Source organism: Rattus norvegicus, chromosome 15 (assembly GCF_021556685.1).
Source record: "Rattus norvegicus strain SHRSP/BbbUtx chromosome 15, alternate assembly SHRSP_T2T, whole genome shotgun sequence".
NCBI classification, from domain to species: Eukaryota; Metazoa; Chordata; class Mammalia; order Rodentia; family Muridae; genus Rattus; species Rattus norvegicus.
Window position 1 is genome coordinate 33,570,916 of NC_141548.1, and position 72,089 is coordinate 33,643,004.

At 41.0% G+C, this 72,089-nt stretch overlaps 2 protein-coding genes and 1 pseudogene across 2 annotated transcripts; 1 reads left to right on the forward strand and 2 right to left on the reverse strand.

The window, feature by feature from the left end:
* Positions 1-506: 506 nt before the first annotated feature.
* Gzmfl1 (Granzyme F like 1) lies at positions 507-3,330 on the reverse strand. The gene is made up of 5 exons (NM_001109646.1): positions 3,276-3,330; positions 2,087-2,237; positions 1,509-1,644; positions 1,043-1,303; positions 507-651 (listed from the first exon to the last, which is right to left on the reverse strand). Exons 1-5 carry the CDS (start codon positions 3,328-3,330, stop codon positions 508-510), a joined length of 747 nt encoding a protein of 248 aa, NP_001103116.1. The 3' UTR covers position 507.
* Positions 3,331-21,668: 18,338 nt separating this feature from the next.
* On the reverse strand, positions 21,669-33,051 carry Gzmf (granzyme F). The gene is made up of 5 exons (NM_153466.3): positions 32,990-33,051; positions 23,881-24,031; positions 22,773-22,908; positions 22,311-22,571; positions 21,669-21,930 (listed from the first exon to the last, which is right to left on the reverse strand). Exons 1-5 carry the CDS (start codon positions 33,042-33,044, stop codon positions 21,787-21,789), a joined length of 747 nt encoding a protein of 248 aa, NP_703196.2. The 5' UTR covers positions 33,045-33,051; the 3' UTR covers positions 21,669-21,786.
* Positions 33,052-45,079: 12,028 nt separating this feature from the next.
* On the forward strand, positions 45,080-46,415 carry Etf1-ps3 (eukaryotic translation termination factor 1, pseudogene 3; annotated as a pseudogene).
* The last annotated feature ends 25,674 nt before the right edge of the window (positions 46,416-72,089 follow it).

Sequence of the window (72,089 nt, forward strand, 5' to 3'; positions counted from 1 at the left end):
GTCTCAGAGTTGTTATTTTGGGGAGCATAGAAACCTGATAGAAAAGCTCATTGCTACAGCAGATAATTCAAGTGGTGAGGGTCCCCTGTCCTAAGAGAGACAGGGAAGTCCAGGATGTTGAATGGGTGGCAGGACCCACAGCCTTCTGAATTCTCAGGGACAAATCACTCTTCATCAAAGCCTGTTCAACTCTCTGCCAAATGCCAAAGAACCAACACCCTACCTCCCACCATGTATGGGTGATAAATAGGTGGGAACTGTGTAGCCTGAAGTTCCAGTAAGAGGATGGGCTGGGGAAGGAGGGTAAAGCAAAGCCCAGAAGTGACAGGGGAGGTCCTCCTGGACCAGTGATGTACACAAACAATGAAGTGGCTCAAACAGCAAAGAACTTCAGTTATATGCACACTGGAGGTTGTTTATTATGAATTTTCAGCCTTTGATGCCCACTCCACGTGGTTCTTGCCTGAGGTCAGACAGGCTGGTTGGGTACAGATGGTTTAACACCTGTTAGAGGAGTTTCATTTTTCTGCTTATCCACGGCAGGAAGTACACAACCTTGGTAAAGATTCCTGAAGTGATCCTCCTCCTTTTTCCATAGGATACAACTCCGTAAGCTTTGTTGTCACACACCAGGGGTCCCCCAGAGTCACCCTGTGGATGGAGAAAGGAGAATTGAGCCTGGTTCCCCCTTGCTCTGCTCTCCCTATCTCTCCCTGGCAATGCTAACTCTTAGATCAGGGCCAGGACAGGTTTTCCAACTTCTTTCAGTACCAGGGATCCAGGGAGGCCCACGTTTTCTTTCTCTATCAGTCCAAAGCTTTCCCTGAAGTCCTCAGGGATACTCTAAGGTAATTTGTACTGTTTTGGGAAGACAGATGTTTCCCCATCTTCTTTCTTGCTATACCCATGCAAAGGACTAAAAATTGCCCATTGGAGCTGTACCTTCTCTGAGGTAGTTTTGAGGGTTTGGCCATTGTCACATTCAGGCTGCTACCAGGTTCCTCCCTCCATGCGTTTTGTCTGTGAAATGCTTAAACCCCACCTGGAAAATATCCTGTATTTTCTTTGGGTCTCCAGCACAAATCTCTGTGGTCTCAGAATAGTGACGGAAAACGTTTTTGCATTCATGGTCCTCCTGGATGATCAGTTCAGCCTCTTGTAAGAGGGCAGGTCTTTTAGTGGCATTGAGAGACATTAATCCCCAGCCAGCCACGTGACACAGAACCCCAGGCTTCAGACGGGCATGGCGCATGGGTAGATTGAGGATCCTCACAGATTTAGTCTTCTTGGCCTTTCTCTTCAGCTGATTGGGAAAGCATAAGAGGGACCAGCTAAGCTAGGATCATGCTAGTCAGGTATATTTTGAAATTCAGGATAGAAGGAGGGAAAAGCAGGATCAGAGCAGAAGGGAGGGGCAAGCCCTGCATCAAGCAGAGCACAGGTACCAGGGTAGATGTTGGGGGGTGAAAGATAGGTGGAGTTATGCGTAGGATGGCGGCAGGTCTCACCTTTAATAGCATGATGTCATTGGTATGGTCCATGGGATTATAGGCTGGGTGGGGAATAGCTTTTTCCACAGGGATGATCTGCTGGGTCCTCTCCTGTGCACTGATGTTGTGGGCCCCCAGTATGACTATCATTGAACTGTGAGAGCAGAGTAGAGAGGAGAGATGTAGTCAGACAGGATGCAGCCCAGGAGCTGGGAAAGGCAGGGTAGGCAGGGTGGGGCACTAGCTAGGGGAACTTGAGGACACAGGAGGTCCTCACTGTCAGGCATACTGCTCTCTGCTTCCTAAGAACATGAGACTCCCAAGGACTCCCTCTGGCATCTAGACAATTTTCCAAAGTTTGCGTTTACTTTTAATGTGAACTTTCAACCCCAACCACTGCTTTGGTTTGGCCAGTGCAGTTGACGAACTCAAGTGTGCTGCTGGCCCTGACCACTCGCTCTTCGGTCTCAAATTTACAGCTTAGCGGGCTTCAATTTTCACAGTTCTGCCTTCTAGTAAGCACTCAAGGGAACATGCACAACGGAGGACAGAAACTCCTATGGGGATCTGGGGAAACATGGCTAGCTACTTCTCACATTTCTCTGCAGTGAGCAGCTGTTAGCACGAACTTATATTGAATCAGGAAGCCTCCACAAAAATTTTTACTCCTGTTGGTATCCGTGGATGCAATAAAGGCCATGTAGGGGCGGGAGTGGGACTTGACTTCATGGCCCCCGATGATTTCCTCTGGAAAAGAAAAGGGCAAGGATATGGGGTTTTGGGGGGGGCGCATATGAGGTCAGGAGGGGGGTGTAATTAGGAATGGGATCTGCAGTCCCTCAAAACTGTTGCAGAGAGAAATCCTTGCACATAGAATAATCTTTGATGACTCTTAGGTCTCAGGGAAATGCTCTAGGAATGGGTGGGTAGCCCTTATCTTCCAGGTCACGCTTTACAAATACATGGAGGTATAAGCTATGTCTTCATATTTTCATCATGTTATGGACCAAGGGGATCCTAATTGGATCACCATTGGTCTTTCTTTGATAGTGAGGCACCCTAACCCCTATAATGTTGATTGATGTTATTTCCTCACCCTTTGCCTCCAAGCCCTATCTATGGTGGTGGATTTTCTAACATTCTACTATTCTGTTGGCAACACATTTCAGGTTCTCAGTAAATGCTTTTTGCTGCATGAATGAGTGGCTTCTAGTTAAATGGAGGGTTGGTGGGTCAGGGCTGGTGGGATTCAGAGACAGAGAGATATTGGAGTAGTTAATGTTCTGTCCCAGAGGGGAATAGCTGGGGACCTGCAGAAGGAAATGGAGAGTCCAACTAAAACTAGACTGCAAAGCTAATGCTGTGTGCAGTGCAGGATCTTGTCAACCTGCGCCTCTTTCTTAGGCAGGGCTAAGGGTGGACTTAATAAACGATGCTAACATTATTGAACTGGTGGCCTCACCCCAATGCAGGTCATTAAAGCTGCCTTTCCCTCCAGTGAAGTCAAGTTAATGATGTACAGTTTGTATCTTTGCATTCTCTGCCACTTCTCTTTCTAAAGATGGTCCAGTCTCCAGGTGATGGGGAAAACTTGGAAGAAGCTAGTGGCTAATAAATTTCTGAGACAACTCTTCCTTGGAGCTTGTTGAGAATACCAGATTTCCAGATCTGGGTTTGGTCTGGGTCCCGAGGTTCATCGCCAGGACAATTCCTGACCACTGCTGCACAAACAGTCCTAGCGATGTGCCATGGGATGGCATCTCTGCCACAGGGGTGGTCACTCACCTGCTCCAGCTCCTAGTGGCAGAAGAAAGGTCAGGAGAATCAGGACTGGTAGCATCTTCCCAGGAAGGCTGCTCAGGATGGAGGAGGGCAGAGCAGACGCAGCCCTTGAAAGGGGAAGAAGGATGTGTGGGCTCAGGGACCTCACAGTCATTTTAAACCTATGCACCTCTGCTTCTGATTGACGTCACATTACGTAAGGAATTTTTCTTAAAATGACACTGTCACCACACTGACCATCTGTGGTAAGCTAAACTGGAATAAAGATCAAGAAAGTAGAGGATGTGGGGGCTGTGGTTGAGGAGGCCTGAGATGCCAGGAAGTTCACAGTGGCTTCACTGAGACAAGTGTGTCCTCTTCTAACTCTTACACCCTTCTACATCCTGCTAAGATGCTTTTTGGTTTCTTTGGGTTTTCCCTTCCTTCCTCCCTTCCTTCCTTCCTTTTCTTTTCCTTTTTTCTTCCCTCCTTTCTTTTCTCTCCTTCCTCTCTCCTTTCTTTCTTTCTTTCTTTCTTTCTTTCTTTCTTTCTTTCTTCCTTCCTTCCTTCCTTCCTTCCTTCCTTCCTTCCTTTCTTTCTTTCTTTCTTTCTTTCTTTCTTTCTTTCTTTCTTTCTGCCTCTCTCTCTCTCTCTCTCTCTCTCTCTCTCTCTCTCTCTCTCTCTCTCTCTCTCTTTCTCCTTTCCTTCTTATACTGACAACCAATTTATCCTAACAACAATTCTAGCATACTACCTATGCACTTACATAGTTACAGAATATTTAGTGAGAGTTGATACTGAGGTGTATTTACCTGGTCAGTATTGCAATCTATCCTTTCGCTAATCTTTGGGATGACTGAACAGTCTGACAAATTAAACTTAACTCACACTGAGTCTCCTGGAACTGCTGGGACGTCACAGAGAAATCTCAAAAGCAAGTGTTACTGCCATACATGGTTAAGTGTAATAACGGATCACAAACAGCAGATATACTTTAGCCCTTTACTAGCTGGGTATCGTCATTTATCTCTGTGGCTAGAGCTTCAGGATTGGATTTAATGGTTATTACGATTAGATCAGCTTTGGTTTCCTGGCTGATGACTCAAAGGCGTATTCTACAACTTTGCCTAGGTTTTCTGTAGACAAGCAAGGACTGTTCTTCAATCAGGCTACATCCCTGAGGGAGAAAGATAGTGATGCATCCTTTGAAAAGGCTGAGCTTGGCTAATGGTCTCACTATTGGCTCCTCTGTTGAGGCCTGTTTTGTTACCAATTATGGAGAATTTTGGAGAAGGTACCATGAGGTGCTGAGAAAAAGGTATATTCTTTGGTTTTAGTATGAAATGTTCTAGAGATATCTGTTAAATCCATTTGGTTCGTAACTTCTGTTAGTTTCTCTGTGTCTCTGTTTAGTTTCTGTTTCTGTTCATTGATGAGAATGGGGTGTTGAAGTCTCCCACTGTTATTGTGTGAGGTGCAATGTGTGCTTTGCTCTTTAGTAAAGTTTCTTTTATGAATGTGGGTGCCCTTGCATTTGGGGCATAGATATTCAGAATTGAGAGCTCATCTTGGTGGATTTTTCCTTTGATGAGTATGAAATGTCCTGTCTTATCTTTTTATAACTTTTGGTTGAAAAATTGATTTTATTTCAATATTAGAATGGCTACTCCAGCTTTTTCTTGGAACCATTTGCTTGAAATTTTTCCCCAGGCTTTTACTCTGAGGTAGTGTCTGTCTTTGTCACTGAGACATGTTTCATATAAGCATCAAAGTGCTGGGTGCTGTTTCTGTATCCAGTCTGTTAATCTATGTCTTTTTATCGGGGAATTGAGTTTGTTGATGTTGAGAGATATTAAGGAATAGTGATTGTTGCTTCTTGTTATTTTTGTTGTTAGAGGTGGAAATATGTTTGTGTGTCTCTCTTCTTTTGGGTTAGTTGAAAGAAGATTATTTTCTTGCTCTTTCTAGGGTGTAGTTTCCCTTGTTGTGTTGGAAATTTCCATCTATTATCCATTGTAGGGCTAGATTTGTGGAAATATATTGTGTAAATTTGGTTTTGTCATGGAATATTTTTCTTGCTCCATCTATGGTAATTGAGAGTTTTGCTGAATAGAGTAGCCTGGGCTAGCATTTGTGTTCTCTTGTGGTCTGTATGACTTCTACCCTGGATTTTCTAGCTTTCATAGTCTCTTGTGAGAAGTCTGGTGTAATTCTGATAGGTCTGCTTTTGTATGTTACTTGACCTTTTTCTCTTACTGCCTTTTATATTCCATCCTTGTTTTGAGCATTAGGTGTTTTGAGTATTATGTGATGGGAGGAATGTCTTCTCTGGTCCAATCTATTTGGAGTTCTGTAGGCTTCTTGTGTGTTCATGGGCATCTCTTTCTTTAGGTTAGGGAAGTTTTATTCTATAATTTTGTTAAAGATATTTACTGGCCCTTTAAGTTGGAAATCTTTGTGTTTTAAATTTCCTTTGATGGTTGTGTCAATGTTTTCTATGGTGTCTTCTGCCCCTGAGATTCTCTCTTCTATCTCTTATATTCTGTTGGTGATGCCTGCGTCTATGATTTCTGATCTCTCTTAGGTTTTCTATCTCCAGGGTTGTCTCTCTTTGTGATTTCTTTATTGTTTCTATTTCCATTTTTAGTTTCTGGATGATTTTAGTCAATTCCTTCACCTGTTTGATTGTCTTTTCCTGTAACTCTTTAAGAGATTTTTGTATTTCTACTTTAAGCGGTTCTACCTGTTTACCTGTGTTGCCCTGTATTTCTTGAAGGGAGTTATTTATAATTTTCTCAAAGTCCTCTAACATCATCATGAGATGTGATTTTTAAATCTGAATCTTGCTTTTCTGGTGTGTTGGGTTATCCAGGACTTCTTGTGGTGGGAAACCTGGGTTCTGATGATGCCAAGTGGCCTTGGTTTCTGTTGCTTAGGTTCTTGCACTTGCCCTTTGCCATCTGGTTATCTCTGGTGTTAGCTGGTCTTGCTGTCTCTGACAGTGGCTTGACCCTCCTGTAAGTTTGTGTGTTAGCATTCCTGGGAGACCAGCTCTCTTCTGGTGGGATTTGGGTGTGGAGAGCTGTGGCACTGGGTCAGCTGCAGGTACAGATGCAAACCAGAAGGGTCCTGTCCCAGACTGCTCCTTGGTTCCTGTGTCCTGAGGGTTCCAGGCGGGTCCCTTTGAGCAGAAGGGGTGGTCTCATCTATGCTCTCATGTGTGTTAGCATTCCTGGGAGAACAGCTCTATCTCTTCGTGATCTAGGTACAGAGTGCTGTGGCACAGGGTCAGCTCTGAGCACAGATGGAAACTGGAAGCTTCTTTGACAATTTGTATCCCCTTAATCTCTTTTTGTCTTATTGTTCTAGCTAGCACTTTGAGTACTATATTGAATAGATATGGGGAGAGTGGACATCCTTTTCTTGTCTCCTATTTTAATGGTATTGTTTCAAGTATCTCTCCATTTAATCTGATATTGATTGTTGGTTTGCAGTAAATTACTTTTATTATGTTTGGGTATGGGCTTTGAATTCCTGATCTCTACAATACTTTTAACATGAAGGGGTGTTGTATTTTGTCAAATGCTTTTTCTGAATCTAAGGAGATGATTATGTGATTTTTTTCTTTTAGCTTGTTTATACTAAGGTGGATTACATTAATGGATATTCATATATTGGATCAACCTTATATCCCTGGGATGAAGCCTACTTGATCATGGCGAATGATGGTTTTGATGTGTTCTTGGATTCGGTTTGCAAGAATTTTAGTGAGTATTTTTACATCAAGATTCATAAGTGAGATTGGTCTGAAGTTCTCTTTTTTTTTGGTTGGGTCCTTGTATAGTTTAGGTATCAGGGTAATTGTGGTGTCATAGAATGAATTAGGTAATGTTTCTTCTGTTTCTGTTTATGGAGTAGTTTGAGGAATATTGATATCAGGTCTTTTGAAGGTCTGGTAAAATTCTGAACTAAATCCATCTGGCCCTGGGCTTTTTTTGGTGGGAAGGATTTTAATAACTTCTTATTTCCTTATGTGATACGGGCCTGTTTAGATCGTTTCCCTGCTCTTGATTTAAGTTTGGTATATGGTATCTGTCTAGAAAACTGTCCATTTCATCTAGATTTTCCAGTTTTGTTGAGTATAGGATTTTGTAGTATATCTGATGATTTTTTTGAATTTCCTCCTTTTCTGTTTTATATCTCCCTTTTCATTTCTGATTCTGTGAATTTGGATACTTCCTCCGGGCCTTTTAGTTAATTTGTCTAGGGGTTTATCTATCTTGTTGATTCTCTCAAAGAACCAGCTTTTGGTTTTGTTCTCTTTGTTTCTATTTGGTTGATTTCAGCCCTGATAACTCTTTTTTGCCTTCTACTCCTTTTGGGTGAGTTTGCTTCTTTTTGTTCTAGAGCTCTCAGGTGTGCTGTAGAGTTGCTAGAGTAAAGTCTCTCCAGTTTCTTTACCAGGGCACTTAGTGCTATGAATTTTCCTCTTAGCACTGATTTCACTGTGCTTTCATATAAATTTGGATATGATGTGCCAACATTTTCATTACATTCCAGAAAGCCTTTAATTTCTTTCTTTAATTCTTACATTTTTGGTTGTGAGCCTGGCCTTTAACGGCTGAGCCATCTTTCCAGCCCTCTTTCTTTAATTCTTTCCTGACCAAATTATCATTGAGTAGAGAGTTGTTCAGCTTCCATGTGTGTATGGTCTTTCTGTTGTTTTTGCTGTTATCGAGGACCAGCCTTAGGTCAGGGTGGTCTGATAGGGTGAATGGGATTATTTTAATCTTCTTGTATCTGTTAAGGGTTGTTTTGTAACCAATTATATGGTCAGTTTTGGAGAAGGTACCATGAGGTGCTGAAAAGAAGGTATATCCTTTTGTTTTAGGGTGAAATATTCTGTAGATATCTGTTAAATCCATTTGGCTCATAACCTCTATTAGTTTCACTGTGTCTCTGTTTAGTTTCTGTTCCAATGACTTGTCCATTGGTGAGAGTGGGGTGTTGAAGTCTCCCACTATTATTGTATGGGGTTCAATGTGTGTTTTGAGCTTTAGTAAAGTTTCTTTTATGAATGTGGTGTCCTTGCATTGGGGCATAGATGCTCACAATTGAGACTTTCTCTTGGTGGATTTTCCCTTTGATGAATATGAAGTCCTTCATAAAAGTTGGTAACTTTTGGTTGAAAGTCTATTTTATTGGATATCAGGATGGCAACTCCAGCTTGTTTTTTGGGATCATTTGCTTGGAAGACCATTTTCCATTATTTTACTCTGAGATAGTGTCTGTCTTTGTTATTGAGATGTGTTTCTCAAATGCAGCAAGATGATGGATCTTGTTTGCATATTGAGTCTCTTAGCTTATGTATTTTTATAAGTTCATTGAGTCCATTAATATTGAGAGATAGTTAAGATAGATGACTGTTGGTTCTTGTTATATTTGTTTTTGTAGGTGCCTTTATGTGCTTCTGGTTCCCTCCTTTTGGCTTTGTTTTGAGATGCTTAATATCTTGTCTTTTCTTTGGTGTAGGTACCTCCCTTGTGTTGGAGTTTTCCTCCTAAGAATCCTCTGTAGGACTGGATTGCTAGACAGATACTGCTTGAATTTAGTTTTGTCCTGGAATATTTTGGTTTCTCCATCTATGTTTATTGAGAGTTTTGCTGGGTATAGTTACCAGGGCTGACATTTGTGTTCTCATAGAGTCTGCATGATCTCTGACCAGGCTCTTATGGCTTTCATAGTCTCTGTTGAGAGATCTGGTATAATTCTGATAGGTCTACTTTTGTATGTTACTTAGCCCTTTTCCCTTGCAGCTTTTAATATTCTTTCTTTGTTCTGTGCATTTAGTGTTTTGATTATTATGTGATGAGAGGATTTTCTTTTCTGTTTCCATTTGTTTGGTGTTCTATAGGTTTCTTGTACCTTCCTGGCCATCTCTTCCTTTAGGTTGAGGAAGTTTTCTTCTATGACATTGTTGAAAATGTTTTTAGGTCCTTTGAGCTGGAAATCTTTGTTCTCATCTATTCCAATTATTCTTAGATTTGGTCTTTTCACTGTGTCCTGAATTTCCTGAATATTTTGGATTAGAAGTTTTTATGTTTTGAATTTTCTTTGACCATTATGATGATCTCTTCTACCTGAGATCTTCTACACCTGAGATTCTCTCTTCAATTTCTTGTATTCTGTTAGTGACACTTACATCTGTAATTCCTGACCTCTTTTCTAGGTTTCCATTTTCAGGTTTGCCTCATTTGTGTTTTATTGTTTTTACTTCCACTTTTAGGTCTTGGACCACTTTATGCAATTCCTTCATCTGTTTAATTGTGTTCTTGTATTTCTTTACAGAATCTATTTTTTCCTCTTTAAGGGTTTCTACTTGTTTACCTGTGTTTTCATGTATTTCTTTCAGTGAGTTATTTATATCCTCCTTAAAGGACTCCATTATCCTCATGAGATGGGATTTTAGGTCAGCCTTCTGATTTTCAGGTGTGTTGGTGTATTTAGGGCTTGATGTGGTGGGAGAACTTGATTCTGATGATGCCCACATATATTGGCTTCTGTTGCTTATGGTCTTGTGCTTGCCTTTTGCCATCTCATTATCCCTGGTGTCTGCTGGTCTGGGAGATTCTGTCTGGGTTGCTACAGGTCTCCTGGTAGGCCTGTGGGGTCTTCCGACTGGAGGGCCTTCAGAGGGGGCAGAGAAGCTGCTGATTTGTTGCCCTGGTTGTAGTAGATCTCCTGGGAGGGCTTCAGACTGTTGGGTCTTCAGAAGAGCAGTCAAAATGTTGTCCTGTGTGAAGTTGTTCTCTGGGGGGAGGGAGCTGTGGACTGTGGTTTCTGTTTCCCTGTTTGCAGCTGAACTCCAGGGATTCTTTCAGTCTTTTTAATCAGTTGCCCTGTATGCCACAGAGCCCCCAGAAGGTTCCCGGGATGCCGTCAAGCTGTGGTGTCCTGGGTACAGTGGATCTCCTAGGATGCCTCAGGATGTGTTATCAAATGCTCTGAGTGCAGCAGTGTATGCCTCAGGATATGCTATCTTCTGGGGAGCAGACTAGCTAGCAGTCTGTCCCAACAGGAAGGACTGGGCAGAAGGGGAGTAGTATTCAGTGGGTGGGGGTTTTGGGGTGTGAAGGGCCCCTGAGTCCACTGGGTTCCCAGCGGCAGTTGTGGGACTTGGGGAGGGTTCTTACCAAATGCTCTGAGTGCAGCAGATCCTCCGATATGCCTCAGGGTATAACCTCTTCTAGGGATCCAATTGTCTCAGCAGAAAGGACTAGGTGGAAGGTGGGGGGATGATGTTTCCTAGATCCATCCATTTCCCTGCAAATTTCATGATGTTGTTGTTTTTAATAAACAAATAATAATCCACTGTGTAAGTGTACCATATTGACTTTATCCATTTCTCAACTAAAGAACATCTAGAATGTTTCCAGTTTCTGGTTACTATGAATAAAGCTGCTATGAACATATCTTTTGGATTTGTGCCCAGGGGTGGTACATCTGGGTTTTGAGGTAGAACTACTCTCGTTTTTCTATTAAACCACAAAATTGATTTTCAAAGTGGTTGTACAAGTCTGCACTCCTACTATCAATGCAGGAGTGCTCCTCTTGCTCCCCATCCTTGCCAGCACGAGTTTCTGACCTTAGCCATTCTGACAGGTGTGAGGTGGAATCTGAGTCATTTGATTTGCATTCCCCTGATAACTGAGGATGTTGAACATTTCTTTAAGTGCTTCTTGGTCATTTAAGATTCTTCAGTCAAGAATTCTATGTTTGGATTTGTACCCTATCTTTAACTGGGCTATTAGGTTATTAGATCTCCAATTTCTTGAGTGGTTTATATATTTAGGATATCAGCTCTCTCTTGGTTGTAGGGTGGGTGATGATCTTTTCCCATTCTGTAAGCCACTGCAGTGTCCAATTAACAATGTTCTTTGCCTTACAGAAGCTTTTCAGTTTCATGAGGTCTCATTTATTAATTATTGATCTTAGTGCCTGAGCCATTGGTGTTCTGTTTAGGAAGTTGTCTTCTGTGTCCATGCACTCAAGGCTGTTCCCCATCTTCTATCCCATCAGATTTAATGTATATGGTTTTATGTTGTGGGGGAAGGATCTAACATGAGCCATATATAAATGACATAGTGTCTGTACACACAGATCATCTACAAAACTATTACAGAATATAATAATCTTAATTGTATGTGTGCCCATTTGGAGAGAATCTTTTAAAACCTTGCTACCATATTTGTGATATCTAATAAATCAATTGAACACATACAAGTAATAAAATTTATTTGACCCTGCTTCTATCATAAGAATAAAGGGGGACAACATGAATCTAGGGGGATATTCTATATGGCTTTTGAGGAAGCGAATGTTTTACTCCATGACTTGATGGGCACAGCTCTGACCTGAGTGAATTCCTAAGGCACTGCTGAGATATTTGGGTTCCAATTTTATGATTAGTGTGCTTAAGCCTTTTAATTGAAATAAGAATTAAAATATGGTTATTATCAACCCCCATTATCCCTCTAACTCCTCCCATGAGTCCTGATCCCCTTCAAATTCATGGTCTCTTATTCTTTAATTATCATTCTCTCTCACACACATATGAGGGAATAAAATATAAATCCTACCTATAGAGTCAGTGTAATATTGCTTGAATGGCTATTTCTTTCAGGGCTGACCTCTTGGGATTGGAGAACCACTATGGCACTCACCTCGGGGAAAGACTAATTCTCTCTCTCTCAACGGTTTATAATTGCTTATTGCTTTTCATCTAGTGAGGGCACCCCACTACTTCCCCATCAACTTTGATGGTCAACTGGTATTGTCATTGTTTATGTCTTATGTAAACAGTCATATGGTTGAGTTTTCTTTGGTGTATTTTGCTTGTCAAATCAAGAAGATTTATAGGTGATATATTTTTAACTGTTGATTATGTGTCTGTTTGGATGTGTGCACATGAGTACAGGTGCCCTTGGAGGCCAGAGGAGATGAAGTTACAAGTGGTGATGCGCTATTTAACATGGATGCTCTAAAATGGATTTGGGCCTTGGTAAGGGCAGTATGTACTGTTAAGAATTCTGTGACATCTCTGTGGGAAGGTATGCTCAATTCTTGAAACTAGTTCCTCAAAAATATAGGAGATCTGTGGGACTTCATCTCTGAGAAGGACATATAAAAGCTTTGTAAATGTCATGAAGGAAAATGATTAAAATATTTTCAGTTTGAATGAATGATAGCAATTCTGTGCATTCCATTTGAAAATTTGCAAGTACATTATATATACTGAGTGAAAATAGACTTGTAAAATTCCAAACTAGTGACAATAATTATGGAAATTTTGATTTTTTTGCATTACTTTTTTTTACACTCCAGTTGTTGCCCCCCTCCTGGTTCCCTCCCACAGTTTCTCATCCAATTCTTCCTCATCCCATCTCCAAGAGGGTGCCCCCCCCAAGGCCTCCCTACTCCCTGGGACCTCAAGTCCCAAAAGGATTAGGTTCATCTTCTCTCACTGAGGCCAGGCCAGGCAGTCCTCTGCTATATGTGTATGTGTGTGTGTGTGGGTGGGGAGGATCATGTATGCTGCCTGGTTGGTAGCTCAATGTCTGAGAGATCTCAGGGGTCCTGGTTAGTTGAGACTGCTGGTTGGCCCCCTCCTCAGCTTCTTCCAGCCTTTCCCTAAATCAACGACAAGGATCTGAGACTTCAGTCTAATGGGTATTAAGTATCTGAGTTTGTCTCAGTCAGTTGCTTGTTGGGTCTCTCAGAAGACTGCCATGCTAGGTTCCTGTCTGTAAGCACAGCATAGCATCTGTAATGGTGTCAGGCCTTGCAGCCTCCCCTTGAGATGGATCCCAAGTTGGGCTGGTCACTGGACCTCCTTCCCCTTGTTTTTTTTCTCCATTTTTTTGTCCCTGCATTTTGTTTAGAGAAGAACAATCCTGGATCAGAATTTTTGACTGTGGAATGACAACCCCATCCCTCCACTTGATTCTCTGTCTTTTTACTGGAGGTGTGGACTCTACGAGTTCCCTCTCCCCACTGTTGAGAATTTCTCTGTTGAGAGTCTCTCACACCCCCAGGTCTCTGGTACTTTCTAGAGGGCACCCCCCTCACAGTCCCCTTGAGGTTGCATATGTCCATTCATTCTCCTGGTCCTCAGGGCTTCTCTCCTCTCTCTCCCCAATACTTAATCACATTCCCCTTTCCCATTTCCCTCCCCTCTCCCACCCAAGTCCCTCCCTTCCTCTGCCTCCCATGATTATTTTCTTCTCCCTCCCAAGTGGGATTGAGGCATCCTCACGTTAGCCCTCTGCTTGTTAACCTTCTTGATTTCTGTGAATTGTAGCCTAGGTATTCTGTACATTTAGGGGGTGCTAATATCCACTTATTAGTGAGTACATATCATGCATGTCCTTTTGGGTCTGAGTTACCTCACTCAGGATGATATTTTCTAGTTCCATCCATTTGCCTGAAAAACTCATGATATCCTCATTCTTAATAGTATTCCATTGTGTAAATGAACCACATTTCTGTATCCATCCTTCATTTATGGGACATCTGGGTTGTTTCCAGCTTCTAGTTATCACAAATAAGGCTGCTATGAATATAGTGGAGCATGTGTCCTTGTTATATGTTGGGGCATCTTTTGGGTATATGCCCACTAGTGGTGGATCTACTTTTAAATTCTCATGTTGAATGTAAAAACAAGGTTACATCACTGTTCACAAAACTGCATTCAATGTTTTGGAATACATAAAATTATTTGCTTTAATTTGAATGCAACATAATTCCACCTTCACTTGGACACTCATAGTTTAAAACATGATATTAACAACTTGATTTTTCTCTTAAAGATGAAATGACCTCTTAATTTCATTAAAATGTTCAATGTGAAAACTGGTACAAATTCCGTTATGTCACAGTAAGTAACTTGATAATGTGACTCTAATGTCCTTGGCTTGGCCATCTTTCTTCTTAAATAAGAATGATGTCACCAGAGTCGGCGCAGACACTCTTGAGGAATTCCTGGCATGGGAAATGATTTAATCCTATGGCCCTTATGAAATTCAGTCCTGATGTTGATTTATATCATGCTACCCATTTTAATGACTTTACATTATATTTTATTTTAAAGTTTATGCTTTGTTTTTTTGACAACTTCATGCATGTGTTCAGTGTGTTTTGGCCATTTGTACCTACCCTTGTCCTTTCTCATCCTGATCCAGTTCCCACTGAAACTTTCTTTTCAGTACATAAAGATTTTTGATATCCTCTGAAAACAACACAGCTTTACACATGAGTTTAATATGGAGATTGCATCCCCGCTGTTAAATCTATGAGTCTCTCTGTCTTTTATTTATTTATATTTTTGAGATGCGGTTTCTCTGTGTAGCCCTGTATGTTCTAGAATGTGCTCTATAGACCAGGCAGGGCTTCAACTCAGAGATCCCCCTGCCTCTGCTCCCCAGTGCTGGGATTAAAGGTATGCACTACCATCACCAATAGCTATGTCTCTATTATTTTGAGATCCGTTTTCTTCTGTGATGAAATAGAAGCCAGGCAGCGATTAAAATGAATAATATATAAGGAACTGAATTTACTTTTATTTTGAAAATTGACAAGGAAATAGAGAGAAAGGCTTGAGATGTCAATGCCTCAGCTGCTGATGTAATACAGAGTGACATGATTGTAAAATGGTGGGTGGGTGGTGTGTGTGAGGCATGGCTAAGGCATGTGAGCTTCTAATGACCAAAACAGAATGATTATTTGGTTTCCATTTGCCATTAAACAGTCATCATGTGCAATGGCAGGACTAATCATTATTGGTAATCTGTGCATTTCCTTTATTGATCCTCTAGGAGCACATGCAAGTCTGACGGTGTCAGTTCAACTGTCTGCAGGTGGAAGGTAAAATGCTGGACACCACACATGCCATCAGTTTGGACTCAGGTATGTGCTGCAATAGGAAGAGCATCATGTGTTCACTTTGCAGGACATTGGAGCATGTTGTCACCTACACGGTTCATGCTCAGGAGTCACACAATATAGCTATACCATCATCACAGTATATCTTATGATTTCAGTGAGCTTTGATTTTACACTAGACTGTATTTATGGTCATTCCGGGCCACATTCAGCCCTCAGTCCACCAGTTGGAAATCCTTAACTAGTCTATAAAAAGTGAATGGCTTCTTTCATTTACTTCTTTTAAAAACTTTTTAAATTGAAAATTAATTTTTTCATATTCTCATCATGTTCTTTCCTTCAGATCTCCTCCAAGATCCACCCATTTCCCTATTCATAAACCTTGTTATTAAGAAAATCTTATACATAAATTTTAAAAAGACACCAAAATTAGCCACACCCCCCCCAAGTCTGTACTATTCAATGAACTCGTTTACAGTTAGAATCAGCATTCAGGATTTAAACTGTAAAGCTTCACACCAAATTCTACACTTTTAGTACAAGTATAATATTTTACGTGCTTATCCACCACCAAGACAAAAATATCTATGACAGAATTAGAGCACAAACAACAGTGAACCAGTGACACTGTTCCAGAGAGGCCTGAAAAAAGGCACCCAAACGTCTGCCTCAGGTGCTACTACAATGGACTAATGTGTGATGGAGAGATGGAAAGAAGGAGAAGCCAGGGGGTTCATACACTGTCGAGAATGGAGGAACTGGAGACAGCAGTGAGAAACAAGCAGTTATGAGGAGGCCATGGTGAGGTCCTGGCCCAGGAGGCTGCCAATGGCCATGTCTGGTTCTATGGTCCTGTTGCAGCTGGGGTCAGTATCAATGTCTGTGGCCTGAGTTATCACCAAAGGCAAAGCACATGTCCGTGGTCTAGGGTACCACTGGAGAGAATGTGGAAATCTGAGGGTCACACCGTTGGGGGGAGAGGGGTGAACTGAGTGGCCCCCTCTGCCATCTGAGGCCATAAGGATATCTGGGTCCAGACTATTGCCAGAGGCCATGTCTGGGTTCATGGTTCCATGGCTGCTGGTGTCTCTGTTGATATCTCAGGCCAGTGTTACCACCAAAGGCCATGCAGATGTCCCTGGTCTGGATTGCCAGCTGAGGTTCTGTGTTGAGCTGTGCCATCCCTTACCTGAGTGGTACAGTTGAGCTGATCCATCCTGGTACTGGTGGAACAGGTGAGTGGACAAGCATGGGCGTGGGATGGAGAGCTCCATCCTTAGATTGCTTTGGGTGAGGGAGAAATTTCCTCCTTTACCTTTTGCCCTTGCCACCTGTGGCAGATAGGAAGTTTGTCCCTTTTGAGAGCAGGAGAGCGTGCCCTGCCCCTCACCTGCAGCAGCACTTGAGAATGTGGGTCCTGCATAACATGTAGGCAGCACAGAAGAGCTGACTCTGGTGGTAAAATTCAGGTAAGCCAGCTGAGGGTGTGAATGCTGGAGAGTCATCCCTCCCCCTCATTAGTCAAGGGGTGGCTAGGGCAAGATGTCCTCCCCTCACTCTTTATGACCGGAGGCAAGCAGATGAGCCAGCATGAGATTCTAAGACCTTGTTATCTGGCACAGTCCCTCATTTGCTATAGCACTGAGGAGAGCAGGCCCTGCAACTGGCTGGGGCAGCACAGTAGAGCTGATCCTCGTGGTAAAGGTGCAAGTGAACCAGCTGGGATACATGAGTGCAGGAGAGCTGAACGAATGGTGGACATTCCCCTGACAGCTGCAGCATTGGAAGAGCTAGCAGGGGTGGTGGAGGAGAGCTCCCCCTGGTGGTGTTGGTGCAGGACTACTGGCGATCTGACCAACTCAGCTACCTTCCAGAACTAGATCTAGGGCTTTGAGCTGGCTCACCCCAACATTTACTCCACCTATGGACTACTGCATGTGAAGGGACCTGCCCTACAGAACCATAGCCACAGCATCTCCATGACTCAGGACAACAACCCAATATCTGAGAGGAGTTCCCATAAGGCTCCAGTATAGATGATGCAGCAGAAGACAAAGGCCTCATTGCAGTGAACATTTGCAAGTAAAGATATGTGGACAAAGTCAGAATGGCTGAAATCAAAAACTTTGGCAGCAGCAGATACTGGCGAGGATGTGGAGAAAGAGGAACACTCCTCCATTGTTGGTGGGATTGCAGACTGGTACAACCATTCGGGAAATCAGTCTGGAGGTTCCTCAGAAAATTGGATATTGCACTACCTGAGGACCCAGCTATACCTCTCTTGGGCATATACCCAAAAGATGCTCCAAAATATAAAAAATACACATGCTCCACTATGTTCATAGCAGCCTTATTTCTAATAGCCAGAAGCTGGAAAGAACCCAGATGCCCTTCAACAGAGGAATGGATACAGAAAATGTGGTACATCTACACAATGGCATACTACTTCACTATCAAAACCAATGACTTTATCAAATTCATAGGCAAATGGATGGAACTGGAAAATATCATCCTGAGTGAGGTAACTCAATCACAGAAAAACACACATGGTATGCACTCATTGATAAGTGGATAGTAGCTCAAATGCTCGAATGCATAGAACACGTGAAACTCAAGAAGCATTGCCAAAATGCAAATGCTTCACTCCTTTAAAAGGGGAACAAGAATACCCTTGGAAGGGAATAGGGGGGCAAATTTTAGAACAGAGGCTGAAGGAACACCCATTCAGAGCCTGCCCCACATGTGGCCCATATATACAGCCACCAAACTAGATAAGATGGATGAAGCAAAGAAGTGCAGGCTAACAGGCACTGGATATAGATCTCTCCTGAGAGACACAGCCAGAATACGGCAAATACATAGGCGAATGACAGCAGCAAACCACTGAACTGAGAACGGGACCCCCGTTGAAGGAATTAGAGAGAGGACTGAAAGAGCTTGAAGGGGCTTGAGACCCTATATGAACAACAATGCCAACCAACCAGAGCTTCCAGGGACTGAGCCACTACCCAAAGACTATACATGGACTGACCCTGGGTTCCAAGTGCATAGGTAGCAATGAATAGCCTAGTAAGGGCACCAGTGGAAGGGGAAACCCTTGGTCCTGCCAAGACTGAAGTCCCAGTGAACAGGATTGTTGTGAAAGTAGAAAGTTTCTGCAAGGCAAAAAAAACCCTGTCAGTTGGACAAAAGGACCGCCTCCAGAATGGGAAAAGATTTTCACCAACTTCACGAATGGCTTTAGCAGGCCTGAGCATGGCAAACCCAAGTCCTAGCATGGCAACCATGGTGCCTACAGGTTCTGACTTTTACCCTCTCCCTTGCTAAAAACTGTTAGATTCCATTCTCAAAGCTAGCCCCCAAGATCCATTCCCTTATTTGAACAGTAACTCATTCCTCAGACTAAACATCAAGGTCCAACAATCAAAACTCATTATTTGACTAACACGTTGTGGTGGTTTGAATATGTTTGACTGAGGGAGTGGCATTATTTGGAACTGTGACCTTGTTCAAGTAGGTGTGTCACTGTGGGTATTGACTTTAAGACCCTGGTCCTAGCTCCCTGCAAGCCAGTCTTCTCTCTAGAGTCCTCCAGACGACGCTGTGGAATTCTCAGCTCCTTCTGCACCATGTCTGCATAGATTCTTCCATGTCCCCACTTTGATGACAATGGACTGAACTTCTGAACTTGTAAGCCAGTCCCAATTAAATGAGAGTTGCCTTTGTCATAGCGTGTGTTCACAGCAGTAAAACCTTAAGTAAGACTCATGTCCAACCATGACTTACCAGTGCACCATAGCACACATTCTCCTTTCCCTTTTAAACCCCGGTCCTGCAGAAACACCTGCTCTCTCTTGCCTCTCTTGTTTCTCTTGTTTTTCTTACCTCTCTTGCTTTTTCGCTTCTCTTGCTTCTTTGAACTTTCTGCTGCTGCTGCCTTTGCAGCCCCCCTTCTCCCATTTACTCCTTTGGGTAATAAATCTACCCTGTACTGAGAACTTGGTATCTGGGTATGTCCTGTCCTAATTTGGGGGAATGACCTCCCATACCAGCCACATCTGAGAGTAGGCTAATATCCTATGTAGTCAAAGGACTCAGGAAACTAGGTATCAACAAATCAAATAATCCAATGAAAGTAATGGAGAACAGATCTAAAGAGAGAAGTCCCAAAAGTGGAACCTCAGATAGCTGAGAAACACGTTTTAGAAACTGTTCAACATCCTTTGCCATCGGGGAAATGCAAACTAAAACTACCCAAGATTCCACCTTACACATGTCAGAATGACTAAGATCAATAGCACAAGAGACAGCTCATGTTGGCAAGGAGGTAGGATGGATGGTACCCTCGTCCATCGCTGGTGGGAGGGCAAACATGTGCAAACCACTATGCAAATAAATATGGTAGTTTCTCAGGAAAATTGGGACTCAATCTAACCCAAGGACCAGTTGGGTATATACTACAACTGGGCTTATACACAAATGGCGTTCCGCCCTACACAAAGAGATTTGCTCAACTATGTTCATAGTAGCTTTATTCATAATATCTGAAGAATCAAACAATGGAGGTGCCTCTCAACAGAAGAAGAGATGCAGAAAATGTGGTACATTTACACAACGGATAGTGCTCATCTTTAAAAGAAAACAACAACATGAAATTTGCCAGCAAATGGACGGAAGTACCAAACAAAAAAATCATCCTGAGTGAGGTAATCGAGGCCCCAAAAGACAAACGTGATGTATACTCACTTCTAAGCAGATATTAGCTGTTAAGTAGAGGATAATCATGCTGGGATGTACAGACACAGAGAGGCTAAGTGACAAGGAGCACTCTGGGGTTCCATCAATCTCCTTGGGAAGGGGAAATAGAATAGATTTGCAGATGGACTTGGGTGGGTGGGGATGTGAACAAGAGCAGTCAGGCTGAGAGAGGGCAGAATAAAGGGAGGGTATACTGTGAAGACTATTGGAATTGGAGTATTTGGGGGGTGATGTGGAAACCCAACGCACTAAAAACTCCCTAGCATCTATGAAGGTCATTCTAGCAAAGGCCCCTAGTAAAGGAGGATATGGAATCTCAACCAGGCATCTTCTGTAGCCAGGTCAGACTTCCAGTGGTGGGACTCGAACACCAACCCAACCACAAAACCTTTGACCTGTTTACAAAATGTGCTAGAGTAAAGATGGTACAGGAATTGTCCAGTGACCAAAAGGACTGGTCCAAAATGAGGCTCATATCATGAGAGGACGCCAATGCCTCACACTGCCTGGATGGTCAGGAGCCAGAGGTGAGAACGAGCAGAGAACTAGGTTAGAACCAAACACAACTGGCCACACAGAGAAGACAGTGGAGTGATTCCTGTTGATATTCTGCTGTACGCATAGTTGGATGCCTACCCCAGTTGTTATCCAAGAGGCTTTGTTCAGGAGCTGATGGGAGCAGTTGCAGAAACTCACAGCCAAACACTAGGCAGAGCTCAAGGGAAGCCCTTCTGAAAAGGATCAGGAAGCATTAGGCGTCAAGAACACTAGGAGAACATGGCCCACATAATCAATTAGGCAGAACTCAGAGGAACTCACAGAGACAAAAATGACAGTCATGGAGCCTCTATGTGTCTGAGCTAGGTCCTCTGCATATATGTTATGGTTTTGTATCTTTGTGTTTTGTGGTATTACTAACAGTGGGAGTGAACACGTCTCTGAACCTTTTACCTGCTCTTGGGTCTTTACCTCCCACTAGAAGTTGACTGAGCTCTGTGCTGGGCTGGGAAATGAGGCCCAGCTGAGCCTGGCTTCCTCAGAGATATGTCTCAGGCTTCTGGACTGCAGACAGTTCAGGTGGGGAGAGTCTCCTACCCTGCTAGAGAGGGGACTGGAGACAGGAACATGACTGGGTTGCACAGCCCATGGCCTTCTGAATTCCCAGAGTCAAATCTCCCTTCACCCCCATGCCTTGTTCCACTATCTGCCGTTGTTGGGCTGGAGGAAGGTGGCTCAGAGATGTAGGACTTTCCTAGGCCCAGAAGGTTCCTGTCTGGAGGGCTAAGTGTGAATGAGTGACTGAGCATGGGGCACCTCAGTAGAGCTGTAGCCTCCTGAGGCTTCTGAGTGAGAAAGCCAACCTTGGAGACTGGAGAATTAGACGTGTGTATGGTTGGATAGCATGGCATACACCTTTAATCCTAGCACTGGGGAAGCAGAGAGGGGCAGATCTCTGTGAGTTAAAAGCCAGGCTGGTTTTCATAGTAAATTTCAGAACATCCGGAGCTATACAGTGAGACCCTACTCAAAAATAGAATCAAAGAAACAACACCCTACCTTCCACCATGAATGGGTGATAAATATGTGGGAATTGTGTAGCCTGAAGTACCAGTAAGAGGATGAGTTGGGGAAGGAGGGGGAAGCAAAGCCAAGAAGTGACAGGGGAGGTCCTCCTGGGCCAGAGAGGTGTGGAAACAATCAAGTGGCTCAAACAGCAAAGTACTTAAATTACATGCACACTGGGGGTTATTTATTACGGATTTTCAGCCTTTGACGCACACTCATCGTGGTTCTTGCCTGAGGTCAGAAAGGCTGGTTGGGCACAGGTGTTAACCTGTTAGAGGAGCTTCATGTTTCTGCTTATCCATGGCAGGAAGTACACAACCTTGGTGAAGACTCCTGAAGAGATTGTCCCATTTTTCCCATAGGATACAACTCCATAAGCTCTGTTTTCACACACAAGGGGTCCCCCAGAGTCACCCTGTGGACAGAGAAAGGACGAAGTGAGGCTGCCTCCCTCTGTCTCTGTTTCCCCCTCCTCCTCTGGCAATGCTAACTCTTAGATCAGGGCCAGGACAGGTTCCAGCTTCCCTCATTACCAGAGCTCCAGGGAGGCCCAAGGTTTCCTTCCAGCCCAGTCCTAGGCTTTCCCTGAAGTCCTCGGGGATACTCTGAGATAATGTATGGGGTGCATCGGTTGACAGAGGCTTCCCCAACTACACCAACAGAAGAGACAAATCCTGCACATTGGTACTGTCCCTTCTCTGAGCTGAGACTTGAGGTTGTGGCCATTCTCATACCTTGGCCTCTCCCAGGTCCCTCTCACCCTGCATTTTTGTCTGTGAAATGCTTAAACCCCACCTTGTACGCAGCCTGTATTTTCTTTGGGTCTCCAGCACAAATCTCCGTGGTCTCAGAGTAGTGATGGAAGAGTTTTTTGCATTCCTTGTCCTCCTGGATGATCAGTTTAGCCTCTTGTAGGCGGGAAGTTCTTTTAGTGACATCGACGGACATTTGGCCCCAGCCAGCAACACGACACACATCCCCTGGCTTCACCATGTCATTGGGCCTGGGCAAATTGAGAGGCCTCACAGCTCTAGTCTTCTTGGCCTTACTCTCCAACTGGTAGGAAAGGTGGAAGGGAGACCAGTTCAGTTAAGATCCTGCTCGCCTGAGACTCTTTTAAAGTCAGAGTGGAAGAGAGGGAAGAAGCAGGTTCACAGTGGGAGAAGGGATAGCCCTGCACCAAGCAGAGCACAGGCACAAGGTGGGATGAGTGAGGGGTGGTCAGAGGAATATGGGTGGGATGGTGGCAGGTCTCACCTTTAATAGCATGATGTCATTAATGTGGTCCTCACGATTATAGGCCGGGTGAGGAATAGCCCTTTTCACAGGGATGATCTGCTGAGTCTTCTCCTGCACATGGAGATTGTGGGCCCCTAGTATGACTTTCATTGATCTGTGAAGAGAGCGGAGTGGAGAAGAGAGATGTGGAGTCAGAGAGGATACAGCCCAGGAGCTGGGAAAGGCAGGGTAGGCAGGGTGGGTGCTCTAGCTAAGGGGAATTGAGGACATAGGAGGACCTCAGAGTCAGACCTTCAGCTTTCTGATTCTCAAGGGTATAGAACTCCTGGGGCTCACTTTTGCATCTAGGCAATATGTCAAATTTTGCATTGTGTGTTTTTTTTTATTATTAACTTGAGTATTTCTTATATACATTTCGAGTGTTATTCCCTTTCCCGGTTTCCGGGGAAACATCCCCCTAATCCCTCCCCCTCCCCTTCTTCTTTATGGGTATTCCCCTCCCCACCCTCCCCCCATTGCTGCCCTCCCCCCAACAATCTAGTTCACTGGGGGTTCAGTCTTAGCAGGACCCAGGGCTTCCCCTTCCACTGGTGCTCTTACTAGGATATTCATTGCTACCTATGAGGTCAGAGTCCAGGGTCAGTCCATGTATAGTCTTTAGGTAGTGGCTTAGTCCCTGGAAGCTCTGGTTGCTTGGCATTGTTGTACACATGGGGTCTCGAGCCCCTTCAAGCTCTTCCAGTTCTTTCTCTGATTCTCTGAGAATAGGGGGTCCTATTCTCAGTTCAGTGGTTTGCTGCTGGCATTCGACTCTGTATTTGCTGTATTCTGGCTGTGTCTCTCAGGAGAGATCTACATCCGGCTCCTGTCGGCCTGCACTTCTTTGTGCATTGTGTTTTAATGTGAACTTTCAGCCACATTCACTGCTCTAGTTTGGCCAGTGCAGTTGATTAACTCCAGTGTGCTGCTGGTTCTGACCTTTTGCCCTTGGACCTAAATGGGAGTCTCATGAGACTCCCATTGTCACAGTCCTTCCTTCCGGAGAGCTCACATGGGAACATTCACAATAGAGGACAGAAGGTACTTTGGGGTTCTCAGAAAACATGGGCTGGCTGCTTCTCCTCACCTTCCAGTGCAGTGAGCAGCCGTCAGCACAAAGTAGTCTTGAACCAGGAAGCCTCCGCAGACACTTCTATTCCCATCAACTTTCACAAATTTCACATGTGCCATGTAAGGGCGGGAGTGGGGCTTGACCTCATGGCCCCCGATAATCTCCTCTGAAAGTTAAAAAAGGCTAGATTATGGGGTTTCTGGGGGAAGCAGATAGGGTCAGCAGAGGGGATCAAGGAAGGGAGTGATTGAGGGTCAGATCTGTGGTCCCCTAAGCCTGTTGCAGCAAGGATTCCTTGCACATGGAATAATGTTTGCTGTCTTTTAAGCCTCAGAACCATGCTCTGAGAAGGGGTGGGGCTTGTCTCCCAGCCCTGCTTTACAAATACATGGAGGGGTAAACTCTATCTTCATCATGTTATAGACCAAGGGGATCCTGGGGGGGATTGCCATTGGTCTCTCTTTGAGAGTGAGGCATCCTAACCCCTATAATGTTGATTGGCGTCACCTTTTACCCCCTAACGACCTGCACCAGTTCCAAGCAGCAGAAGAAAGGCCAGGAAAGTCAGGACTGGTGGCATCCTCCCAGGAAGGCTGCTCAGACTGGAGGAGGGCAGAGTAGACACAGCCTTTGGAAGGGGAAGAAGGAGGTGTGGGCTCAGGGGCCTCAGAGGCATTTTAAACTTGTGCACCTCTGCTTCTGATTGATGTCACCTTACTTAAGGAACTATTCTGGTTTGGATAAAATGACACTGTAACTACTTGACCCTTCAGTGACCTAAGGTCAGACAAACTACAAGAACTTAGAGGGTTGGAGGCTGTGGTTGAGGAGTTCTGAGACCCCAGGAAGTCCACAGTGACTGCACTGAGACACAAGTGTGTCCTTTCCTAAGGCTTACATCCTTTTGCACCCTGGTAAGATCTCTTTTGCTTTCTTTGTTTTTCAACCTTTCTTTTCTTCTTATTTTCATTTCTAATTTTAAAAATGAAATTGACAATCATTTTATCCTTTATAGCACTACAAAGACACTCCCAAAGTTACCCAGTATTTAGTGAGAATTGATACTACATCATATTTTACTAGTCAATATTGAGGTATATCATCTCAGTAACCTTTGGGATGAGTGATCGATCATACTGTGGAACAATCTGAATAGTCTGATGAATTAACTTATTCTGACTCTCTTGAAACTGCCAGGAAGTCACAGTGAAATCTCAAGAGCAAGTGTTTTTCCCATATCCACTGATTATATGTTACTGTCATACAGTCAAGTGTACTAACAATTCACAAATGACAGGTATGGTTTACCTGTTTACTAGGTATTGCTATTTATCTCTGGGGCAAGAGCTTGAGGACTGGATTTAATGGTCAGTAAGATCAGATCAGCATTGGCTTACCATCCAGTGGTATTTGTACAACACTGCCTAGCATTTCCTATAGACAAACAAGGACTGTGATTAGGTCTTGAATGACTATTTAATGGGCTACACCCAGGAGTGGGAGAGACAGGGATGCAGCTCTCGAAATGTCTGATCTGACTGGAGGGAGCTGAGAGCCTGTGCTTAGAGCACTAGATGGTGAGAGCTGTGTGAGATCACTCTGGGAGGTGAGACAGCCTGGCCTTGTCCTGTGTGTGTGTGTGTGTGTGTGTGTGTGTGTGTGTGTGTGTGTGTGTGTGTGTAACCCCATGTGTGTGCACATCCAGAAAACTGCAGAGCTACCAGGATCCTGCTTTCCCAACACTGCTTCCTAGATTTCAGATACTTTTGCATCTTCTCCTGTCATACTTAGGGACTAAGGGAGGCCTTCATTTCTTAGTTGTGAACTAAAGTCCTAAAACTAGTTGGATCAAAGTCAACCCTATTGTCCAAAGGCACATTGAAGGGATATATGTTTTGGGCTACACATTACTTACACAAGCTCTAATGAATGTTGATCATTCCCCCTGAAAATCTACTGTGCATAAATGACACAATATGTGCACACACAGATAAATTACAAAAGACTTACAGAATTAATGATCTTAATTATATGGTTGTCCATTTGGAGCAATCTTTTAAAACCATGAAACAAGGTCCATGATTGTGACATGTAATAAATGAATTGAACAAATGTAAGTAATAACATTTATTTTTTCTAATTTTCTCTTGAATGTGAAGGAGGACAACGTGACTGCATAGATATGAGACCTGGCTTTTGTGAAATGGAAGTTTCACTCCCTGGCTTGAAGGACATAGCTCTGACCCAGTGAATTCCCAAGGCGCTGCTGAGAGATTTTGATTCTGATCTTACCGTTACTGTGCTTAACACTTTAAATTGAAATAAATATTAAAACATAATTTTATCATCCCCCATCATTCCACCAGCTCTTTCAGTGTCTCTCTGTCTGCTTCAGAGTCATGGCCTCTTAGTCTTTAATTATTATTCTCTCTCACACACACATTCTAGAGGATAAAATTACAGAGTCCTTTAACCACTCTGGAAATCAGTCTGGAGAGTCTTCAAAAAATTACGCACAGTCCTACCTAGGACTCAGCTATACCTGTCCTGTGCATATAACCAAAAGACGGTCCAACATATAACAAGGACACATGCTCCACTATGTTCATAGCAGCCTTATTTATAATAGCCAGAAGCTGGAAAGAACCCAGATGTCCTTCAACAGAGGAATGGATACAGAAAATGTGGTACATCTACACAATGGAGTACTATTCAGTTATTAAAAACAATGACTTCATGAAATTTGCAGGCAAATGAATGGAACCAGAAAATATCATCCTAAAGTGAGGTAACCCAGTCACAAAAGAACACACATAATATGTACTCACTGATAAGTAGATATTAGGCAAAAAGCTTGGATTACCCAAGATACAACCCACAGACAACATGAAGCTCAAGAAGAAGAAAGACCAAAGAGTGGGTGCCTCAGTCCTACTTAGAAGGGAGAACAAAATAATCACAGGAGATAGAGGGATGGATTTGGAGAGGGAGGAGACCGGGAGATGTACAGAGGGGCAGGAAATTGAACAGAGGTGTGTAACAGTGGGGTTAGCCACCAGAAAGTCCCAGATGCCAGGAAAGCAAGAGTCTCACAGGACCCTATGGGGATGACTTTAGCTGAAATACCCAACAAAGGGGAGAGAGAACCTGTGGAGAACATATCCAGAGGTTGGGCCTCACCCCTGGTTCACCCACCCATCTCAAAAATATTAACCCAGAATTGTTCCTGTTTAAAGGAAATACAGGGACAAAGAGTGGAGCAGAGACTGAAGGAAAGGACATCCAGAGACTGCCCCACCTGGGGATCCATCCCATCAGCAGACACCAAACCCAGACACTATTGCTGATGCCAAGAAGTGCTTGTTGACAGGAGCCTGGTATAGCTGTCCCCTGAGAGTTTCTGCCAGAGCCTGACAAATACAGATGTGGATGCTTGTAGTCAACCATTGAACTGAGCATGGAGACCCCATGAAGGAGTTGGGGGAAGGACTGAAGGAGCTGAAGGGGTTTGCAACCCCATAGGAAGAACAACATCAACCAACCAGACACCCCAGAGCTCCCAGTGACTAAACCACCAACCAAAGACTACACATGAAGGGATCCGTGGCTCCAGCTGCATATGTTGCAGAGGATGGCATTGTCTGGCAGCAGTGGGAGGGGAGGCCCTTGGTTCTGTGAAGGCTTGATGCCCCAGTATTAGGGAATGCTAGGACAGTGAGGTGGATAAGGTAGGTAAGTGAGGGAGCACCCTCATATAAGTATGGGGGAGGGAGTATGAAATAGGGGACTTGCAGAGGGGAAACTGGAAAGGAAGATAATGCTTGAAATGTAAATAAATAAAATAACCAATAAAAATATTTCTTGAACGCATACTTCTTTCTGGACTGACTACATGGGATTGGAGAACTGCTAAGTGCAACTTTGGGGAAGACTAATTCTCCCTCTCTCAGCAGTTTATAATTGTGTGTTGCTCTTCATCTAGTGATGGCTCCTCACTACTTTCCCATCCACTTGATGGTCAATTTGTGTTTTCATTGTTCAAGTCTTGTTTGAGCAGCATACTGTTGAGATTTCTTGGGTGTAGTTTGCCTCTCAAATCTAGAAGACATATAGCTAAAAGATTGTTAACTTTTGATTATGTGTCTTTATTTGGGTATGCACACATGAGTACAAATGCCCTTGGAGGCCAGAGGAGCTGACATTACAAGTGGTGATGAGCTAGTCAACATGGCTGCTCAGAGCTGAACCTGTTTTCTTGACAAGAGCGGTGTGTGCTGTTAATACTTCTGAGACATCTCTGTAAGCAGGTGTGCTTAGTTCTTGAAATTACTTTATCATAAATGTAGGTATTGTGAAAAAGCAGTGGTGTAAATACAGTGTTATTGTGATGTGGAAGCATTTGTCTCTGAGAAGGACACATAAAAGTCCAGAAAAGGTTGTAAAGGGACATGAGCAAAATATTTTTTAGTTTAAACAAAAGATTCCAGTTCTATGCATTTCTTTTCTATGCGTTTGAAAATCACAGGAGAAGTGGACTTTGATTGTACCAAAATAGTGACAATATTTCTGGAGGTCTCAGAATCTTTTTTCAAATTCTCATGTCAAATGCGAAAGCAAGGCTACATCACTCTTCACAAAACTGTACTGATCTGGGTTGAAATGCAGCCAGTCATTTGCCTTAGTTTGGGACCCTGGTAATGCCAGCCTCACCTGGAACACTCAGGGTTTGAAACATGGCACTGACAGTTGGTTTCTTCTTAAAGATAAAATGAGCAGTTAAATCCCCTAAAAGATTTAACTGGCAAATTTGATTTCATTTCACATTCTGGCAGACATTTTATTTAAGTCACGCTAACTAACTTGATAATGTTACTCTAGTGTCCTCAGCTTGATCACCTTACTTCTGAAAGGAGAATGATGTCACCAGAGTCAGCATGAACACTCTTTAGGAATTCCTGGTTTGGGAGATGATTTAATCCTGTGACCCTTATGAAACTCAGTCCTGATGATGATTTATGTGATGCTACCAATGTTTAATGCTCTTTCACTAACTTTCCTTTGTAAACTTAGTTTTTAATCTTTGAGAATACCACAAATGTATTCAATGCATTTTGGTCATTCTTATCCACGATTGTGCCCTCTCCTCCACCACCAATTTCCAATGAGTCCTTTTTCTCTGTGTGTTAAATTTTCTTGATGCCTTCTGCAAAGTCCAGCATTTAGCATACGTTCAGTGTAGATATTGCATAGGTCACTGCTAATTCTATTAGGCTCTCTGTTTTTGTGCTTCATTTTGCTATGGTTTTGTTTTTGAGACAGGTTTTCTCTGTGTAACCCTGGCTGTCCTGGAACAAGCGCTGTAGGACAGGCAGGTCTAGGACTCAGAGATCCAGCTGCCTCTGCTCCCCAGTGCTGGGATTAAAGGCATGAGTCACCACCAATAGTTTCTCTCCCTTCTCTCTCTCTCTCTCTCTCTCTCTCTCTCTCTCTCTCTCTCTCTCTCGGTCCCTTATTATCTATGATGGGATAGAATCCATTCTGTGATTAAAAATAATTATATATAAGGAACTGTATTTACTCTGCTATGAAAGTAGAGAACATTAGAGAGCAAGGCTTGAGAATGTCAACATCTCAGCTGCTGATACAGTGCAGAGTGACATAATGAAACGTCCCATCAAGTTCTACACCCTCAGTACAGAATGTATGTCATGTGCTTATCTACCACCAAGTTGGGAAAAGAAAGACTCCATGACAGAATTAGAACAAAAATGACAATGAATGCACCAGTAAAGATGGTGGTGTGCGTGAGGCATGGTTGAGGTATGTGTGCTCCTAATAATCAATACAGAATGCCTACTTGGCTTCCAATTATCATTACATACTCATATTCTGCAAAGGTAGGACTAAACGTCATTGATAATCTCTAGTTTATGAGTCAGCAGGAGCACATGCAAATCTGATGGTGTCAGTTCAACTGTCTGCAGGTGGAAGATAAAACTCTGGGAGCCTCACCTGCCATCAGTCTGGACTCAGGCATGTGTGCCAATAGCAAGAGCATCATACACTCACTTAGCAGGATATTGGAAGATGTTGTCATCTACAAAGTTTATGCTCAATGGTCACACAATATAGTTACACAAAAATCTCAAGTTTTTAGTGAGGTTATGATTTTCTGTTGATCTGTATTTACCATCATTCTGGGCCACACGCAGCCCTCAGGCCAACAGTTGGAAACTCTGAACTTCTATAAAATTTGAGTGGCTTCTGTTATTTACCTCTTTTTAAAATATTTTAAATTAGAAATAATTTTTCATACAATATATTCTGATTATTGTTTTTCCTCCAAATCTCCTACCAGATCCACCCACCTCCCCACTATTAAGAAAATCTTGTAAATAAATAAAACACATACCAAAATTAAGGAGACCCCAAATCTGTAGTGCGCAATGCATATGGTACAGTAGAATCAGCACTCAGAATAGAAGCTGTGAAACGTCCCATCAAGTTCTACACCCTCAGTACAGAATGTATGTCATGTGCTTATCTACCACCAAGTTGGGAAAAAAAATACTCCATGACAGAATTAGAACAAAAATGACAATGAATGCACCAGTCAAGCTGGCCTGAGGAGGTCAGAAGAGAGACAGAACCAAACTTAATATACAGAATTAATGCAAGGCATAGCAAAATCTCCATGACATATTTCATAGGCTTAGAAAAATAACAGAATTCACATGGAACTACAGAAGACCATAAATACCAAGTCAGGCTCAAGGAATAAGAACATTGCTGGAAATGTGAATATACCCAGTGACCTCAGTACCCCGTATCATAAAAGTATTTGCACCCCTGTATTAAAGGATGCTTTATTCACTACAGCAACTAATTGGAATCAAACTAGTAATTCATCAACTTAATAGTGGATAATAAATACACAGGTGTGTGTGCGTGTATGTCCGTGCGTGTGTGTGTGTGTGTGTGTGTGTGTGTGTGAGAGAGAGAGAGAGAGAGAGAGAGAGAGAGAGAGAGAGAGAGAGAGAGAGGGAGAGAGACTATTACTCACCTCTAAAGAAAAAATAAAGTTAAAACACTTGAAGGTAAATGAATGAACTTAGGATGCATAATATTAAGATTCATTAATTTTGTGTATATGGGTGTTTTGTTTGCATGTATGTCTGCATATGAGAAGAAGGCATCAGATCCCACAAGTTTACAGTTATATATAGTTGTGAGTTGCCATGTGGGTATGGAAAATTGAAACTAGGAATTCTGGAAGAGCAGCCAGTGCTCTTAATGTCTGAGCTATCTTTGGACTCATCATAAGGGATGTATCATATATTTAATGAATTCATTTAATATTTCTTAACTGAAGTGTGCGCTCTCCCAGTCTCCTGAAGAAATATTGACCCTGGCTGCCTAGTGTTGGGGAAATGGATAGTGATTGCACTAGCGCAAGCTGTGAGAAGTTGCCCGAGTTACTTCTGCTGATTAATGCCAGAACAACTCAAACCAGAAGCCTGGGGACTCAAGGCAGCCGACCACTTGAATGCAATCCTCGAGGCTCATTGTCATTATATCAGCTCCTTTGATAAGTGGGTTAGAAGATTACAGGTCAGCAGAGAGGCCTGCCACATAGACTATCATGTTCAAGGTTTATATAAAACACAATATTCTTTTTCTTCAGAAAATTCTCTGAGGTATGGGCACACTGTTTACCCTAACTATTCCCTAGAAATTGAGGAAGGCTACAGAGTCTACTATATTTGTTCTGACATTGGTTGACATTCCAAATTTCCTTTTTGAGAAATATCAATATCAGATGTTCTCATACCGTGTGATGAATTCATTATATCCTTACATAACCTCAGTTCAAACTTCAACCATAATTACAAACTCAAAATATTCCCTAATATCCAAGGAGCATTATGGAAATATGGAGAAAACCTTTGTACACTGTTGGTAGAAATTTAAATTAGTACTGTCATTGTGGGAAACTGAATAAAAGGCTTCTGATAAAACAAATAATTATATAATCTAGTTATCCTACTACTGCGTAATTGGTAGAAGAGTTTGGCATCTGTATGTTGTAGAGCATCTGTGCTATCATAGATACTGTGACATCATTGCCAAGAGCTAAGTGATTAACCCATGTATTCATGAAGAGGAGACAGAGACAATGTGGCATATATGTAAGATATAGCACTATCAAGACATTACACACACACACACACACACACACACACACACACACACACACACACCTTCTTGCCTCTTTCTTACAAGGGCTGGATTACAGTGTGAGCCCCCAAGCCTGACAGCTTGGATTTTTTTAGCAATGAGAATCTGACACAAGGAGAATTATATTTTATACAAAGGCATACATTCTTCCTACAGTCTCACGCCAAGAGCTACCTAACATGGAGAGACATCTTGCACACTATGGACACAGCAGTCACGGCAAATTTCTAAATAGTAAAGTTCGAGGCTGAGGAGATCCTGGATGCCTTGCTGCATATCTTTCTTTGTTTGTGAATCTCCCCAACCAGTTTAGTCTTGATTGGTGTCATTTCCTCAATTTTTACCTACAAGCCCTATGGAGGTGGATTTTCTAACATTCTTCCATAGAAGATATTGGAATAGTGTGCTGCTCAGATTAGAATACCTGGGGACTTACAGAAAGAAGTGTAAATATAAATTAAAACCAGACTGCAAAGCTGGTGGAGTGAGCAGTGTAGGATCTTGTCAGCCTGTGCCTCTTTCTTCTGTAGGTTGGAGGGTGGACTTAATAAATGATGCTAATATTTTTTGTGCTGGTGGATTCATCATGTTGAAGGCTTGTCAGTAAAGCTGCCTTCATTCTCTGTCACATTCTTTCTAAGTGTGATCCAGACTTCAGAAGGTGAAAAATGCTGGGAGAAGCTAGTGCCTACTAACATTCTGAGAATACTTCCCTTACCCAGACCTTGTTGAGAACCTAGCCACTGTCAGCTTTCACAAATCTGGGTTTGGTGCTTGAGGTTCAGAAACCTCCTGGATTCAGTGCCAGGACAATTCCAGAACAATTTGCAGAATGTCAGCAAAGGTGCCATGGGACAGCACCTCTGCCATGGGGGTGTTCACTCACCTGCTCCAGCTTCAAGAGGCAGAAGTATGGTCATGAGAATGAGAACTGGTAGCATCTTCCCAGGAAGTCTGCTCAGTTGAAGGAGGACAGAGCAGACACAGCCCTTGGAAGGGGAAGAAGGAGGTGTGGGCTCAGGGACCTCTCTGCCATTTTAAACCTGTGCACCTCTGCTTCTGATTGACGTCACATTATTTAAGGAATTTTTCTTAAAATGACACCGTCACCACACTGACCACCTGTGGTAAGCTAAACTTGGATAAAGATCAAGAAAATAGAGGATGTGGGGGCTGTGGTTGAGGAGGCCCGAGAGCCCAGGAAGTCCGCAGTGACTGCACAGAAACACAAGTGTGTCCTTTTCTAAGGCTTAGATACCTTTTGCATATGACAAGATCTCTTTTTGTTTCTTTGGGTTTTTTTCTTTACTTTTCTTTTTTCCCTTTTCCCTCCCATCCTTCTTTTTTCTTATTGAAAGAATAATACTGACAACCAATTTATCCTAACAACAGTTATAGCACACTACAAACACACTCACAAAGTTACACAGTACTGAGAGGTGACACTGCACCACATCTGCTGAGCAGTATTACAGTGCATTATGGGACGACTGATCATTCCATGGAATGATCTATTTAAATATTCTGATGAATTAATCCATTATCTGACTCTCCTGAAACTGCTAGGAAGTCACAGTGAAATCTCAAAAGCAAGTGTTTGCTTCATATCCAATGATAATGTTTTACTTTCATACATAGTTGAGTGTAATAACAAGTCACAAATGACATGTATAGTATACTATACATGTATTGTCATTTATCCCCGAGCCAAGAGCTTCAGGACTGAATTCAATGGTCAGAAAGATCAGATCAGCATTGGCTTCCCTGCTGGTGACTCCAATGGTATTTTGTACAACGCTGCCTAGCATTTCCTATAGACAAACAAGGACCGAGATTAGGTCTTGAATGACTATTTAATGGGCTACACCCAGGAGTGGGAGAGACAGGGATGCAGCTCTCGAAATGTCTGATCTGACTGGAGGGAGCTGAGAGCCTGAGCTTAGAGCACTAGATGGTGAGAGCTGTGTGAGATCACTCTGGGAGGTGAGACAGGCTGGCCTTGTCCTGTGTGTGTGTGTGTGTGTGTGTGTGTGTGTGTGTGTAACCCCATGTGTGTGCACATCCAGAAAACTGCAGAGCTACCAGGATCCTGCTTTCCCAACACTGCTTCCTAGATTTCAGATACTTTTGCATCTTCTCCTGTCATACTTAGGGACTAAGGGAGGCCTTCATTTCTTAGTTGTGAACTAAAGTCCTAAAACTAGTTGGATCAAAGTCAACCCTATTGTCCAAAGGCACATTGAAGGGATATATGTTTTGGGCTACACATTACTTACACAAGCTCTAATGAATGTTGATCATTCCCCCTGAAAATCTACTGTGCATAAATGACACAATATGTGCACACACAGATAAATTACAAAAGACTTACAGAATTAATGATCTTAATTATATGGTTGTCCATTTGGAGCAATCTTTTAAAACCATGAAACAAGGTCCATGATTGTGACATGTAATAAATGAATTGAACAAATGTAAGTAATAACATTTATTTTTTCTAATTTTCTCTTGAATGTGAAGGAGGACAACGTGACTGCATAGATATGAGACCTGGCTTTTGTGAAATGGAAGTTTCACTCCCTGGCTTGAAGGACATAGCTCTGACCCAGTGAATTCCCAAGGCGCTGCTGAGAGATTTTGATTCTGATCTTACCGTTACTGTGCTTAACACTTTAAATTGAAATAAATATTAAAACATAATTTTATCATCCCCCATCATTCCACCAGCTCTTTCAGTGTCTCTCTGTCTGCTTCAGAGTCATGGCCTCTTAGTCTTTAATTATTATTCTCTCTCACACACACATTCTAGAGGATAAAATTACAGAGTCCTTTAACCACTCTGGAAATCAGTCTGGAGAGTCTTCAAAAAATTACGCACAGTCCTACCTAGGACTCAGCTATACCTGTCCTGTGCATATAACCAAAAGACGGTCCAACATATAACAAGGACACATGCTCCACTATGTTCATAGCAGCCTTATTTATAATAGCCAGAAGCTGGAAAGAACCCAGATGTCCTTCAACAGAGGAATGGATACAGAAAATGTGGTACATCTACACAATGGAGTACTATTCAGTTATTAAAAACAATGACTTCATGAAATTTGCAGGCAAATGAATGGAACCAGAAAATATCATCCTAAAGTGAGGTAACCCAGTCACAAAAGAACACACATAATATGTACTCACTGATAAGTAGATATTAGGCAAAAAGCTTGGATTACCCAAGATACAACCCACAGACAACATGAAGCTCAAGAAGAAGAAAGACCAAAGAGTGGGTGCCTCAGTCCTACTTAGAAGGGAGAACAAAATAATCACAGGAGATAGAGGGATGGATTTGGAGAGGGAGGAGACCGGGAGATGTACAGAGGGGCAGGAAATTGAACAGAGGTGTGTAACAGTGGGGTTAGCCACCAGAAAGTCCCAGATGCCAGGAAAGCAAGAGTCTCACAGGACCCTATGGGGATGACTTTAGCTGAAATACCCAACAAAGGGGAGAGAGAACCTGTGGAGAACATATCCAGAGGTTGGGCCTCACCCCTGGTTCACCCACCCATCTCAAAAATATTAACCCAGAATTGTTCCTGTTTAAAGGAAATACAGGGACAAAGAGTGGAGCAGAGACTGAAGGAAAGGACATCCAGAGACTGCCCCACCTGGGGATCCATCCCATCAGCAGACACCAAACCCAGACACTATTGCTGATGCCAAGAAGTGCTTGTTGACAGGAGCCTGGTATAGCTGTCCCCTGAGAGTTTCTGCCAGAGCCTGACAAATACAGATGTGGATGCTTGTAGTCAACCATTGAACTGAGCATGGAGACCCCATGAAGGAGTTGGGGGAAGGACTGAAGGAGCTGAAGGGGTTTGCAACCCCATAGGAAGAACAACATCAACCAACCAGACACCCCAGAGCTCCCAGTGACTAAACCACCAACCAAAGACTACACATGAAGGGATCCGTGGCTCCAGCTGCATATGTTGCAGAGGATGGCATTGTCTGGCAGCAGTGGGAGGGGAGGCCCTTGGTTCTGTGAAGGCTTGATGCCCCAGTATTAGGGAATGCTAGGACAGTGAGGTGGATAAGGTAGGTGAGTGAGGGAGCACCCTCATATAAGTATGGGGGAGGGAGTATGAAATAGGGGACTTGCAGAGGGGAAACTGGAAAGGAAGATAATGCTTGAAATGTAAATAAATAAAATAACCAATAAAAATATTTCTTGAACGCATACTTCTTTCTGGACTGACTACATGGGATTGGAGAACTGCTAAGTGCAACTTTGGGGAAGACTAATTCTCCCTCTCTCAGCAGTTTATAATTGTGTGTTGCTCTTCATCTAGTGATGGCTCCTCACTACTTTCCCATCCACTTGATGGTCAATTTGTGTTTTCATTGTTCAAGTCTTGTTTGAGCAGCATACTGTTGAGATTTCTTGGGTGTAGTTTGCCTCTCAAATCTAGAAGACATATAGCTAAAAGATTGTTAACTTTTGATTATGTGTCTTTATTTGGGTATGCACACATGAGTACAAATGCCCTTGGAGGCCAGAGGAGCTGACATTACAAGTGGTGATGAGCTAGTCAACATGGCTGCTCAGAGCTGAACCTGTTTTCTTGACAAGAGCGGTGTGTGCTGTTAATACTTCTGAGACATCTCTGTAAGCAGGTGTGCTTAGTTCTTGAAATTACTTTATCATAAATGTAGGTATTGTGAAAAAGCAGTGGTGTAAATACAGTGTTATTGTGATGTGGAAGCATTTGTCTCTGAGAAGGACACATAAAAGTCCAGAAAAGGTTGTAAAGGGACATGAGCAAAATATTTTTAGTTTAAACAAAAGATTCCAGTTCTATGCATTTCTTTTCTATGCGTTTGAAAATCACAGGAGAAGTGGACTTTGATTGTACCAAAATAGTGACAATATTTCTGGAGGTCTCAGAATCTTTTTTCAAATTCTCATGTCAAATGCGAAAGCAAGGCTACATCACTCTTCACAAAACTGTACTGATCTGGGTTGAAATGCAGCCAGTCATTTGCCTTAGTTTGGGACCCTGGTAATGCCAGCCTCACCTGGAACACTCAGGGTTTGAAACATGGCACTGACAGTTGGTTTCTTCTTAAAGATAAAATGAGCAGTTAAATCCCCTAAAAGATTTAACTGGCAAATTTGATTTCATTTCACATTCTGGCAGACATTTTATTTAAGTCACGCTAACTAACTTGATAATGTTACTCTAGTGTCCTCAGCTTGATCACCTTACTTCTGAAAGGAGAATGATGTCACCAGAGTCAGCATGAACACTCTTTAGGAATTCCTGGTTTGGGAGATGATTTAATCCTGTGACCCTTATGAAACTCAGTCCTGATGATGATTTATGTGATGCTACCAATGTTTAATGCTCTTTCACTAACTTTCCTTTGTAAACTTAGTTTTTAATCTTTGAGAATACCACAAATGTATTCAATGCATTTTGGTCATTCTTATCCACGATTGTGCCCTCTCCTCCACCACCAATTTCCAATGAGTCCTTTTTCTCTGTGTGTTAAATTTTCTTGATGCCTTCTGCAAAGTCCAGCATTTAGCATACGTTCAGTGTAGATATTGCATAGGTCACTGCTAATTCTATTAGGCTCTCTGTTTTTGTGCTTCATTTTGCTATGGTTTTGTTTTTGAGACAGGTTTTCTCTGTGTAACCCTGGCTGTCCTGGAACAAGCGCTGTAGGACAGGCAGGTCTAGGACTCAGAGATCCAGCTGCCTCTGCTCCCCAGTGCTGGGATTAAAGGCATGAGTCACCACCAATAGTTTCTCTCCCTTCTCTCTCTCTCTCTCTCTCTCTCTCTCTCTCTCTCTCTCTCTCTCTCTCTCTCTCTCTCTCTCGGTCCCTTATTATCTATGATGGGATAGAATCCATTCTGTGATTAAAAATAATTATATATAAGGAACTGTATTTACTCTGCTATGAAAGTAGAGAACATTAGAGAGCAAGGCTTGAGAATGTCAACATCTCAGCTGCTGATACAGTGCAGAGTGACATAATGAAACGTCCCATCAAGTTCTACACCCTCAGTACAGAATGTATGTCATGTGCTTATCTACCACCAAGTTGGGAAAAGAAAGACTCCATGACAGAATTAGAACAAAAATGACAATGAATGCACCAGTAAAGATGGTGGTGTGCGTGAGGCATGGTTGAGGTATGTGTGCTCCTAATAATCAATACAGAATGCCTACTTGGCTTCCAATTATCATTACATACTCATATTCTGCAAAGGTAGGACTAAACGTCATTGATAATCTCTAGTTTATGAGTCAGCAGGAGCACATGCAAATCTGATGGTGTCAGTTCAACTGTCTGCAGGTGGAAGATAAAACTCTGGGAGCCTCACCTGCCATCAGTCTGGACTCAGGCATGTGTGCCAATAGCAAGAGCATCATACACTCACTTAGCAGGATATTGGAAGATGTTGTCATCTACAAAGTTTATGCTCAATGGTCACACAATATAGTTACACAAAAATCTCAAGTTTTTAGTGAGGTTATGATTTTCTGTTGATCAGTATTTACCATCATTCTGGGCCACACGCAGCCCTCAGACCAACAGTTGGAAACTCTGAACTTCTATAAAATTTGAGTGGCTTCTGTTATTTACCTCTTTTTAAAATATTTTAAATTAGAAATAATTTTTCATACAATATATTCTGATTATTGTTTTTCCTCCAAATCTCCTACCAGATCCACCCACCTCCCCACTATTAAGAAAATCTTGTAAATAAATAAAACACATACCAAAATTAAGGAGACCCCAAATCTGTAGTGCGCAATGCATATGGTACAGTAGAATCAGCACTCAGAATAGAAGCTGTGAAACGTCCCATCAAGTTCTACACCCTCAGTACAGAATGTATGTCATGTGCTTATCTACCACCAAGTTGGGAAAAAAAAAGACTCCATGACAGAATTAGAACAAAAATGACAATGAATGCAACAGTCAAGCTGGCCTGAGGAGGTCAGAAGAGAGACAGAACCAAACTTAATATACAGAATTAAAGCAAGGCATAGCAAAATCTCCATGACATATTTCATAGGCTTAGAAAAATAACAGAATTCACATGGAACTACAGAAGACCATAAATACCAAGTCAGGCTCAAGGAATAAGAACATTGCTGGAAATGTGAATATACCCAGTGACCTCAGTACCCCGTATCATAAAAGTATTTGCACCCCTGTATTAAAGGATGCTTTATTCACTACAGCAACTAATTGGAATCAAACTAGTAATTCATCAACTTAATAGTGGATAATAAATACACAGGTGTGTGTGCGTGTATGTCCGTGCGTGTGTGTGTGTGTGTGTGTGTGTGTGTGAGAGAGAGAGAGAGAGAGAGAGAGAGAGAGAGAGAGAGACTATTACTCACCTCTAAAGAAAAAATAAAGTTAAAACACTTGAAGGTAAATGAATGGACTTAGGATGCATAATATTAAGATTCATTAATTTTGTGTATATGGGTGTTTTGTTTGCATGTATGTCTGCATATGAGAAGAAGGCATCAGATCCCACAAGTTTACAGTTATATATAGTTGTGAGTTGCCATGTGGGTATGGAAAATTGAAACTAGGTATTCTGGAAGAGCAGCCAGTGCTCTTAATGTCTGAGCTATCTTTGGACTCATCATAAGGGATGTATCATATATTTAATGAATTCATTTAATATTTCTTAACTGAAGTGTGCGCTCTCCCAGTCTCCTGAAGAAATATTGACCCTGGCTGCCTAGTGTTGGGGAAATGGATAGTGATTGCACTAGCGCAAGCTGTGAGAAGTTGCCTGAGTTACTTCTGCTGATTAATGCCAGAACAACTCAAACCAGAAGCCTGGGGACTCAAGGCAGCCGACCACTTGAATGCAATCCTCGAGGCTCATTGTCATTATATCAGCTCCTTTGATAAGTGGGTTAGAAGATTACAGGTCAGCAGAGAGGCCTGCCACATAGACTATCATGTTCAAGGTTTATATAAAACACAATATTCTTTTTCTTCAGAAAATTCTCTGAGGTATGGGCACACTGTTTACCCTAACTATTCCCTAGAAATTGAGGAAGGCTACAGGGTCTACTATATTTGTTCTGACATTGGTTGGCATTCCAAATTTCCTTTTTGAGAAATATCAATATCAGATGTTCTCATACCGTGTGATGAATTAATTATATCCTTACATAACCTCAGTTCAAACTTCAACCATAATTACAAACTCAAAATATTCCCTAATATCCAAGGAGCATTATGGAGATATGGAGAAAACCTTTGTACACTGTTGGTAGAAATTTAAATTAGTACTGTCATTGTGGGAAACTGAATAAAAGGCTTCTGATAAAACAAATAATTATATAATCTAGTTATCCTACTACTGCATAATTGGTAGAAGAGTTTGGCATCTGTATGTTGTAGAGCATCTGTGCTATCATAGATACTGTGACAGCATTGCGAAGAGCTAAGTGATTAACCCATGTATTCATGAAGAGGAGACAGAGACAATGTGGCATATATGTAAGATATAGCACTATCAAGACATTACACACACACACACACACACACACACACACACACACACACACACACACACCTTCTTGCCTCTTTCTTACAAGGGCTGGATTACAGTGTGAGCCCCCAAGCCTGACAGCTTGGATTTTTTTAGCAATGAGAATCTGACACAAGGAGAATTGTATTTTATACAAAGGCATACATTCTTCCTACAGTCTCACGCCAAGAGCTACCTAACATGGAGAGACATCTTGCACACTATGGACACAGCAGTCATGGCAAATTTCTAAATAGTAAAGTTCGAGGCTGAGGAGATCCTGGATGCCTTGCTGCATATCTTTCTTTGTTTGTGAATCTCCCCAACCAGTTTAGTCTTGATTGGTGTCATTTCCTCAATTTTTACCTACAAGCCCTATGGAGGTGGATTTTCTAACATTCTTCCATAGAAGATATTGGAATAGTGTGCTGCTCAGATTAGAATACCTGGGGACTTACAGAAAGAAGTGTAAATATAAATTAAAACCAGACTGCAAAGCTGGTGGAGTGAGCAGTGCAGGATCTTGTCAGCCTGTTCCTCTTTCTTCTGTAGGTTGGAGGGTGGACTTAATAAATGATGCTAATATTTTTTGTGCTGGTGGATTCATCATGTTGAAGGCTTGTCAGTAAAGCTGCCTTCATTCTCTGTCACATTCTTTCTAAGTGTGATCCAGACTTCAGAAGGTGAAAAACGCTGGGAGAAGCTAGTGCCTACAAACATTCTGAGAATACTTCCCTTACCCAGACCTTGTTGAGAACCTAGCCACTGTCAGCTTTCACAAATCTGGGTTTGGTGCTTGAGGTTCAGAAACCTCCTGGATTCAGTGCCAGGACAATTCCAGAACAATTTGCAGAATGTCAGCAAAGGTGCCATGGGACAGCACCTCTGCCATGGGGGTGTTCACTCACCTGCTCCAGCTTCAAGAGGCAGAAGTATGGTCATGAGAATGAGAACTGGTAGCATCTTCCCAGGAAGTCTGCTCAGTTGAAGGAGGGCAGAGCAGACACAGCCCTTGGAAGGGGAAGAAGGAGGTGTGGGCTCAGGGACCTCACTGTCATTTTAAACCTGTGCACCTCTGCTTCTGATTGACGTCACATTATTTAAGGAATTTTTCTTAAAATGACACCGTCACCACACTGACCACCTGTGGTAAGCTAAACTTGGATAAAGATCAAGAAAATAGAGGATGTGGGGGCTGTGGTTGAGGAGGCCCGAGAGCCCAGGAAGTCCGCAGTGACTGCACAGAAACACAAGTGTGTCCTTTTCTAAGGCTTAGATACCTTTTGCATATGACAAGATCTCTTTTTGTTTCTTTGGGTTTTTTCTTTACTTTTCTTTTTTCCCTTTTCCCTCCCATCCTTCTTTTTTCTTATTGAAAGAATAATACTGACAACCAATTTATCCTAACAACAGTTATAGCACACTACAAACACACTCACAAAGTTACACAGTACTGAGAGGTGACACTGCACCACATCTGCTGAGCAGTATTACAGTGCATTATGGGACGACTGATCATTCCATGGAATGATCTATTTAAATATTCTGATGAATTAATCCATTATCTGACTCTCCTGAAACTGCTAGGAAGTCACAGTGAAATCTCAAAAGCAAGTGTTTGCTTCATATCCAATGATAATGTTTTACTTTCATACATAGTTGAGTGTAATAACAAGTCACAAATGACATGTATAGTATACTATACATGTATTGTCATTTATCCCCGAGCCAAGAGCTTCAGGACTGAATTCAATGGTCAGAAAGATCAGATCAGCATTGGCTTCCCTGCTGGTGACTCCAATGGTATTTTGTACAACGCTGCCTAGCATTTCCTATAGACAAACAAGGACCAAGATTAGGTCTTGAATGACTATTTAATGGGCTACATCCAGGAGTGGGAGAGTCAGGGCTGCCTGCAGCTCTTGAAATGTCTGATCTTGACTGGAGAGAGTTGAGAGCCTGTGCTTAGAGCACTAGATGGTGAGAGCTGTGTGAGAGTCTCTGGGAGGTGAGACAGGCTGACCTTGCCCTGAGCACAGTTGTGTGTGTGCACACTCAGAAAATCCTCAGAGCTACCCTGTCTCTGCTTTCTCATCACTGCTTCATGGGTTTCAGATACTTTTGAATTTTCTCCTGTCATATTTTGCAACCAAGGAAGGCTCTCTTATGTCAATTGTGAACTAAAGTCTTGATTAGTTGGACCAAATTTAATAAATGAGTTGTATCAAAATTAACCCTCTTCTCCATGTGTATGCAACATTTTGGATTTTCTGGATTACATTAAAAGGATAACTGTTTTGGGATACACATTACTTACACAAGCTATAATGAATGTTGACCATTTCCCCCTGAAAATGGGGGTATAAACGACACAATATATGCCTACACAGATGAGCTACAAAAGTCTGCAGAATATAACAGTCCTTATATGGATTACCAAGTAGAGAAACTCTGTTAAAACCATGGAACATGGCCTATGTTTGTGAGTTCTAATGCATAAATTGAACTAATGTAAGTAATAAAATTTACCTTGTCTGCTTCTCTCCTAAAAGTAAAGGAGGACAACATGAATCTGGGAGGCTATGCAACATGGCTTTTCAGAAATGGATGTTTCACTCTCTGTCTTGGGGGACACAGCTCTGACCTCAGTGAATTCCTCAGGTGCTGCTGAGATATTTTGGTTCTAATCTTATGGTTAGTGTGCTTAACCCTTTAATTGAAATAAACATTAAAATATAATTTTATCATCTCCCATCCTTCCACCAACTCCTTCCATGTCTCTCCATCTGCTTCAGAGCCATGGCTTCTTACTCTATAATTATCATTCTCTCTCACACACACATAAAAAGAAATACAAAAAGAAATATAATCTACACAGTCAGTTTCATATTGCTTGAACACATACTCCTTTCTGGACTGACCACTTGGGATTGGAGAACCACTAGTGGTGTTCACCTTTGGAGAAGACTAATGCTCCCTCTCCCAGCAGTTTATAATTGTGTGTTGCTCTTCATCTAGTGATGGCCTCCTTGCTACTTCCCCATCCACTGTGATGGTCAACTGGTGTTGTCATTGTTCAGATCTTATTTGAGGAGGCATATTGTTGAGCTTTCTTAGGTGTAGTTTGCTTGTCAAATCTAGAAGACATATAGCTGAAAGATGTTTAACTGTTGACTATGTGTCTGTATTTGGGTCTGTGCACATGAATCAGGTGCCCTTGGAGGCCAAAGGAGCTCAATTCACAAGTAGTGATGAGCTATTCAACAGGGCTGCCAGAATTGAACTTGAGTCCTTGGCAAAAGCAGTGCATACTGTTAAGACATGAGACAGGAGGGAGAAAGAGAAGCCGTGGCAGGACAATGGAGGCTGACGTAAAGATCTCGCTCTGTGTATTTACAGGTTGTTATCAATGTTCTTAAGGGATGAATGGTACCAGGCTTTGTATGTTTAAGTGGGCAATTATATCTTATCAATTGGATCTAAGATTATGGTGTTGTGTGTTCTTTTATGTGAGGGTTTGAGTGTAAGAAAGTGTGCGGCAGGGCAGCTGGAGACAGTAGGCCACCACGGCAGAGTTGGGATGTGTTTCCACGGAGATATTTAGCAGATTATCTTGGGACAATGTGGTACGGACCCAGCGAGGTAAAAGACAACAATACATTTTGTATTTTTATATTTTAACAACAGATGGCGAACTAATGTGATGGGCAAGAATCCACTAGTAATCCTAAGAGTTGAGAGAAAGTTTTTATTTTCTAAGTAAGAGGAGGCCAGCACCATGTTAAGTCATGTGATATCTTAAGGGCAGGAATTCAAACAAAGAAACAGGGAAGCAGCCTGGGCTGGCAGGTGGTAGGTCCCCTGCTGTGTGAGAAGTAATGGCAGCTCAAAGAGTTAGAGATTAAAAGCTGCTTTTTAAAGAAAGTTGTTTAGAAAGTCTTTCAGGATACTCATATTCTTTTTAACATGGGCTCTACGGGAATTTTGGGTTGAAATCCTAGTTAGACAAGCTACTTCTTAATTACAGGTGATATTAAAAGGTGATTAAGTTTGTTTTTAGAAAGAAGAGAGTAAAGAGATTATCTGAATCAGGTGGAGATTTTCACCCATGGTTCAGAACTTAGATAGGAAAAAATTAGTCACTGACTCCAAGTAGAGAGTTGTGATAAATGTCTGTAACAGCAGGCAGAGTGAATGCAGACATATATTATAAAAGTTATTAAGGTTGAATAAAAATCTGTGGCTCCAGGTAGAGAGCTTAACAGATGGTTATATTTTGTGCTAAAGTCCTGGTTTGATAAGTTGTTTATTGGTTTTAGAATTGATAGAAGAAATGACCCCAGTGCTGCCGATAGGAATGTGGAGATCTGGAAGATCAAGAAGCTCATTAAGAGCTTGGAGGCGGCCCTCGGCAATGGCACGAGCATGATATCACTGATCATTCCTCCCAAAGACCAGATTTCATGAGTGGCAAAAATGTTAGCAGATGAGTTTGGAACTGCATCTAACATTAAATGTAAACCTGGGAACCATCACATCTGTACAACAGAGACTCAAACTTTATAACAAAGTACCTCCAAATGGTCTGGTTGTTTACTGTGGAACAATTGTAACAGAAGAAGGAAAGGAAAAGAAAGTTAACATTGACTTTGAACCTTTCAAATCAATTAACACATCATTGTATTTGTGCGACAACAAGTTTCATACAGAGGCTCTTACAGCGTTACTTTCAGATGACAGCAAGTTTGGTTTTATTGTAATAGATGGCAGTGGTGCTCTTTTTGGCACGCTCCAAGGAAACACCAGAGAAATCCTGCACAAATTCACTGTGGATCTCCCAAAGAAACACAGCAGAGGAGGTCAATCAGCCTTGCGTTTTGCCCGTTTAAGAATGGAAAAGCGACATAACTATGTTCGGAAAGTAGCAGAGACTGCTGTACAGCTGTTTATTTCTGGAGACAAAGTAAATGTGGCTGGTTTGGTTTTATCTGGATCAGCTGACTTTAAAACTGAACTAAGTCAATCTGACATGTTTGACCAGAGGTTGCAATCTAAAGGTTTAAAATTAGTTGATATATCCTATGGTGGTGAAATTTCAACCAAGCTACTGAATTGTCTACTGAAGTTCTCTCCAACGTGAAGTTCATTCAAGAGAAGAAATTAATAGGGTGATACTTTGATGAAATTAGCTAGGACATGGGCAAGTACTGTTTTGGAGTTGAAGACACACTGAAGGCTTTGGAAATGGGAGCTGTAGAGATTCTAATAGTCTATGAAAATCTGGATATAATGAGATACATGCTTCATTGCTAAGGCACAGAAGAGGAGAAAATTCTCTATTTAACTCCAGAACAAGAGAAGGATAAATCTCACTTCACAGACAAAGAGACTGGACAGGAACATCAGCTGATCGAGAGCATGCCCCTCTTGGAATGGTTTGCTAACAACTATAAAAAATTTGGAGCTAGACTAGAAATTGTCACAGATAAGTCACAAGAAGGATCACAGTTTGTGAAAGGATTTGTGGAATTGGAGGTATCTTGTGGTACCGAGTAGATTTCCAGGGAATAGAATACCAAGGAGGAGATGACAAATTTTTTGACCTTGATGACTACTAGGTAGTCGACTTGGGTCTGGCAAAATGTGCCTCACCTTCCAGCATTCAACCCAAGGAGCATACCCGTGGTGGAATCCAAACAGATCCCTGCCTTACAATTGAAACATTTCCAGAACTTAATCTGTGAGCATTGGATACTGAAAAGAAAAGCAAAACAAAGCCAGACCCAACCCTACACTTTGGTTTGTCGTGGTGTCAGTGCAGCAGCCTACAACCAAGTCCCTAAATACCACTTTGGACTAATTTAAAAGAATGCCAGTTTTTACTTTTACTTGATGGTAAAATTGGTTGCTCTAGTATTTTATGAAGAAAAAAGATTTTTTTAAACCTTTATACATAGAAGCAAAATACTTTAACTGCTGTAAACCTTCAGACGTCGGTAGAAGTGAGGTCATACTGGTTGGTTTCTTCCTTTGATCAGAGAATAACTAAAGAGTAACTAAATGGCTGCGTTTGCTGCCTCCATGGTGACCCATTTACATGGCATTCTTGGCTTAGACTGTACAAGAAGAAATATATGTGGTGAAATGTTAAAAAAAAAGAGAATTGATAGAAAGTGTTTAAGTTTGTTTTAAGGAGAGTAAAGAGATTATCTGAATCACGTGGGGATTTTCATCTATGGTTCAGAACTTAGATAGGGAAAAATTGGTCACTAACTCCAAGTAGAGAGTTGTGATAAAATGTCTGTAACACCAGGGAGAGTGAATACAGACATATATGGTAGAAGTTATTAAGGTTAAAGGAAAATCTGTGGCTCTGGGTAGAGAGCTTAACAGATGGATATATTTTGGGCTAAAGTCCTGGTTTGATATGTTGCTTATTGATATTGGAATTGATAGAAGGTATTTGGTTTGTTTTATGAATTATCCCGCTAAAGGCCATATGGCTCGTTGATGCCAGCTAGCGAGGGTTTGTGGTTACTTTTGATATTTACCACAACAGGAAGCTCAGATTCTCTTAACAAGAATTTTGGGTTCATTTCCTGATATCACAGAGTACAAAAGACTATCAGGCTCATTGTTTAGCTTACTTTTTAAACAATTGTTTAATCTTCATAATGGGTGTGACTTTGAGTTTTATGGTTATATTATTACTCTGGGAGAGAGTGCAAAATACAAGCTCTTCTGGTTACAGACTAAGGAATACAGTATTTTGGGAGAAAGATTTTGTCTTTGTGTTTTTAAAAAGTGTGATTAGGCTCTGGAAACCTCACAGAGTCATACTGATCAGATTTGATAGAGGTAGACCGCCTGAAAAATATCTCGATTCTAAACTTTTGTCTTGAGAGTTGTATTTTGCAGAATGTGCATACTTGGGTTCCTGGTCTCAAGGACTTTCAACTGGGTCCAGTCAGGACACATTGGCTACAGCATTTGCTTCATTCTTCCTACCCCCTTACCCCCAAGGATATCTCAATGTCCATGTACAGCTTGAAGAAGTTATGGAGGAGTCGTCGTTCCAAAAGTCCCTGGACTTTTGGGGGCTGGAAGTGGTTATTCTAAAGGTGTTTTTATGAGGAACTTAAAATTGGTTGTAATTTAACAGGGAGGAATTAGCTTGATCGAATTGTACAGTCATAATCTCATTTGGTAACTAAGTTAAAATCATATCTTTGTTTTGATATAGAATTTATTTGTTAAAAGAGTTTAAAAGTACAAGGTTTAGAGCCAGTCCTTCTATTGATGTCATTACAAACTTCTGAGTTGATTACACATGTGAGTTAAGGGTCAATAGCAAACATATTGCTGACTTTGTGAGAGTACTTTCAAGATATTGTTAAGATATAAAGACAACACTACAGATTGTCTTATATAGGTAGATGGTTTTCAAAAACATCAGAAATCCACAAAATTTGAGATTTAAAGTTATTTATCTTCTGTTGATACATATCTGCTCCTAACAGTTCCCCTCTGGTGGATTTAACAAAGAATTTGAACATCTCTACCTCCAGATGAGGCAATACTTTGTGGCTAGACAGCCACTAGACAAAACTGCCTGTTTCATCTGCAGACTAATACTGTCTAGAAAAGGACAAATTATGCAGAATAGTTGACTGATAAACTATGCCAAGACAGGGTGATCAGCCCTTCAAAATCTGCATTTCAAGAGTCTGTCAGTTGATTTTGGGCCAGAAGACTGAAGACTTGCGCTCATATTTTGCTAACAGGGGACTGTACTAGTGGAGATTTGTCTCTACAACCTCTCAGTTCTGCAAGCTGTGTTAGGCTTCCTATGTGTATAGATATTTGGTCATTCTCAGATTTCTGATGGAGTTGAAGACTGATTATAGTCTTATAGCCTATCAGGCTATTTAACTCTGAATATACATATTTTATTGGATAGTTATCAGATAGTATACAAGCTAGCCAAGATATAATATAGATTTTTAAGCCTTTCTTAAGCTGGAATGGATAACTAAATGTTCTGTTTAACTGATATAGTGATGGACTGGGTGTTGAGTATATCATATGTTTTATAAATTGTAGAATGGGAATAATTGTACTCAATTTATATATAAGTGAAAAGGCTTTATAACTGGACAAAAAAGAGGGAAATGTTGTGGTTTGCCCTGGAGTTATCTGTATTTTGATGCTAATTCCAATGCCCCAAGGACAGCTGCCTAGTCACATACTCAGGAATCAGGTGACTTCACCAAAACCTCCCCATTGAATTTGTAAAGTACAGGTGAGGGGCAGGTACAAGATAGAAGGAGGCCTGTCATTGGAGGAGAAGGAAGGATGGGTGGGAGGGAAGTTTGAAGGAAGAGGAGGAGACTGGAATGAAAAGGAAGGGAGACTGGAGGGAGAGAGAAAAGCCGTGGCAGGCCAATGGAGGCTGACGTAAAGATCTCGCTCTGTGTATTTACAGGTTGTTATCAATGTTCTTAAGGGATGGATGGTACCAGGCTTTGTATGTTTAAGTGGGCAATTATATCTTATCAATTGGCTCTAAAAAAAAAGATTTCTGAGACATCTCCACAATCGGGTTAGCTCAATTCTTGAAATTAGTGTCTCACAAATGTAGGTGAAGTGAAAAAAAAAAGTGGTGGTGTGGATACAGTGTCATTGTAAAGTATGAACATTTATCTCTGAAAATGACCCATAAAAGCCCTGAAAAGGTTATGAAGGGACATGGTCAAAAATATTTTTAAACAATAGACTCCAGTTCTACGCACTCCTTTCTATGCATTTGCAAACTGGCAGGTACCATGTCTATGCTGATGAGAAATGGACTTTGATTATAGCAAAATAATGACAATATTTCTGGAGGTCTTGGAATCCTTTTTCAAATTCTCATGTCAAATGTCAAATAAAGGCTATATCACTGTTCACAAAAGTACTCAGCTGTGTTGAAACTCAGTGAGTCATTTGCCTTAATTTGAGCTCCCCATAACTCCACCTTCCTTAGTTAGGTTTTTACTGCTATGAACCAAGGCAGTGACCATGACCAAGGCAAGTCTCATGAGAACAACATTTATTGGGGCTAGCTTACAGATTCAGTTGTTCAGTCCAGTATCATTATGGCAGCATCCAGGCAGGCATCATGGTACAAGAGGAGCTGAGAGTTCTACATCTTCATCTGAAGGCTTCTAGCAGAATACTGACTTCGAGGCAGTTAGGATAGGGTCTTAAAGCCACCGCCCTACAGTGACACACTTACTCCAAAGAGGCCACACCTCTAAATAGTGTCACTCCCTTTGTCAAGCATATTCAAATCATGACATTCCATGCCCTGGCCCACTTAGGCTTATTCAAGCATGAGTCTATGGGGACCATATATAACATAAAAAAATGAAAAATACATTTAGTCCAATTTCTAAAGTGCCCATAGTCTATAGCAGTCTCAACAATGTTAAAAGTCTAAAGTTCAAAGTCTTTTCTGAGACTTCCAATCACTTAACTCTAATCCCCCAAAACAAGGCAGGAAAGCACCTGGGCAAACTCCAAACTCTGCATTTCCATGTCTGATGTCAAAGAGATCTTCAGATCTCCAACTCCCTTTTCATGTTTGTTGACTGCAACAAACTTCTTTCTTCTGGGCTGGTACTACTTCCTGTTAGCAGCTTTTCTCAGCAAATAGCCCATGGGTGTGGCATCTAAAACATCTTGGGTTCCAGCTCTGCCCTCTGTAGGACTCTAAGCTCAGGTTGATCCATTCCATTGCTGCTGCTGTTCTTGATGTTCTCCAATACACTGGGGTCTTCCGCTGCAACTAGGCTTCACCAATAGCCTCTCATAGGATCTCTTCATGGGGCCAAGCCTCAGTTGCTCTTCATGACCCCTTCATGCCTTCAAAATCAGTACCACCTGGTGACTCTTGCACACTATCAAGTACAGCTGCAGCATGAGGTACAACCTTGGTTGGCTCTGGAACACAGCTTCTTTGTGCTTTCAGAAAACACTCCCAGAAGATTTTACCTCAATGATGATGGTTTCTTCTTAATCACAACTAATTTCTTAGCTCTAGCTAACCAGCATCAATTGTCCTTGTAGTCCTTTTTATTCTGGACTCTAAAGCCAGAGCCACGTGGCCAAAGCTGCTTTCTGGGGTTGGAACATGGTCCTCTTGTTCTATTACATTATCACTAGATTTCTGTTTTCCAATTCCTTCACTGCCTAAGCTTGGATCTTGCTTTGTAGATTGATCTTCAACTCAGAGATCTGCATACCTGTCTCCTGGGACTAAAAGTATGTATCACCATGCCTGGACTTTAGCTTTTCTTTACTTAGAACTTGCTCTGTCCCAGTCTGTCCTTGAACTCAGAGATCTGCTTGGCTTTATCTGCTGCAATTCAAGGTGTGTACCACTATGCCTGGATCTAAACTTAGCTGGGTAGGATCTTGCCCCAAAATCCCACTCCTTTTATCTATTATCTCCTAGAACATAGGATTCAGCTCCATTTCACTTCCTGGTGCCTCTTTAATACTTGAAACATATATTTCATATTTTTCCTTTCTAAGCTTGCTATGCTTGTTCAAAATGCTCTTCATGAGACTTAACCAGAGAACAAAGTCTCTGCTAGGCTTTTTTGAGACTTCCTTTGTCAATGCAATTAATATGAATTTTTTTCACTTTAGCTTCAGACAGACTGTTCAAACAAGAGCAAAAACCAGCCACATTCTTCACCAAAATATCACAAAAATTAGTCTCTAGGCCACAGATTGAAATTCTTTACTGAAACCTGTTGGGCTAGGTCTGCACAATTAAACCACTCTCAGTAATGAAGTCTTCCATATTCCTCCTACGATAGTCCATTAAGCCTCATTTAAAGCAATCTACTGCTTTCCAAATCCAAAGTCCCAAAATCCCATTCTTCCAAACAAAAGCATGGCCTTTCCTATCACAGTAATACCCAGTCCCTGGTACCAACTTCTGTCTTAGGATTTTACAGCTATGAACAGACACCATGACCAAAGCAAGTCTTATGTAGACAATATTTATTGGGGCTAGCTTACAGGTTTAGTGGTTCAGTCCGGTATCAAGACAGGAGCATGGCAGTATCCAGGCAGGCATGGTACAGGAGGAGTTGGGAGTTCTACATCTTTATCTGAAGGCTGCTAGCAAAATACTGACTTTCAGGCAGTTAGAAGAGGGTCTTAAAGCCCACACCTACAGTGACACTCCAAAGAGTCCATACCTCTAAATAGTGCCACTCCCTTGGCCAAGTATATTCAAACCATGACACCACCTTTACCTGGAACACTTGTGGTTTGAAACATGGTATTGACAGTTGATTTTCTTCTTAAAGGTAAAATGATTAATTAAATACACTAGAGTCAATTGGCAAGTTTGATCCCATTGTCCTATTCTGGCAGACATTTTGCTTCATATTTTGTTTATGTTATGGAAACTAACTTGATTAGGTGGTTCTAGTGTCCTCAGCTTGGCCATCTTACTTATGAAATGATAATGATATAGCCAGCATCAGTATGATCACTCTTTAGGAATTTCTGGCATAAAAAATGATTTAATCCTGTGACCCTTATGAAATTCAATCCCAATAATGATTTATGTGATGCTACCAACATTTAATGCTTTTGCACTAACTTCCCTTTTTAACTTAGTTTTTATCATTTGACACCATCACACATGTATTCAATGCATTTTGGTCATTTTTACCCATGATTGTCCCCTTTAATACCTCACCAATTTCTACTGAGACATTCTTCTCTTTTCATAAGTTTTCTTGATGTCTTCTGCAAAGCCCAGCATTTAGCATAATTTTAATGTTGTGATTTCATGGTCCACTCTTAATTCTGTGAGGTCCTCTGTATATTTTTTGAGCTTTTTGAGAAAGGGTTTCACTGAGTAGCACTGCCTGTCCTTGAACATGATCTGTAGACAAGGCAGGTCATGATAACCCTGCCTCTGCTCCGCAGTGCTGAGATTAAAAGCATGAGCCACCACCAACAGCTTCTTCTCTCTTTTTTGAGATCCCTTTTCTTCTATGATGGAATAGAAACCATGCTGTGATTAAAAATAATAATAGTTAAGGAATTATATTTACCCATATTATGAAAATTGACAAGGAAATGGAAGGGAAGGCTTGAGAATGTCAATGTCGCAGCTGCTGATGAAGTACAGAGTGGCATGATTGGAAACATCGTGGGTGGGTGGTGTGTGTGAGGCACAGCTGAGGCATGTGATCTCCTAATGATCAGAACAGGATGCTTACTCGGTTTCCAATTGCCATTAAATACCCATTGTCTGCAAAGGAAAGACTAAGCATCACTAATAATCTGTGTTTCATTTACTAAGTCTCCAGGAGCACATACAAATCTGATGGTGTCAGTTCAACTGTCTGCAAAAGGAAGATAAATCACTGGGAGCCTCACATGCAGTCAGTCTGGACTCAGGCATGTGTGCCAATAGCAAGAGCATCAAATATTCACTTTTTAGGACACTGGAACATGTCATATACACAGTTCATGCTTAAGAGTCACACAATATTACAAAACAAGAGTTACACAAAATATCATAAAATATTGCATGATTTCAGGGAGCTTGTAATTTTATGTTGGGCTGTATTTATAGAAATTCTGGGCCTCATGTATCCCCCCCAGCCAACAGTTAGGAACTCTGAACTTCTATAAAAATTGAATGCCTTCCATCATTTACCTCTTTTTAAATATTTTTAAATTAAAAATAATTTTTAAACAATATATACTCTGATCATTGTTTTCTTTCTCTGTCTCCCCCCTGATGCACTCACTTTCCCTACCCATAAACTTTACTATTAAGAAAATATTGTACATGAATAAAAGCACACATGAAAATTAACCAGACCCACAAGTCTGTATTATTCCAAGTATTTGTTTACAGTTAGAATTGGCATTGAGAATGGAAACTGTGAAGCTTCACATCAAATTTTACACTATACAGAATATACTTTTTGTGCTTTTCTACCACAAAGTTTAAAAAAAGGATCCATGACAGATTTAGAACAAAAATATCAATAAATGCACCAGTAAAGCTGGCCTGGGAGGCCTGAGGGAAGACAGCAGCAAAATTAATATACAGAATTATTGCAATGCATATCAAAATTCCCATCACATATTTCACTGACAGCAAAATAACAAAAAAAACCCATATGGCACCACAAAAGATCACACAGAGCAAAGCAATCCTAAGCAATAAGAATACTGCTGAAAATACCTCACCTTAAATTTTATCACAGAGCCATACTGATGAGGCATCTTGGTACTGTTGCAACAATACACAGGAGGACAAACAGAATATAACAGAGGTCCTGGACATGAAGAGGCAAAGCAGTTGTCACTTGATTGTGGACAATGAGGAATGAAACTTCAAAAAATTCAACAAATGATGCAATCAAAATTGAATATCCATCTACAGAGGAATGAAATTAGATTCTTATCCTTTACCTTGTACAAAAGTGTAGGCATAATGTTATTGTACACTGTGTAAAGATTATCCTTGTACTATTCCAATGCTGATTTCTTTGGCCCCATTTCTGGTTGAAATTCTACTTCTGAGAATCTCCTGTCTCAACGCTGTGTAAACATTGCTCCACAATTATTGATTGGTCAATTAATCTAGTTTATCATCTAATGACTGAACATAGAAGAGAATAGCACTGTATTTCCTTCCAACCAGGGGAGTTGGAGAGGCACAGGGGAGTGGATTTTCTTCACTAGGAGAGAGTTCAGGATACAGCATAGGAAAACACATGGGGCCCTGTGAACCAGAACAGTGCTGAAATGCAAGAGGTAGACAGATTAGTTTTAAAAATTAAAATAGATTAATACTGTTCAGTTGTTGTGCCTTAAGCCTTGTTTAATAAGTCTAATAATCTCTTTCTCAATTATTTGAGAGCTAGCGAAGTTAACAAAAATGGAATTTTAAAATTTAAAGTCAGAAAATCATTTCAAAATGTAATACCGGTATTAGTTTAAAACAGTATCCAAATTCACAAACTCAGAAATGAAAAGGGAGACATAACAACAGAAACTGAGGAAATATAAAAAAATTATCAGATCCTACTACAAAACCTACACTCAACAAAACTGGAAAATATGGATGAAACGGACAATTTTTTAGACAATAACAGGTAGCAAAGTTAAATCAAAATCAGATAAACCATCTAAACAATCCCATAAACCCTAAAGAAATAGAAACAGTTGAGACACCACCGGGACCGGAAGGGACCGGATCAACAGTTCTCTGCACCCAAATCCCGTGGGAGGGAGAGCTAAACCTTCAGAGGGGCAGACACGCCTGGGAAGCCAGAAGAGACTACACTCTGCCCACATTTCTGACTCCAGAGGAGAACACCTAATGCCATCTGGGACCCCGGCTCCCGGAAAAGGCAGCTCAAGCCTTTGGGGTTGCAAACCCTCATGGAGAGCTCAAAAGCAACCTCCCACAAGCAACTTGAGCCGCGGGACCACAGGTAAGACCAACATTTATGTTCCAAGCGATTTGCGTGGTGGAATCAGGACACAGGCCCACAGGAACAGCTGAAGACCAGTAGACAGGAAAGACTACACGCCCGAAAGCAGAACACTCTGTTCTCATAACTGGCTGAAAGAAAACAGGAAAACAGGTCTTCAGCACTCCTGACACACAGGCCTATAGGATGGTCTAGCCACTGTCAGAAATAGCAGAACAAAGTAGCACCAGAGACAATCTGATGGCAAAAGGCAAGTGCAGGAGGAGACTGGAATGAAAAGGAAGGGAGACTGGAGGGAGAGAGAAAAGCCGTGGCAGGCCAATGGAGGCTGACGTAAAGATCTCGCTCTGTGTATTTACAGGTTGTTATCAATGTTCTTAAGGGATGGATGGTACCAGGCTTTGTATGTTTAAGTGGGCAATTATATCTTATCAATTGGCTCTAAAAAAAAAGATTTCTGAGACATCTCCACAATCGGGTTAGCTCAATTCTTGAAATTAGTGTCTCACAAATGTAGGTGAAGTGAAAAAAAAAGTGGTGGTGTGGATACAGTGTCATTGTAAAGTATGAACATTTATCTCTGAAAATGACCCATAAAAGCCCTGAAAAGGTTATGAAGGGACATGGTCAAAAATATTTTTAAACAATAGACTCCAGTTCTACACACTCCTTTCTATGCATTTGCAAACTGGCAGGTACCATGTCTATGCTGATGAGAAATGGACTTTGATTATAGCAAAATAATGACAATATTTCTGGAGGTCTTGGAATCCTTTTTCAAATTCTCATGTCAAATGTCAAATAAAGGCTATATCACTGTTCACAAAAGTACTCAGCTGTGTTGAAACTCAGTGAGTCATTTGCCTTAATTTGAGCTCCCCATAACTCCACCTTCCTTAGTTAGGTTTTTACTGCTATGAACCAAGGCAGTGACCATGACCAAGGCAAGTCTCATGAGAACAACATTTATTGGGGCTAGCTTACAGATTCAGTTGTTCAGTCCAGTATCATTATGGCAGCATCCAGGCAGGCATCATGGTACAAGAGGAGCTGAGAGTTCTACATCTTCATCTGAAGGCTTCTAGCAGAATACTGACTTCGAGGCAGTTAGGATAGGGTCTTAAAGCCACCGCCCTACAGTGACACACTTACTCCAAAGAGGCCACACCTCTAAATAGTGTCACTCCCTTTGTCAAGCATATTCAAATCATGACATTCCATGCCCTGGCCCACTTAGGCTTATTCAAGCATGAGTCTATGGGGACCATATATAACATAAAAAAATGAAAAATACATTTAGTCCAATTTCTAAAGTGCCCATAGTCTATAGCAGTCTCAACAATGTTAAAAGTCTAAAGTTCAAAGTCTTTTCTGAGACTTCCAATCACTTAACTCTAATCCCCCAAAACAAGGCAGGAAAGCACCTGGGCAAACTCCAAACTCTGCATTTCCATGTCTGATGTCAAAGAGATCTTCAGATCTCCAACTCCCTTTTCATGTTTGTTGACTGCAACAAACTTCTTTCTTCTGGGCTGGTACTACTTCCTGTTAGCAGCTTTTCTCAGCAAATAGCCCATGGGTGTGGCATCTAAAACATCTTGGGTTCCAGCTCTGCCCTCTGTAGGACTCTAAGCTCAGGTTGATCCATTCCATTGCTGCTGCTGTTCTTGATGTTCTCCAATACACTGGGGTCTTCCGCTGCAACTAGGCTTCACCAATAGCCTCTCATAGGATCTCTTCATGGGGCCAAGCCTCAGTTGCTCTTCATGACCCCTTCATGCCTTCAAAATCAGTACCACCTGGTGACTCTTGCACACTATCAAGTACAGCTGCAGCATGAGGTACAACCTTGGTTGGCTCTGGAACACAGCTTCTTTGTGCTTTCAGAAAACACTCCCAGAAGATTTTACCTCAATGATGATGGTTTCTTCTTAATCACAACTAATTTCTTAGCTCTAGCTAACCAGCATCAATTGTCCTTGTAGTCCTTTTTATTCTGGACTCTAAAGCCAGAGCCACGTGGCCAAAGCTGCTTTCTGGGGTTGGAACATGGTCCTCTTGTTCTATTACATTATCACTAGATTTCTGTTTTCCAATTCCTTCACTGCCTAAGCTTGGATCTTGCTTTGTAGATTGATCTTCAACTCAGAGATCTGCATACCTGTCTCCTGGGACTAAAAGTATGTATCACCATGCCTGGACTTTAGCTTTTCTTTACTTAGAACTTGCTCTGTCCCAGTCTGTCCTTGAACTCAGAGATCTGCTTGGCTTTATCTGCTGCAATTCAAGGTGTGTACCACTATGCCTGGATCTAAACTTAGCTGGGTAGGATCTTGCCCCAAAATCCCACTCCTTTTATCTATTATCTCCTAGAACATAGGATTCAGCTCCATTTCACTTCCTGGTGCCTCTTTAATACTTGAAACATATATTTCATATTTTTCCTTTCTAAGCTTGCTATGCTTGTTCAAAATGCTCTTCATGAGACTTAACCAGAGAACAAAGTCTCTGCTAGGCTTTTTTGAGACTTCCTTTGTCAATGCAATTAATATGAATTTTTTTCACTTTAGCTTCAGACAGACTGTTCAAACAAGAGCAAAAACCAGCCACATTCTTCACCAAAATATCACAAAAATTAGTCTCTAGGCCACAGATTGAAATTCTTTACTGAAACCTGTTGGGCTAGGTCTGCACAATTAAACCACTCTCAGTAATGAAGTCTTCCATATTCCTCCTACGATAGTCCATTAAGCCTCATTTAAAGCAATCTACTGCTTTCCAAATCCAAAGTCCCAAAATCCCATTCTTCCAAACAAAAGCATGGCCTTTCCTATCACAGTAATACCCAGTCCCTGGTACCAACTTCTGTCTTAGGATTTTACAGCTATGAACAGACACCATGACCAAAGCAAGTCTTATGTAGACAATATTTATTGGGGCTAGCTTACAGGTTTAGTGGTTCAGTCCGGTATCAAGACAGGAGCATGGCAGTATCCAGGCAGGCATGGTACAGGAGGAGTTGGGAGTTCTACATCTTTATCTGAAGGCTGCTAGCAAAATACTGACTTTCAGGCAGTTAGAAGAGGGTCTTAAAGCCCACACCTACAGTGACACTCCAAAGAGTCCATACCTCTAAATAGTGCCACTCCCTTGGCCAAGTATATTCAAACCATGACACCACCTTTACCTGGAACACTTGTGGTTTGAAACATGGTATTGACAGTTGATTTTCTTCTTAAAGGTAAAATGATTAATTAAATACACTAGAGTCAATTGGCAAGTTTGATCCCATTGTCCTATTCTGGCAGACATTTTGCTTCATATTTTGTTTATGTTATGGAAACTAACTTGATTAGGTGGTTCTAGTGTCCTCAGCTTGGCCATCTTACTTATGAAATGATAATGATATAGCCAGCATCAGTATGATCACTCTTTAGGAATTTCTGGCATAAAAAATGATTTAATCCTGTGACCCTTATGAAATTCAATCCCAATAATGATTTATGTGATGCTACCAACATTTAATGCTTTTGCACTAACTTCCCTTTTTAACTTAGTTTTTATCATTTGACACCATCACACATGTATTCAATGCATTTTGGTCATTTTTACCCATGATTGTCCCCTTTAATACCTCACCAATTTCTACTGAGACATTCTTCTCTTTTCATAAGTTTTCTTGATGTCTTCTGCAAAGCCCAGCATTTAGCATAATTTTAATGTTGTGATTTCATGGTCCACTCTTAATTCTGTGAGGTCCTCTGTATATTTTTTGAGCTTTTTGAGAAAGGGTTTCACTGAGTAGCACTGCCTGTCCTTGAACATGATCTGTAGACAAGGCAGGTCATGATAACCCTGCCTCTGCTCCGCAGTGCTGAGATTAAAAGCATGAGCCACCACCAACAGCTTCTTCTCTCTTTTTTGAGATCCCTTTTCTTCTATGATGGAATAGAAACCATGCTGTGATTAAAAATAATAATAGTTAAGGAATTATATTTACCCATATTATGAAAATTGACAAGGAAATGGAAGGGAAGGCTTGAGAATGTCAATGTCGCAGCTGCTGATGAAGTACAGAGTGGCATGATTGGAAACATCGTGGGTGGGTGGTGTGTGTGAGGCACAGCTGAGGCATGTGATCTCCTAATGATCAGAACAGGATGCTTACTCGGTTTCCAATTGCCATTAAATACCCATTGTCTGCAAAGGAAAGACTAAGCATCACTAATAATCTGTGTTTCATTTACTAAGTCTCCAGGAGCACATACAAATCTGATGGTGTCAGTTCAACTGTCTGCAAAAGGAAGATAAATCACTGGGAGCCTCACATGCAGTCAGTCTGGACTCAGGCATGTGTGCCAATAGCAAGAGCATCAAATATTCACTTTTTAGGACACTGGAACATGTCATATACACAGTTCATGCTTAAGAGTCACACAATATTACAAAACAAGAGTTACACAAAATATCATAAAATATTGCATGATTTCAGGGAGCTTGTAATTTTATGTTGGGCTGTATTTATAGAAATTCTGGGCCTCATGTATCCCCCCCAGCCAACAGTTAGGAACTCTGAACTTCTATAAAAATTGAATGCCTTCCATCATTTACCTCTTTTTAAATATTTTTAAATTAAAAATAATTTTTAAACAATATATACTCTGATCATTGTTTTCTTTCTCTGTCTCCCCCCTGATGCACTCACTTTCCCTACCCATAAACTTTACTATTAAGAAAATATTGTACATGAATAAAAGCACACATGAAAATTAACCAGACCCACAAGTCTGTATTATTCCAAGTATTTGTTTACAGTTAGAATTGGCATTGAGAATGGAAACTGTGAAGCTTCACATCAAATTTTACACTATACAGAATATACTTTTTGTGCTTTTCTACCACAAAGTTTAAAAAAAGGATCCATGACAGATTTAGAACAAAAATATCAATAAATGCACCAGTAAAGCTGGCCTGGGAGGCCTGAGGGAAGACAGCAGCAAAATTAATATACAGAATTATTGCAATGCATATCAAAATTCCCATCACATATTTCACTGACAGCAAAATAACAAAAAAAACCCATATGGCACCACAAAAGATCACACAGAGCAAAGCAATCCTAAGCAATAAGAATACTGCTGAAAATACCTCACCTTAAATTTTATCACAGAGCCATACTGATGAGGCATCTTGGTACTGTTGCAACAATACACAGGAGGACAAACAGAATATAACAGAGGTCCTGGACATGAAGAGGCAAAGCAGTTGTCACTTGATTGTGGACAATGAGGAATGAAACTTCAAAAAATTCAACAAATGATGCAATCAAAATTGAATATCCATCTACAGAGGAATGAAATTAGATTCTTATCCTTTACCTTGTACAAAAGTGTAGGCATAATGTTATTGTACACTGTGTAAAGATTATCCTTGTACTATTCCAATGCTGATTTCTTTGGCCCCATTTCTGGTTGAAATTCTACTTCTGAGAATCTCCTGTCTCAACGCTGTGTAAACATTGCTCCACAATTATTGATTGGTCAATTAATCTAGTTTATCATCTAATGACTGAACATAGAAGAGAATAGCACTGTATTTCCTTCCAACCAGGGGAGTTGGAGAGGCACAGGGGAGTGGATTTTCTTCACTAGGAGAGAGTTCAGGATACAGCATAGGAAAACACATGGGGCCCTGTGAACCAGAACAGTGCTGAAATGCAAGAGGTAGACAGATTAGTTTTAAAAATTAAAATAGATTAATACTGTTCAGTTGTTGTGCCTTAAGCCTTGTTTAATAAGTCTAATAATCTCTTTCTCAATTATTTGAGAGCTAGCGAAGTTAACAAAAATGGAATTTTAAAATTTAAAGTCAGAAAATCATTTCAAAATGTAATACCGGTATTAGTTTAAAACAGTATCCAAATTCACAAACTCAGAAATGAAAAGGGAGACATAACAACAGAAACTGAGGAAATATAAAAAAATTATCAGATCCTACTACAAAACCTACACTCAACAAAACTGGAAAATATGGATGAAACGGACAATTTTTTAGACAATAACAGGTAGCAAAGTTAAATCAAAATCAGATAAACCATCTAAACAATCCCATAAACCCTAAAGAAATAGAAACAGTTGAGACACCACCGGGACCGGAAGGGACCGGATCAACAGTTCTCTGCACCCAAATCCCGTGGGAGGGAGAGCTAAACCTTCAGAGGGGCAGACACGCCTGGGAAGCCAGAAGAGACTACACTCTGCCCACATTTCTGACTCCAGAGGAGAACACCTAATGCCATCTGGGACCCCGGCTCCCGGAAAAGGCAGCTCAAGCCTTTGGGGTTGCAAACCCTTATGGAGAGCTCAAAAGCAACCTCCCACAAGCAACTTGAGCCGCGGGACCACAGGTAAGACCAACATTTATGTTCCAAGCGATTTGCGTGGTGGAATCAGGACACAGGCCCACAGGAACAGCTGAAGACCAGTAGACAGGAAAGACTACACGCCCGAAAGCAGAACACTCTGTTCTCATAACTGGCTGAAAGAAAACAGGAAAACAGGTCTTCAGCACTCCTGACACACAGGCCTATAGGATGGTCTAGCCACTGTCAGAAATAGCAGAACAAAGTAGCACCAGAGACAATCTGATGGCAAAAGGCAAGTGCAGGAACCCAAGCAACAGAAACCAAGACTACATGGCATCATCGGAGCCCAATTCTCCCACCAAAGCAAACACTGAATATCCAAACACATTAGAAATGCTAGTTCTAGATTTAAAATCATATTTGATCATGATGCTGGAGGACTTCAAGAAACACATGAAGAACTCCCTTAGAGAAACTCAGGAAAATATAAATAAACTAGTAGAAGCCTATAGAGAGGAATCACAAAAATCCCTGAAAGAATTCCAGGAAAACACAATCAAACAGTTGAAGGAATTAAAAATGAAAATAGAAGCAATGAAGAAAGAACACAGGGAAATAACCCTGGATATAGAAAACCAAAGGAAGAGACAAGGAGCCATAGATACAAGCATCACCAACAGAATACAAGAGATAGAAGAGAGAATCTCAGGAGCAGAAGATTCCATAGAAATCATCGACACAACTATCAAAGATAATGTAAAATGGAAAAAGCTACTGGTCCAAAACATACAGGAAATCCAGGACTCAATGAGAAGATCAAACCTAAGGATAATACATATAGAAGAAAGTGAAGACTCCCAGCTCAAAGGACCAGTAAATATCTTCAACAAAATCATAGAAGAAAACTTCCCTAACCTAAAGAAAGAGATGCCCATAAACATACAAGAAGCCTACAGAACTCCAAATAGATTGGACCAGAAAAGAAACCCCTCCTGTCACATAATAGTCAAAATACCAAGTGCACAAAACAAAGAAAGAATATTAAAGGCAGTAGGGGAAAAATGTCAAGTAACATATAAAGGCAGACCTATCAGAATCACACCAGACTTCTCGCCAGAGACTATGAAAGCTAGAAGATCCTGAAAAGATGTCATACAGACCCTAAGAGAACACAAATGCCATCCCAGGTTACTGTATCCTGCAAAACTCTCAATTAACATAGATGGAGAAACCAAGATATTCCATGACAAAACCAAATTTACACATATCTTTCTAAAGATCCAGCGCTACAAAGGATAATAAATGGTAAAACGCAACATAAGGAGGCAGGCTACACCCTAGAAAAAGCAAGAAACTAATCATCTTGGCAACAAAACAAAGAGAAGAAAAGCACACAAACATAATCTCACAAATATGAATATAACAGGAAGCAATAATCACTATTCCTTAATATCTCTCAACATCAATGGTCTCAACTCCCCAATAAAAAGACATAGATTAACAAACTGGATACACAATGAGGACCCTGCATTCATATGCCTACAGGAAACATACCTCAGAGACAAAGACAGACACTACCTCACTGTGAAAGGCTGGAAAACATCTTTCTAAGCAGATAGTCAGAAAAAGCAAGGTGGAGTAGCAATTCTAATATCTAATATCTAATATCGATTTTCAACCAAAAGTCATCAAAAAAGATAAGGAAGGACACTTCATATTCATCAAAGGAAAAATCCACCAAGATGAACTCTCAATCCTAAATATCTATGCTCCAAATACAAGGCCACCTATATACATAAAAAAACCTTACTAAAGCTCAAAACACACATTGCACCTCATACAATAATAGTAGGAGATTTCAACACCCCACTCTTATCAATGGTGAGGTCATGGAAACAGAAATAAAACAGAGACATGGACAGATGAAGAAAAGTCATGAACCAAATGGACTTAACAGATATTTATAGAACATTCTATCCTAAAACAAAAGGATATACCTTCTTCTCACCACCTCATGGTACTTTCTCCAAAATTGACCATATAATTGGTCATAAAACAGACCTCAACAGATACAGAAAGATAGAAATAATCCCATGCGTCCAATTAGACCACCATGGGCTAAAGCTGGTCTTCAATAACAATAAGGGAAGAATGCCCACATATACATGGAAATTGAACAATGCTCTACTCAGTGATAAAAGTCCTGAAAGAATAGGAATTCAAGGCCCATACCTAAACATAGTAAAAGCCATGTACAGCAAACCAGTCCCTAACATTAAACTAAATGGAGAGAAACTTGAAGCAATCCCACTAAAATCAGGGACTACACAAGGCTGCCCACTCTCTCCCTACTTATTCAATATAGTTCTTGAAATTCTACCCAGAGCAATCAGACAACAAAAGGAGATCAAGGGGATACAGATTGGAAAAGGAGAAGTCAAAATATCACTATTTGCAGATGATCTGATAGTATATTTAAGTGATCCCAAAAGTTCCACCAGAGAACTACTAAAGCTGATAAACAACTTCAGCAAAGTGGCTGGGTATAAAATTAACTCAAATAAATCAGTAGCCTTTCTCTACACAAAAGAGAAACAAGACGAGAAAGAAATTATGGAAATGACACCCTTCATAATAGTCCCAAATAATATAAAATACCTCGGTGTGACTTTAACAAAAGAAGTAAAAGATCTGTATGATAAAAACTTCAAGCCCCTGAAGAAAGAACTTGAAGAAGACCTCAGAAGATGGGACGATCTCCCATGCTCATGGATTGGAAGGATGAACATAGTAAAAATGGCCATTTTACCAAAAGCGATCTACAGAGTCAATGCAATCCCTATCAAAATATCAATCCAATTCTTCAGAGAGTTAGACAGAACAACTTGCAAGTTCATCTGGAATAACAAAAAAACCAAGGATGGTGAAAACTATCCTCAACAATGAAAGCACTTCTGGGGGAATCACCATCCCTGACCTCAAGTTGTAATACAAAGTATAATAGTGATAAAAACTGTATGGTATTGGTACAGAGACAGACAGATAGACCAGTGGAATAGAATTGAAGACCCAGAAATGGACCCACAAACCTATGGTCACTTGATTTTTGACAAAGGAGCCAAAACCATCCAATGAAAGAAAGATAGCATTTTCAGCAAATGGTGCTGGTTCAACTGGAGGTCAGGGTTTAGAAGAATGCAGATCAATCCATGCTTATCACCCTGTACAAAGCTTAAGTCCAAGTAGATCAAGGACCTCCACATCACACCAGATACACTCACACTAATAGAAGAAAAAGTGGGGAAGCATCTCGAACACATGGGCACTGGAGAAAATTCCCTGAACAAAACACCAATGGCTTATACTCTAAGATCAAGAATAGACAAATGGGACCTCATAAAACTGCAAAGCCTCTGTAAGGCAAAGGACACTGTTGTTAGGACAAAATGGCAACCAACAGATTGGGAAAAGACCTTTACCAATCCTACAACAGATAGAGGGCCTATATCCAAAATATACAAAAAACTCAAGATGTTAGACTGCAGAGAGATAAATCACCCTATTAAAAATGGAGTTCAGAGCTAAACAAAGAATTCACAGCTGAGGAATGCCGAATGGCTGAGAAACACCTAAAGAAATGTTCACCATCTTTAGTCATCAGGCAAATGCAAATCAAAACAACCCTGAGATTTCACCTCACACAAGTGAGAATGGCTAAGATCAAAAACTCAGCTGACAGCAAATGCTGGCGAGGATGTGGAGAAAGAGGAACACTCCTCCATTGTTGGTGGGATTGCAGACTGGTACAACCAGTCTGGAAATCAGTCTGGAGGTTCCTCAGAAAATTGGACATTGAACTACCTGAGGACTCAGCTATACCTCTCTTGGCCATATACCCAAAAGATGCCTCAACATATAAAAAAGACACATGCTCCACTATGTTCATAGTAGCCTTATTTATAATAGCCAGAAGCTGGAAAGAACCCAGATGCCCTTCAACAGAGGAATGAATACAGAAAATGTGGTATATGTGGTAATATGGAATATTACTCAGCTATCAAAAACAATGACTTTATAAAATTCATAGGCAAATGGATGGAACTGGAAAATATCATCCTGAGTGAGGTAACCCAATCACAGAAAAACTCACATGGTATGCACTCATGGATAAGTGGCTATTAGCCCAAATGCTTGAATTACCCTAGATGCACAGAACACATTAAACTCAAGAAGGATGACCAAGATGCGAACGCTTCACTCCTTCTTCAAAAGAGGAACAAGAATACCCTTGGGAGGGAATAGAGAGGCAAAGCTTAGAATAGAGGCAGAAGGAACACCCATTCAGAGCCTGCCCCACATGTGGCCCATACATATACAGCCAGCAAACTAGATAAGATGGATGAAGGAAAGAAGTGCAGGCTGACAGGAAACGGATGTAGATCTCTCCTGAGAGACACAGTCAGAATATAGCAAATACATAGGTGAATGCCATCATTAAACCACTGAACTGAGAACAGGACCCCTTTAGAAGGAATCTTAGAAAAGACTGAAAGAGTTTGAAGGGGCTTGAGACCTCATATGAAAAACAATGCTAACCAACCAGAGCTTTCAGGGACTAAGCCACTACCCAAAGACTCTACATGGACTGACCCTGGGCTCCAACCTCATAGGTAGCAATGAATAGCCTAGTAAGAGCACCAGTGGAAGGGGAAGCCCTTGGTCATGCCAAGACTGAACTCCCAGTGAACATGATTGTTGTGGGGAGGGCAGTAATGGGGGGGGGATGGGGTGCGAACACCCATAAAGAAAGGGAGCAGGAGTGGTTAGGGGGATATTGACCTGGAAACTAGGAAAGGGAATAACAATCAAAATGTAAATAAGAAATAACCCAAGTTAATAAAGATGAAAAAAAACCCTAAAAAAATGAAATAGAAACAGTCAATAAAATTATCTGAACCAAAAAAAAAAAAAAAATAGTCCAGGGCCCAATGGGTTTACTGCAGAAATCTCTCAAACATTCAAAAAAGACCTACTACCAATACACTTCAAAGTATTCCACAAAATAGAAACAGAGGGAATACTACCCAATTCGTTCTATGAAGCCACAATTACATTTATACCTAAACCACACAAAGGCCCAGCAAAGAAAGAGGATTTCAGACCAATTTCCTGCATGAATATTGATCCAAAAATACTCAATAAAATTCTAGCAAACTGAACCCAAGAGCACGTCAAAATGATCATTCATCATGATCAAGTAGGCTTTATCCCAGGGATGCAGGGATGGTTCAATATATGGAAATCCATGAATGTAATCCACTATATAAACAAACTCAAAGAAAAAAACCACATGATCATCTTATTAGATGCTAAGAAAGCATTTGATAAAATTTAACACCCCTTCATGTTAAAAGTCCTGGAAAGATCAGGAATTCAAGGCCCATACCTACGTATAATAAAGGCAATATACAACAAACCAGTAGTGAACATCAAACAAAGTGGAGAGAAACTTGAAGGAATCCCACTAAAATTAGGGACTAGACAAGGCTGTCTATTCTCTCTGTACCTATGAAATATAGTACTTGAAGTCCTAGCCAAAGCAATTAGACAAGAAAAAGAAGTTAAAGGGATACAAATTAGAAAGGAAGAAGTCAAAATATCACTATTTGTAGATGATATGATAGTATACTTAAGTGGCCCCAAAAATTCCACCAGAGAATATCTACAGCTGATAAACAACTTCAGCTAAGTGACTGGATATAAAATTAACTCAAACAAATCAGTAACCTTCCTCTACTCAAAGGATAAACAGGTTGAGGAAGAAATTAGGGAAAGGACACCCTTCACAAGAGTCACTAATAATATAAAATACCTGGATAGGAGTCTAGTCATGAAAGTGAAAGATCTGTATGACAAAAACTTCAAATCTCTGAAGAAAGAAATTGAAGAAAACCTCAGAAGATCAAAAGAACTCCCATGCTCATGGATCGGTAGATTAATAGAGTAAAAATGGTCATCTTGCCAAAAAGCAATGTACAGATTCAATGCAATCCCCATCAAAATTACAACTCAATTCTTCATAGACTTAGAAAGAGCAATTTGAAAATTCATTTGAATAACAAAAAAACCAAGGATGGTTAAAACTATTCTCAACAATAAAAGAACTTCTGTGGGAATCACCATCCCTGACCTCAAGTTGTAATACAGAGTATAATAGTGATAAAAAACTGTATGGTATTGGTACAGGGGCAGGCAAGTAGATCAGTGGAATAGAACTGAAGACTCACACATGAACCCACATACCTATGGTTACTTGATCTTTGACAAAGGAGCTAAAACCATCCAGTGGAAAAAAGACAGCATTTTTTTTTCTTTTTTCTATTTTTCGGAGCTGGGGCCAAACCCAGGGCCTTGCGTTTGCTAGGCAAGCGCTCTACCACTGAGCTAAATCCCCAACACTAAAAGACAGCATTTTAAACAAATGGTGCTAGTTCAACTGGCAGTCAGCATGTAGAAGAATGTAAATTGATCCATTCTTATCAGCATGTACAAAGATCAAGTCCAAGAGGATCTTGGTCTCCTCCACATAAAACCAGATACACTGAAACTAAAAGAAGAGAAAGTGGGGAAGAGTCATGAATACATGGGCACTAGGGAAATTTTCCTGAACAGAACAACAATTGCTTATGCTCTAATCAAGAATCAACAAATGGGACCTCATAAAACTGCAAAGCTTCTGTGAGGCAAAGGACACTGTCATTAGGACAAAGTGGCAACCAACAGATTGGGAAAAGATCTTTACCAATCCTACATCAGATAGAGAGCTAATATCCAAAATATACAAGGAATTAAAGAAGTTAGACTCCAGAGAGCCAAATAACCCTATTAGAAAGTGGGGTACAGAACTAAACAAAGAATTCTCAACTAATGAATATTGAATGGCCATGAAGCACCTAAAGAAATATTCAACATCCTTAGTCATCAGGGAAATGCAAATCAAAACAACCCTGAAATTTCACCTCACACCACTGAGAATGGCTAAGATCAAAAACACAGGTGACAGCAAATGCTGGCAAGGATGTGGAGAAAGAGGAACACTCGTCCATTGTTGGTGGGATTGCAGACTGGTACAACCATTCTGGAAATCAGTTTGGAGGTTCCTCAGAAAAATTGGACATAGATCTACCACTCATGGGCTTATATTCAAAAGATGCTCCAAAATATAATAAGGACACCTGCTCCACTATATTCATAGCAGCCTTATACAGAAAATGTGATATATTTACACAATGGAGTACTACTTAGCTATTAAAAACAACGACTTCCTGTAATTCTTAGGCAAATGGATGGAACTAGAAAATATCATCCTGAGTGAGGTAACCCAATCAGAAAAGAACACACATGATATGTACTCAATGATAAGTGGGTACTAGCCCAAAAGCTCTTACCCAGATACAATTTACAGACAACATGAAACTCAAGAAGAAGAAAGACAAAAGTGTGGATGCTTTAGTACTTCTTAGAAGGGGAAACAAAATACAGGAGGAAATATGGAGACAAAGTGTGGAGCAGAGACTTAAGGAAAGGCATCATCCCAAATGCAGTCACCAAATCCTGTCACTATTAGGGATGTTTGGAAGTGCGTGCTGACAGGATTCTGATATAACTGTCTCCTGAGAGGCTCTGCCAGAACTTGACAAATACAGAGACGATGCCCACAGTCAACCACTGGACTGAGAATGGGGTCCCCAATGGAGGAATTAAAAAACTGAGGTAGCTGAGGGGGTTTGCAACCCCACAGGAAGAACAACAATATCAACCAACCAGACCCCCCAGAGCTCCAAGGGAGTAAACCACCAACCAAAGAGAACACATGGAGTGACCCATGGCTCCAGCCACATATGTAGTAGAGGATGGTCTTGTAGGGCATCACTTGGAGGAGAGGCCTTTGGTCCTATGAGGGCCTGATGTCCCAGTGTAAGGGAATTCTAGGGTAGGGAGGCAGGAGGGAGTGGGTGGGTAAATGGGGGAGCACTCTCATGGAGGCAGGGGGTGGGGAGGTGGGATGGGGAGTATCTTGGAGAGGAAACTAGGAAAAGGGATAACATTTGAAATATAAATAAAGAAAATATTCAATAAAAGAATAGAAAATAGAAAAAATTCTATTCATGGGCAGATGCATGCCCATGAATGAATGCAGGTGCACACAGAAGCCAGAAGAGTGTAATAAAACCCCTGGAACTTGAGTGACAGGTGGTTAGGAGTTTTCTTAGAGATGTTCGGAAGTCAAATTGTGTCCTTCATAAACGACATAAGAGCTCTTAGTTCTGATTTGGTTCTTCAGCATAGTCATACTCTTTTTATTTTGGTGGATGAAAATTTTGCCTTATGAGAATGATGACCAGTTGCAGACAGACAGTGATGAATAAGCAGATTGAAAACAATTCCACTCTGGAAGGGGTGTCCATAAAATAACTCAGTGTTTTCATAGATGATCCTTTCTTTAAGTTTGATTTGTTTTGCTTTTTAATTTAATGTAATATTTTTAACTAGGCAGTAATTAAAGTGATAATGATTTCCATAAATCACCTACATTTTGCATTTTATTTTCATTTCTGTTTTTCAGTGTTTTGTAATCCATTTGCTTTAATTAAGTCACAGGATGAAAAATGTTAACTATTAACCATCTATATTTAGCTTGGGATCTTGAATACAGTGAAAAATTGTATCAATTCATTGAAAAAACTATAAAATACAAAATTTGAATCTAAAAATAGGGCTCTTCTAACTTGGAGTGTTATTATATGTGGTGTTAATTATATGTTGGTTCATACTGTTTTAATTTTTTTCCACTAAAGAAACTGTTGAATGTGACAAATTCTCAGTATAAGGATTAAAAATAAATATCTATATTAATATTTAAAAGACAGGAAATACAAACTTTTAGAAGGAAACAAAGGGAAAACCTTTCAAGCTGTTGAGAAAGGCAAGTATTTTTAAAACAAAACACCAAAAGCAAAAGAATTAACATAAGTATCAACAGGCCAGACTAATTGAATGAAAGATGTTGTGAAGCAAAAGAAACCATCATGGCTGACTCCTGACAGGAAGCCAAGGAGCCAGTTGTTCTGTCCAAGATGTCTCAGTTGTCCCAGTCTTGTGCTGGAGCTCCGGAGGATTCCTAGAGATCTGCTGCTCTCATCTGTGATGGGGTCCTGAAGAAGTGGGTTCTCCAACCAAGGAAGGAAACCTGAGCAACAGGATAGATGGAGCCAGAAAAGAAGGGACAAGCAGGCAAACCAAACCTTCCTTTCTCCGTGTCCTTTTATGTGAGCTGTCGCTAGAAGGGCTGACCCAAATTTAGGGTCCATTGTCCATGACAAATTACCTAATCAAGACTGGTTTGCCAAGCTGTTTGTGCTTGGTTACTTCCAAATACAGTCAAGATGACAACCAAGATTAGCCATCACAGACTTATCCAAAACTTACAAAGAATTTCAGAAATTAAACACCAAAGAAATAAAACTGCCAATTCAGATATGGGCAAATGAATGAAATAGAAAATTTCAAGAGGAAAGAAGGAAGAAACGAAAGAAAATCAATTTGGAGATTGGTAAAAATCAAAAATTGAAATACCATAGGACCCAGCTATTTTATTCCTAGAAATATACCCAGAGATCTCAGTACACTATCTCAGAGGTATTTGTACCCCCATATTTATTAATGAATTATTCACTACACCAAATAATTGGAATCCCCCTAGTTTTCCATCAACATATAAATGGATAATGAAAATTGGATACACACACTCACAGGAGTGCGTGTGAGTGTGTGTGTGTGTGTGTGTGTGTGTGTGTGTGTGTGTGTGTGTCTGTGTATGAGTGAATATTACCCAACTCTAAAGATAAAATGAAGTTAAAATTTGCAGGTAAATGAATAGATTTAGGATGTATAATATTAAAACGTATTGAGTATTTTTGCATCAATGTTTAAAAGAGATAGTGGTCTGAGGTACACTTTCTTTGTTCAGTCTTTGTGTGGTTTAGGTATCCCGGTGACTATGGCTTCGTGGCAGGAGTCTCACAGTGTTCCTTGTGTTTCTATTTTGGGGAATAGTTTGAAGAGTATTGGAAGTAGCTCTTCTTTGAAAGTCTGCTAGAATTCTGCACTAAAACCATCTGTCCCTGGGCTTTTCTTGGTTTGGAGGCAGTTGATTACTATTTCTATATCTTGAGGTGTTATAGGGCTGTTTAAACAATTTCCTTGATTGATTTAACTTTAGTACATGACATCTGTCTAGTAAATCATCATTTTGTTAACATTTTCTAATTTTGTGGAGTACGGGCTTTTGAAATAAGACCTAATAATTCTTTCAATTTCCTCAGTTTCTGTTTTCTGTCTCCCTTTTCATTTCTGATTTTGCTTATTTGGATACCGTCTGTCTTTTGGTTCCTTTGGTTAAGGAGTTTTGTATATTATTGATTTTGTCAAAGAACCAGCTTTTGGTTTCCTTGAT

Bases quoted from the DNA above. Each gene is read 5' to 3' on its own strand.
- Gzmf (NM_153466.3), bottom strand. From the start codon at position 33,044: ATGCTACCAGTTCTCATTCTCATGACCATACTTCTGCCTCTTGAAGCT. The intron at 24,032-32,989 runs GTGAGTGAACAC...TTTAACTTTCAG, and splicing joins GCCTCTTGAAGCTGGAGCAG to AGGAGATTATCGGGGGCCAT. The intron at 21,931-22,310 runs GTGGGGTTTAAG...CTCTGTCCACAG, and splicing joins AAATACAGGCTGCGTACAAG to GGTGACTCTGGGGGACCCCT.
- Gzmfl1 (NM_001109646.1), bottom strand. From the start codon at position 3,330: ATGCTACCAGTCCTGATTCTCCTGACCTTTCTTCTGCCACTAGGAGCT. The intron at 2,238-3,275 runs GTGAGTGACCAC...TTTCTTTTCCAG, and splicing joins GCCACTAGGAGCTGGAGCAG to AGGAAATCATCGGGGGCCAT. The intron at 652-1,042 runs GTGGGGTTTAAG...CTCCATCCACAG, and splicing joins AAATACAGGATATTTTCCAG to GGTGACTCTGGGGGACCCCT.